Source organism: Lycorma delicatula, chromosome 3, assembly GCF_047948215.1.
Source record: "Lycorma delicatula isolate Av1 chromosome 3, ASM4794821v1, whole genome shotgun sequence".
In the NCBI taxonomy this organism is placed as follows: domain Eukaryota; kingdom Metazoa; phylum Arthropoda; class Insecta; order Hemiptera; family Fulgoridae; genus Lycorma; species Lycorma delicatula.
This window is the reverse complement of record NC_134457.1, coordinates 166,354,205-166,426,293: the sequence shown is the minus strand read 5'-3', so window position 1 is coordinate 166,426,293 and position 72,089 is coordinate 166,354,205. Positions and strand designations below refer to the sequence as shown.

The 72,089-nt window shown below is 30.9% G+C and overlaps 2 protein-coding genes and 3 long non-coding RNA genes across 10 annotated transcripts; all 5 read right to left on the bottom strand.

Annotated features, from left to right (window-relative positions):
• Nucleotides 1-22,520: 22,520 nt before the first annotated feature.
• On the bottom strand, nucleotides 22,521-38,455 carry LOC142321023 (uncharacterized). Of its 6 annotated transcripts, none has more exons than XM_075359014.1 (3): nucleotides 38,331-38,455; nucleotides 34,386-34,500; nucleotides 22,521-22,911 (listed from the first exon to the last, which is right to left on the bottom strand). In XM_075359014.1, the coding sequence occupies exons 2-3, from the start codon at nucleotides 34,446-34,448 to the stop codon at nucleotides 22,693-22,695; spliced, it is 282 nt and encodes a 93-aa protein (XP_075215129.1). In that variant the 5' UTR covers nucleotides 34,449-34,500; nucleotides 38,331-38,455; the 3' UTR covers nucleotides 22,521-22,692. The 6 variants fall into 6 exon arrangements, 4 of the variants coding, with proteins under 4 accessions (XP_075215129.1, XP_075215128.1, XP_075215131.1 ...); XM_075359013.1 differs by lacking the exon at nucleotides 38,331-38,455 and adding an exon at nucleotides 35,780-35,915; XR_012755553.1 differs by having other exon boundaries at nucleotides 22,778-22,911; nucleotides 33,219-34,500; nucleotides 38,331-38,449.
• A 4,348-nt stretch (nucleotides 38,456-42,803) lies between these two features.
• On the bottom strand, nucleotides 42,804-44,009 carry LOC142321022 (uncharacterized). Its single transcript, XR_012755551.1, has 2 exons — nucleotides 43,903-44,009; nucleotides 42,804-43,116 (listed from the first exon to the last, which is right to left on the bottom strand). It is a non-coding gene; the product is annotated as an uncharacterized LOC142321022 (long non-coding RNA).
• A 4,048-nt stretch (nucleotides 44,010-48,057) lies between these two features.
• LOC142321021 (uncharacterized) lies at nucleotides 48,058-49,263 on the bottom strand. Its single transcript, XR_012755550.1, has 2 exons — nucleotides 49,157-49,263; nucleotides 48,058-48,370 (listed from the first exon to the last, which is right to left on the bottom strand). It is a non-coding gene; the product is annotated as an uncharacterized LOC142321021 (long non-coding RNA).
• Nucleotides 49,264-53,296: 4,033 nt separating this feature from the next.
• Nucleotides 53,297-54,502, bottom strand: LOC142321020 (uncharacterized). The gene is made up of 2 exons (XR_012755549.1): nucleotides 54,396-54,502; nucleotides 53,297-53,609 (listed from the first exon to the last, which is right to left on the bottom strand). It is a non-coding gene; the product is annotated as an uncharacterized LOC142321020 (long non-coding RNA).
• A 10,499-nt stretch (nucleotides 54,503-65,001) lies between these two features.
• On the bottom strand, nucleotides 65,002-66,480 carry LOC142321019 (uncharacterized). Its single transcript, XM_075359011.1, has 2 exons — nucleotides 66,434-66,480; nucleotides 65,002-65,432 (listed from the first exon to the last, which is right to left on the bottom strand). The coding sequence occupies exons 1-2, from the start codon at nucleotides 66,443-66,445 to the stop codon at nucleotides 65,154-65,156; spliced, it is 291 nt and encodes a 96-aa protein (XP_075215126.1). The 5' UTR covers nucleotides 66,446-66,480; the 3' UTR covers nucleotides 65,002-65,153.
• Nucleotides 66,481-72,089: the final 5,609 nt, after the last annotated feature.

The following is a 72,089-nucleotide window of genomic DNA, read 5'->3' as shown; positions in this document are numbered from 1 at the left end:
AGCATCGCCTTTGCCGTTTTGGGAGTAAATTTTGTCATATATCAAGTCGCGTAACAAAATAATACCGTCGCAACTAATATTCATACTTAGGTTATACATATTTTTAATCAAATTTACAAATTTTATTTGTAAAATGAATGTTTTAATCGGATTAATAAATGCTAATAAAAAATAAAGAGAAAAAAAACAAATAATAAAAGAGAAGCCGTTAAGTAAATAAGGTCTTTAATAACATGTAATATAAACCCGATTTAACATGAAATTTGTAGATGACTGTATAGTTTGGCTTGATCTAATTTATAATAATCATAAGCGACGCTTGTTATTTTAGACTTGATATGCGATCGCTTGCTTGGAGGTAGAATATAATTGTACTGTAAAACAAGCATATATCACTCAACTAGCCATTCCAACAAGCATATTCACATAAATGTAGGTATATTTCCACCTACCAAAATCCAAATATATTCATAATAATTGTATTACCACTGACAAGAAAACCCACAAAACGATTGCATTAATATACAATCTATTTTCTGTAGTGATTTAATCGACAAGCTTATAACACGATTTCTTACGGTATAGCCGTTTTAGGTATGTTCGGTGCCGGTGTGAAGATGGTTTTCAGTGAATTAAAGTCTTGCAGAAGGCGGTGAATGAAATAAAAAAAGTGGAGGCTTCAAGAGATTGGGCGTAAGTTGGCAATTTATTATGCTCTAACTTTACAATAATTTCTATGTTTTTGCGCAACCGAACGCTTACTTTTTCTGTATTCATTTGCAAGAGCAACATCGAACATTTTCCTCTCTATTTATACTACATTGCTAGATCTTAGGAAAAGATACAGAGGAAACGGTTAATTAACTGTATTTGTTAATAGGCGTTACTTCCTTCTCATCACATAATATTTTTTAATCTATTGATTTCCTTTCCCTCCTCAGTTATATATATATATATATATATATATATATATATATATATAAATGTTTCAGGTTTTATTCATGGTGGCTTAATACTGAATATATTAACTGAGTAGAAAATTTTTCTACTATATATATATATATATATATGTAAGAATAATAAGATTTTCTATCTATTGTTTGTCTGTTTTGCTTCAATAAAAAACTGATTTTTAAAAGTTTTTATTTACTTTTTAATAGCTGTTTACATGTTTTCTCGGAATTAAATTCTCTACAAGTTTTCTTATTAAATCTTCCACATTTATTAGTCATTTAACAAAGCTATGATTGTTGTTGTTTTTGTTATCGATGTCGCGGAGAAATATCATTTACGTACCCCCCACGAGATGGGGGAGTGTCCGACTCGCACGGGTTCGGCTAGATATTATTATAGAGCCTATGTGTTTCCGCATCCTACTGACTAAAACTTCGGTTTCACCGTTCCTCTCCACCAGGGGCCGGTTTTGTAATTAAATACACACACCCCCCGGGGATGACAAGGCGAGGGGCTTAGGAGCTTAGGAGTCCCACAGCTTCATCGCTGCAGCCAAACCGCGCAAGCACGGACAGACGGCGACTCCACTGAAGGTTGTCCCTTACCCCCTCGCAATCCAACTCTTGATGCTACTTCTGACAGCTGCATTATTCTGACTGCTTCTTCTCGGACTGTTTAACTCACCACCTCAACTAATTAACAATAGTTTAATCAATAATCCAGACAACATAATGAACCGACTGTACTCACTTTGGCTAATATTTACACCCTACTTCGTTATTTACCTTCCTTCTGGACATTGTTATCACTCGCTACTTGCTTAGAGGTTATCGGAGTCCCCTCGCTTCATCACTACCACCCAACCATGTAAACACAGACGAGCGGCAACTCCACCAGAGGTTGTGTTTCACCCCCTTGCGACACCCGATCCGGCTGCCGGGGTTCCGTTGTGTCACTTATCATCTAACTCTCCTTTCCTCATCATTTTCTTTCTGTTGTAACACTCTACAGACAAAATTAACCACGGCCGCAAATCGGTCACTTCACATTAGCATTATATTAATCACATTGTCAGGATTAATTCGTCCTGTTACTGCTGTGCACTCTCGTATTTCCTTCTCGCATCTACTGCAGGAAAAGGTGACATGTTCTGCTGTTTCTCTTTCATTGCAGTACCGACACTCCGGACTATCTGCTCTGCATTTCGCAAACGAGTACGCTCTGAAGGAATCGTAGCCGGTAGGAACTATGTAAGCCAGTAATTTAGCTCGCCAAATTCCCTCCCGATACACGGCCCAATCTCACATATTAATCCGTCTCGTCCATTTAACTATACGCGAAAGAGTGCTGCTTACTTGCCACTCCTCCAATAGCTCACGATATACCTCCTCTTTAATTGCACCTTCGTCTATCTTCACTCGTGAATCAGCCAACTGCTGCAGCGGACACAACCTGGCGACCACAAATAAAGCCTCCGTGGACACCGAGAATTAGGCACACGCAATTTTCAGAGCTATCTTCCTTTGTACTCCCTCCAGCTGTCGTCTGTTACGATCATACCTCAGAGCTCTGTACCATACCTGCACACCGTACAGTAAAATGGAATTTACTACGTGTGAATGCAATCTCCTTTTAGAGGCCCGCGGTCTTGTCGTAGTTCTCAGCAATCTATTCAGGCTTTAAACAACTTGTTCGGCTTTTACCCGAACTTCCTGGACATGAAACGTGAAGGACCTTCTATGGTCCAACCACAACCCGAGGTATTTTGCAGTCTTATCTGCCTGGATCGGCCCTTCATCGGTCACAATCGGTATAGGTTCTATAATTCTCCTACCCATCATAGAGATAGCTTTTCCCATGTGATAATCGAAGGCCTCTGGTTTCATCAATCTACTTACCATCTCTAAAGCTTCATTTGCCGCTCTCGCAATATCTTCTTCTTTTTTTGCTGCAACCACCAAAGCAAGGTCGTCGGCAAATGCTACTGCGTTCACTCCTTCTGGGTACTCTATGCGTAAGATCCCGTCAAAAGTACCATTCCATACTATAGGGCCCAAGACTGAGCCCTGGGGATCCCACTAGAAACTTTAAACTCGAGCTCATTTTTTCCCGTTCGGTACACCAAGATGCTTTCCTGCAGATATCTTTGAATCGGTCTTCTCAGGTATGCGGTAACATTGACTTCTTTCAACACCTTAAATGTAGCCTCCCAACTGAGAGAATTGAATGCATTGTGGACATCTACCAATATGACCATGACCACTGGGATTTGACGCGTACGCCAAGTACCTTTTGCCGCATTATCGGCAATTTTCATCACCTCTTTTACCGCATCAGTGGCTGATCTCCTCGACCGGAAACCAAATTTCCGTTGACTAAGGCCACCTCTCTCTTCAATGTACTTCCTCAGCCTCGCCGCTAACATTCACTCTAATAACTTGCAGATATTTTTAACTAAACAGATCGGTCTATATGTTACTGCGTCCTCCGGTGCCCCAGGTTTCTGTATTAAGACCAGTCGCGATGTCTTCCAAGAAGTAGGGATAAAATCACCCTTTAACTTGTTATTAATTACGTCTAGAATTGTAACTGGAACTTTTTCTACCAGGATCCGGACGATTTCAACCGGAATGCCATCCGGACCCGGACCCTTATGCAGCTTTATTTTTTTATCTGCAGTCTTAAGCTCCTGCATGGTAAACAGCGGTGTATCATCAGCTACTATTTCTTCTCTGATAGGCTCTCTTCGTCCCGGAAAGAGCTTCTCGACGTATTTACGAACCTTATCCTCCGCGATCACCAGTAACCGTCGCCCTAATCTTTCCAAAGAGGAGACCAAATGGTATCCTCTTCCTCACGGATCCCTGTCAATGTCTTCGCATAATTCCTTCCAACATTTAGTCTTGGTTTTTGTTAATAGCTGATGCATACACGGATCTGGCTTCCGCGTACTTCTTTTTGCACTGTCCTTACGAGATTGACATTCACGTCTATTAGCTCTTTGTAAAACTCTTTTGGATGCCCATGCTCTTTTAAGTAGTAATTCTAGTTTAGGTCCCCACCAGTACGCGTGTCTTTTTTGTGGTACTTTTATAAAAACTCTCGCCTTATCGCATTTTGCGGTGACTATTGCTTTCACAATTCTTCTGGATCTACTATGTCAGCCAATTTTACACTTATCACTTCGGAAAACCGTATACACCCACTCCTTGACGTGATAACTCTTTCCGGCAATCGCTTCTCGACCTCTGGCCCCGTGCTGTAAAACTTATATTTACTGCTACCGATACCTACATTCACGTCGTCGGGATTGACAACGATCAGTGGCTGTCAGTCAACCTGCGTTGCTGTGGTGTTTAGGCAACACAGCTGCGTAGTGTATTGCAGAAGTGCCACTGTCGGCTAAATAAGGACGTTTCCTTTGTTTTTATCGTGTCCCCTACGTGAGCCCCTACCCTCTTGTGCACAAGCGGATTGCAAGAAAAATCCGGCCAAAACCTCTTCGTCGAGCTGTGCGGGAAATACTTCGGTCGGAACCGTGCAGGGAGAGCAAGGCAGTGGAGGGCGAGTCAAGGCTGTGAGGCAGCTCCTTGCGAAGTCGAGGATGGTGGAGTACAGCGGTGAGGTGGTTGGGTCTGTTCCGGAGGACTGGGGCGAAGCCTTACTTGAAGGGGTCTAGGTCGAGATTTGAAGGGATAGGGCGGATCGAGGATATGCGGTCCCAATTGAGCTTAAATATCCTCAAAAAACGAGTCAAGGATTTCGGTCGAGTCTAGACAGTTGGTTGATTCGTATCTTTCTGAATGTTCCTTGATGGGTGCGAAACTGGCGTTGAAAAACAAAAACCTCCAGGGCGCAAACCGAGCCCTTGATTCGGTCGTTTCTCGACTGTCGGGCAAGGTGGATCAGGTTGTGGAAGGAGTTAAGGACTTCAAACCGGAAACGGGGAGGGTCCTTGGCAAGATCCACACTTCTCTGAAACGGGTGGAGGAGAAGGTAAAAAAAACTGTCTCCTTTGCTGCGGTAACAGCCGCGCTGAAGGCCCAGTTGCTGGCCGAGCGGAGGCCGCAAATATTGGTCTACGATTTGCCAAGGGCAACGTGGGTAGAACAGTCCGAAATCCTCTGGGCTATACACAGCCAAAATCCTGTGTTGGATATTGCTGTTGAGGACTTCCTCAAGGGGATCAGGGTGGTCCAGCAGTTGGGGCGGAAAAAAGGCCCCGAAGAGCCATTGGATAATTGAGACCTTGCCAAAGATTCGGCAGGTGGTCGGCTGTTCCTTGGGATCTCTTGCAGGGTTGTCGACCATACAGAAGTAGACCATTGCTTCAAATGTCAAGGCTTTGGGCACACTTCTCTCCGCTGTAGAGCACAGTTGGAGATGTGTGGTCATTGCTGCCTTGCTGGGCACAGAGCAGTTAACTACCCTAACAAGACCGCGCCTGCAAAGTGCACTCCCTGTGCCTTGGTGAAAGGCTTTGATGTCGGACACTGGGTCGGGGGCAAACAATGCAGATCGCATGACATAGCCCGGACGAAGATCGTAAACAATACGGCGTATGGCGACGCCTGAATTGGGGGAAGCTTTCGAGGACAGTCATCACCATGTCGCCTGGGACAGTTAAACCTGCTTCATTCCGGGGTGGCCACCAATGAAGCCATGAGGATTCTTGAGGAGTACGCCCTCGAGGTCCTCTTGGTCCAGGATCCGTACACGGTTGGGAATAGAGTGGTCGGCTTCCACAGGGTTGATGTTATTCATTCTCGTGGAGAACGGCCGCTCTCTGCGATCGTGATCGGCTCAGTCTCTTTGGTAGTGTTCTGGATGCCTCAGTTTTCTGATGAGCAATTCACCGTCGTGCGTGTCACGAGAGGTACGTTAGATGTTGTACTGGTATCGGAATACTTTCAGCTTGGATGGAGTATCGATGACGTGTTGGCGAAGTTGGGGCGGATTCTGAACGGTCTCCCAGGTATCAGAGTGCTGGTTGTTCTGGACGCTAACGCCAAGTCTTCCGCCTGGGGTTAACCACTCACTGACTCCAGAGGCGCTGGTCTCGCACAATTCGTTGAAGCCAGGAATCTCTACTTGTTTAACGAGGCAGAACAACTGCCGACTTTCTCTTCCGAACTGGAGGAAAGTTACATCGACGTCACCTTGATGACGGGCGATCTGCTTAAGTGTACAAGTAGTTGGACTGTCTGGCCCGAGACTAGTGTGAGTGATCATAGGCTTATAACCTATGAGATAGCTTGCGGTCCAAGAGCTCCAGATTCAGATCGCTATTACCTAAGGGACTTGGATCAGCACAGGCTCTGGCGCGAGTGTGCGGCTGCCTTACAGGGATTGGAATGGAGCATGGAGCACAGAGAGGAGGTGGATTTAATGGCTGAACAACTCGGCCGGACCATCAAGACTGGCTGTGATAGGGTCCTACGGCGGCCTCAGCCAATGGACGGACCCTTAGTTAGTGGCCAGTCCGCTGATCGAAGAGCGCCTGGAGCCGTCATGACTGCGGAAGCAGCAGTCACGACGGCTCCAGGCACTCTGTTTGAAGCTGTTTGTTAAAGGATGTTGTTGTTTGTTAAAGGTTGTTGTTGGGGAGCTGTTTGTTAAAGGCAGGAGGAAACCCGGGAAAAAGTGGTGGTTCTCTGACCTTAGCGTGCTGCGCGCAAGAGCTAGTTCAAAAATTGATTCAATAGTTTTGGAGATTTTTGAGCTACAAATTTTATACAAAGGTTTATGTATAAAATAGGCGTTATATATATATATATATATATATATATATATATATATATATATATATTCATTTATTTTCGTATTCCTCATACCTCAAAACGTAAAGAAAACTCAATTCATTCCCAATCCCACGGTGCAACCGAAAGTAAAACCTTTCTTCGAAAAGTCGGTAAAAACATAATTATGTACATATTTATTTATTTTTTAAATCTAGTTTTTTCATGGTGCATAATAGTTTTTAAAATTTTAAATCTCTTTTCATCGTTCTTACAAGATTTTGTCAGCAGAATATAGCTTATAATTTACTATCTTTTATGATTTATGTGTTTTTTAAGGTTAAAATTAGAACATTACGTTAAGATTCCTTAGTTTAATTCATTATATTAAATTATTTTTATACATCTTGTATTCTTGAGTAAAATTAAAATATATTGAAAGACTAGACTATATCAATCTTAGTTGAATGTTTTACTTATTACGCGAATTTTTCATTGCTGTGTCTGTATTTCAGCTTTCAGTAAACTTTTATTAATTTAGTTAGTTCGTCTGTTTTTATGTAGTAATTCATAAACGGCTTCATGTGTAACTACTGTTCACATAAAGTGTGTATAACAATTTATCTAGAAAGAAAATTCTATTTATGTTTGAGTATCTATAAAGATAACACATTCAAAAAGTAGGAGATTTATTAACTAGTACGTGCAATGTAAAACTAGGAACATGGGTACGTATTGCCAGTTTTTTTATAATAAAACAAAATAATTCAAAAAATATATATATATTTATCTGTAATTCTCATTTTAAATATTTGAAATATCTATTTATTTTAATTTTATTAAGATGACGTTTTCTCTATTTATAATAATTGATATATTTCATTTCAGTATTGTCCATTAATCATAATTCGTACTTTAATTTGAAGTTCTTTTTTTATCCATTCAAAAGTAATGTTGTTTACAGGTTGATTTAACGGTAGTAAACTGTGTCCCATGAGGGTGTTAAAATTGGTTTTACTGTTACAACTGGATAATATGTACCGGTTCCGTATGATGGATATGATGGTAAAAATGCAGTGCTAACGTATGACGCTTCTGCTCTCTTGACTTCTTGTGTTGGAACTGCTGCGCTTAATGCAACTCCTACCAACATGGCGAAGAAAAATGCAACCTAAAACAAGTAATAAGAATAAAACTTTTAACCGTTTAATTTACTTTTTTTTTTATGAGTTAGCAAAAAATAAAACATATGATAAAAGAAAATTACACTAGAGCCCAGTGAGTTTTAAATTAAGCGTAAAAAAAGTAGAATTTGTCTTTTTGGCTCTGCTGCTTTAAAATAACTGTCTAGTAACGCAACTCAAAAAAAAAAAAACAAAAAAAAAACGAATTTTATGTTTTGAAATCAGCTTAGTTGTTTTTTTATTAAAGTTTTATAATTTTTTAATAAGCTACGAGTATCAAATTAATTTCTTAATGAAATATCAGAATTATGGAATAATCTCGCAACACAAGTTATAGAATAAAGACAGTTTTTTAATAAGTTTAACTCAATGGTAAATTTCGTACTGTAATTGTTGTTTGATTTTCAATTGGACTAGACTTTATTACATCTGAATTACCCGGTAGTCTTTTTGATATCAGTTCTTATTTATTACTCAAAAGGGCATTCTCAATCAAAATTCACAAAAATGTTTCCAACAGAAATTATTAAAGGTTTTATTTACATCTTATCCTTCTGAAATTTTTTGCGATTTTCATCCTTACTAGTAAAAAAAAAATTCTTACTATTGGAGAGAGATAATCAATTAATTTAATGGTATGTTGTAATTTTCTAATCAAAAGTTTTTGAAAACTATTTAAAATAATTTAACAATTTTTTTTTAAACTTTTAACCCTCGAAATTGATCAAATTCCATTATATACCCGCAAAATTTTAACATTTTCGATGAAAATGTGTGTTATAACAACAAAGGAACTAGTTAATGTAAAAATTTCCTGGTATTCTGGGGGTGAACCGATATTATTTAAACAAATTGTTGCTATAAGCATGCTGGTCAGTTCACATGTCGTTTAGAGTTAGGTCAGTTCTTTATCTGCATTGAGTTATAATGTTCAGTTTTTGATTTTGTGAAATGCTATGAAGATACCTGGTAATATTTTAAATTTAAACGAATTATGTAAATCTAAAAAAATGGTATATTTCTTTCTTTCAATCTTAAAATACTTTGATAAAGGAGAAAACATGGAATAATGGATACAACACAAGTGTAACTAAGAGTCGAGAATGGTGGCGTTGCAATAAAGCTGAATGTAGACGAGATGTTCAATTATGGTCTAAGCAGGATGCTTAGATCACTCAAGATTTTTCCATGAAAAAATATTGTTTATTTGCAGCTGGTGCTATGAGATGGTGAATATTAAATTTTGCAAGCGTGAACTATGGAGTAAACTACAATAGAGTTGCGGATTGGTATAACTATTTGCGAGAAGTAGGTGCTGTTAAACTTTTAGTTACACCTAATGTAATAAGAGAGCCAGAGTTAACTATCGAAACAGATAAATCTCTATTTGCAAAACGCAAATAACAACAATGGTTTTTGGAGGCATTTACTGTGAAACGGGTGAGTTTTTTATGTTTGCTGTAGAAAATAATAGGCAGCGGATTGTTTGATGGCTATTATTTTTAATTACATTCCATCCGGAACTCATATAATTTCAGACCAGGAGTCATCATAGATTGATATAAGGAACATGCATAAACATTACGAACGTACTACTGTTCACCATACCGAACAGTTCACAGACCCTAATAAGGCGCACACACTAATACTGTTGAAAGAATGTGGGACATTGCGAAATCTTGTTTTAGGCGGCATTATGAAAACTCACAAATGATAAACACATCTGTGTGAATTTACCTGAACGAAGAAGCCTTTCGGCAGACGCCAATTCATTTAAGGATATACCGGAAGACACCAGTACACATTAGCCCCCACAATAACATTTTTGTAAGTTTGTTGGTTTAATAACTGATTTTAAAGTTAAATAACTTGTACTTAATCGTTTTTATCCTACCCTAAATATAAATATAATATTTACATCGATGTAAATGTATCGATCTATGAAGTGTATAAAAGCTTTTGAAATGTAGTGCTATAGGAAAACGTTAAAAATCAGGTGAGTGGATAAAGTGACAGGTATTTCGGTAAATTGATGAAGAAAGAAGCATTTGGAAAAATATAGTTAAAAGAAGAAACAGACTTATAGGCCGCATATTAAGGCATCCTGGAGTAGTTGCTTTGATATTGGAGGGACAGGTAGATGGAAAAAATTGTGCAGGCAGGCAACGTTTAGAATATATAAAACAAATTGATAGGGATGTAGGACGTAGGTAGTATACCGAAATGAAACGACTGGCATTAGATAAGGAATCTATGAGAGATACATCAAACCAGTCAAATAATTGAAGACAAAAAAAAAATGTATAGAAAATGTTTAAAAATCTGCGAACATATAACATATTTAACCTGAAACGTTTTAATAGATGTTACCTCTGAGAGTGCTCAATAATAAAACAGCTCTTTCGTTATGGTAATGCATATAAATATTAAACAAACTTTTCGTAAGAAATTTATTTAAAATTTGATTTCATTTATTTCTGTTCTATGAAATATTTTGGTAAAATGAGTTTTAATTATTATATCATAAAAGTTATTTTTGTGAAATAATAATGAATGAATTATATCCATTCTGTTTTTATTTCTTGTACCTTAGGATAACCTGGGATTTGCCTTTTTTGATGGTATATGCATTGCTTTGGTATATCCAAATGCCAAAGCAATTCTTTATGTTACCAGAGAAGTTACACATCTGGCCACTATTGACATGGTTTATTAAATATCTACAAATTAATCTAATAAAGTAATTATTTATTTAATAAATCTTCAAAAAAATAAATATTTTATACGTTCTAGGTTAATTTTTGTTTAACTATCATTACTAGAACAAAATTATATCACCATATCCAAATTTTTACCATAGTAATACATAGGTACGTACTTTATTCATTCTTTAAAAGGTTTTTATTACAAACTGCAACATTACGATCTCTTCAATAATAATTAACAGTAAGTAATTATGATTAATATAGCATTAACAATAAAAACTAGATGACCAATGACCTACGGTATAAGATGAAATGAGATTTGATTTTAATGAGTACTGATTACGTACAAATATTTTTTCTGCTCCTAAGGAAAATTATCAGTTTATTGCCAAATGCAATTGCATCAAATTTTACATGTAATTATGATTAAAAAAAATGTTGTATATTTAATCTCCCTTGTAATAAAGAGAAGATAGGATAAATTTTATTAACCATTGTTGATATATAAATTATTAAAAAAGCAACTGCGCAGTTTCATATTCATGTACTTTTCGCATCAAAGAGAAATCTGTTTGAATAGTTTAAGGTCTTATTATTACACAAATAAACAAGTCATGTATGCTGCTATACTTGTATGTTTTAGGGATAAATGAGGTAAAGAGAAGCAGCTATTCCATAGAAAAAAAACGTAAATAATAAAGCATCAAACAGTATTTTCACCAAGCGTTCAACTGTGTTTATACTCAAATAAAAATAAAAAAAAGGGTAACAAAAGGTATTAAAAGCTTTTATATGAGAATAATCTTATCCTTATGAAGTAATTGATAAAACAAAAAAATAAGTTCGAAAATTCAGAAAACTATATATTTCAACATCACAATGGTTCAAATTTCAAAAAGTGTTTTAGACATAGTTGTTTGAAATAGTGTTGTCTTTTTCTTATAATTTTTTTTTGTAATTAATTTTTTATAAAAATGATAGTCCCAGCTCGATATTAAACAATTTATTAAGACAAAAGTTATTTTAAATTTAATTATCATAAACCTTCCCATTATAGTTTTGGATAGTACGTAAAAAAGTGAGAAAAGTTTTGAATCCCTTTATTGATTTATTGGAGGTTGCTGGAGTGAGATTCTTTAAATTCTGTGTAACCTATCATGAAGCGAAATAATTACTTGTAATTAGTCTTTCTTATGATTGTGACAAAGGTAATGTATCTAAAGCTATAAGTGGCACTAATAAAAAACTGTTTCTCTGAGAGTATTAATGTTAATTATACAGTCAGTAAATGTGGTGATCAAAATAACGATGTCAATTTAGAGCTGAGTATCAGCTGAATTTTGATCGTCTTGGAATGCTCATATGCAGTAGTATACTCAGCTCAGAGAATAGTATTTGGAAACAATTTCACTCTCTCGTTTAATAGTACACCAAGCTGGGTTGCTTTTAATGATTTAGAATTCCTATAACATTACTTGAATGACTTTAATTTGATGTAAATCATCTACATTCGTTGTGGGTTATAGTAAAAACACATATAATTTGTTATTCTTTCTGGTAATAATAATTTCCAAACATGGTCGTTTCATTTAATTCGAATTATGTTACTGTAATTTATAATTTTTCAAATAGATTTATACGACTTTAAAAAAATGATGGAAATCATCTCAGTATAATAAGAATGTGAAAATATTTAAAATTAAAAAAAAAATGTTAATGAACAGATAGAAACTTCTTTTATAACTAGTAATATATATTAACTACAAGTAATTTCAACAAAGAAAAATTAAAAAAAGTTATGATTATTTATAGATACATTTTAAATTGCAAAATAAAAATTGAAATTTTGTGTACATATTACCCAGAATAGGCATTCTATGCAGTTCGTTTTATCTATTGTATGTAAATAAAGTAAATAAGTCCTTAACTGTAATGATTGAAGGCAGTTTGAGAAGAATAAAACCGTCATTCACGAAACTGAGATGGCCATTCTAAAGTATAACAAGTATATCATGCCAGGCTTACTAGGGAAAATGAGAAGTGAAATAATTGGTTTCTTCACCGAGCCGAAGATAAAGCTAAAATGTTATACCATCAATATGGTCACTACAAAGAACGAATGTAAAATGGCCCGTTATGTCAGAGAAAAATTTCTGATTACTATTCTTTGTACTTTAGTGTCACAGTCATAAGAAAAGCCGGTAAAGATAATAACAACAATTGTTACATTGTAATGTAACATTAATATGCCTCTTCTTCGAGAATCATGTACTAACTAAAATTCTTAAACTAACTTATTAACAAGAGAAATCTTTTCCCTCTTTGAAAAAAAACTTTTTTTCTGTTATTTTTTGTTCAAAAAGCTTTGATTTTAAATCTATATGGATAAAACAAAATATAAATAGTAAAGAGCATAAATAAATACTTACGGCAGTAGCAGAAGTCTTCATCTTTGAAGAGTGATTGGTTTATATGTAATCTTTAGACGACAAAGGTAGATTTAAATACAGTGAAGTTCAGATTATTTCTGATGCATTTTAATCAGTTACCACCCTATTTATAATGATTAAAATCCTCACCATAGGGTGTGGTAGGCTTTGCAGTATTAGATATTAAATAAAATAAGTATTAATTACTTATTTTTATACATTTTTATTTCGATTTTCTTTTACTTACACGACAAATATATAATATTACTTCTATATGTGCTGTATTAGATTACATATTTCATATTTATAGATGTAGAGTACTTGGATGATATAATATTTTAGCATAGTGCTGCTATTAATTAAATTTTTTTATTTAACATGTATTATATACACAACGGTAAATTGGGTCGTATTTTTCGGTAATTGCAGATAAAATTTACGCACTATTATTTTATATGTGAACATAATACTATGACGTTTTATTCGGCTTCATCTAAAATTATGGCCATGTGATGGCAGTAACAACTCAAAAAGTGAATTATCCCCACAAAAGAAAAAAGATACAAGAGCTAACAAATATAAAAATAGCATTTTTAATCGTATTTAACATCAATTTTTTTCGTTAATATTTATAATCTTTAATTTATTTACTTGAAATTTTTGACAGAATTAGTTCTAGAATAAACAGCAAAAAATTTTATCACTACTCATGCGGAAAGCACTGTTCAAAATCTCAGTGGATTGTTGTTTTAATTGTTATTAAAAATATTTTTGCTCTGTTTTTGCTATCAGTTGTTTTCCTTAAATACAACCAGACTGAAAGAAAAGGAAATGACCCTCCTCAGTAGAATATTCAATGTAAAATGCTAGAATATAGTAAATAAAATATAGAGTAAATTTTCGACATGGTTAAGATTGATGCCTCGAGGAAGTTTATTAAAATACGACGCACTATTGGAAATATAAAAAAATGTACAGAAACGTCCCATTTTATGAATATTTTTAATACATATCGGTAAATAATAATTTATTTAAATTTTTACTTTTTCAAATTACCAACAGAAAAGTTTTAAACTAAACGACTTTAATAAAGAAGCTGGTCCTAAATTCTAATCGAAGGAACTAAAATTATAAAATTGGTCCGACCAGAAAAATTTTCCCGGTGGTCCCTTCGCGAGGTTTTTTCATATATATATATATATATATATATGAAGTGAAAAAACTTTTTTATAAAGAAAAATCAATTTAATTTTAGTAGATGACAATATATTTTTTTTGTTTACATTGTTTGTTACTAATTTTTATAGTTTTTTTCCCCGTAGGGGTAGGAAAAAGCTCTGTCAGCCGCCGTCAGGCCCGCTCTGACGGCAAGTACAGGGCTCTAACCCGCTATAAAACCTTCCCCTCCAGTCACGCATGGGACAAACCTAATCCACATAGTATGTACGCAGCCCCTGCGCAATCACCCGGGCGGTCTTGTCACTGAATTAAAAAAGCCAGAGCGACGACCCTAGGGGATCATCGGGGAATGACGATTGCGAAAAGCCTCTGCGCCCGACCCTTAAGGCTGGCCGCTCACAGCCATCCGGCATCCGTCGTTTCACCTCAGGTTAACTACAGACTCCCAGCCTGCCTGTCGCTTTCCTCCGCTGCCTTGTTTCGAATTATGGCTGACACCGCAATCGTTACTATCGTCCAATCATCTCTGTCACCCAACATCACAGTTATGACATTATCCACACGCCGTGGTCCATCATGGCAGCCCTCAAGTCTCTTCACCTCGTGCAAAAATCACCACATGTTCCGTCATATCCTGCTCCCCACAATCATAACAACAACTCGTGGTATTCCTACTCATACGGTACAGGTAATCTTTAAAGCATCCGTGCTCTGATAGAAACTGGGTGAGCTCGTATGTGGTATCACCGTGCTTCCGTTCTACCCAACTCCTAACGTCACTGACGAGCCGGTGTGTCCATCGTCCCGTCACCGCCGCATTCCACCTGTCGTTCCAAGCTCTGAACATCTCGTCGACAGCCACTTTCCTCTCATTACCCCAAGTAACGATTGACACCACCTCTATACCTATCGTTCGGTACCCTGCGGTAACCGGCAGATTGAGCCGTCGTTGTTGGCTCAACAACCTTCTTCTGTTGCGTTCCCTATCCAGAGCAGCTACCCAAACAGAAGCCCCATAGAGCACTACTGAGGAGTATACACTAAGGTTTTTCACAGCTACCGGACAGAAAGCAAGAGCTTCTGAACAGTTTTAGAGACATGCTGTTTCATCAACCAACAGAGATACCAAGGATACTGTAACTTTAATTTACAGTACTTTAAAGTTAAATCCCCGCATTCTTAAAGCGGATCGAATTGGAGTCTAAAAAACCTTTTTACACCGTTGTAATGAAAGGACCAAAGATAAGAAGAAGAAATTAATAATGATATTGGTCTACCTTTAGAGGGGGAATGAGAAATTAGAGAAAACACATTTGAAAGGGATCCCCTTCAGGCATTAGGCATCCATGCCGCCTGCAATCCTTGGCGAAATCGAGTTTATATTTTCATATGATCAAAACAGCTAATAACTGACCAAAGATTTCCCATAGACCGTTGCAGAAACCGCCGATAAATTTTATAACCAGTCACTTAAGAACTACTACCTAAAAATAGGACTTTCCTGCCTTAAGGAAAATCCATCTCAAGAGTTTATGTAGCGTGATAAAAGAATTCAGGTGAACTATATACACTGAAACTAAATTCCTACTGGAAAGTTAGACTGTCTTAGGTGAATTAGGTAAATTAATTATAATATGCAGATAACTTTTACTTTTTTAACAGAAATATTAATCACATGAAAAAACTCCATTTTTATTAATTTATTTTGCATTACACAACTACCTATAGTTTAAAATTATATAAAATTGGCGTGAAATAATAATGATTATAAAATATAAAATAAGACATGTGCATAAAACTACCCAAACAAAATACTTGTACTATTTGTTATTACAAACTTTACCACACGTTACGAGACAAGTGGTATTCATTTTAATTATTTTAGGTGACAGTTTAATACACTTAGGAGGAGAATTTAAAATACTTTTTTTTTTATAACAATTAACTTATTTTATTTGACCAAACCTAAATCATAAAGATTGATACTAAATATAATAGCAGATCCGAATTCTATGATTTTGTTTATTATTACGATTTATTTATTTCGGTATTGTTTAATATATTAAAATGTCAAGGGAGTGTAATGCACTGTTTTCCGTAGAAAGGGCTAAAATAACTTTATTTCTTTATACTATAATTATTATTTTTTATAATTATAACGATAAAAAGAATTTGAGATACAAGTGGCACTCATCAAAGTTGCTTTATCTGAGAGTAATCATGTCATTATATGGCCAGTTCCTGTGATGAACAGAGTTGATTTGCCGCTTTTAGGGGTAAAGTAAATATAATCTATATTTCAGTATGCTTGGTTTGATTTTATGCAGCAGTTTATTCGACTCGGTAAAAAAAGTTAAGAGAAATATTTCACTTCTTACTTTCGTTAATAATAATCCTGGTATAGTATGATTAAAATTTCGAGGAGTGGCTATACAATTTTCTGGAGGTCATTAAAGGCTTTTCCATTTATCTATTTGTATCCTTTATCAACATTTTAGGAGCAATTCGTCACAATTTAGATAGCTAACTTGGTGCGCAGAGTGGGGGGATTGCTGTGCCCGAGAAGTTACCGTACACTATCCATTTCACTCTAATCTTGTTAGCAATTCCAACACTACTTCAAACACGAAGGTTAAAACTTAAAGTGTTATATTTAAAAACAACTGCCAGGTTTCTAGTTTCCAGTTTTTTTTTTTGTTATTTTTGCACTCCTTTGCAACCTTTTTTAATTTTACCTTTAAGATATTAATCAAAATAATTTTTCGTAAAAAAATAATTACGCCAAATTGCAGATTTCCCATTAATCGGCGAACGGGTGAATTAATCGTGGGTGATAGTGGCAGACTTTATTATGTTAATATATAACCAGATCTAATCCGGTTACAAGGTTATGTAAAAGTCATATTAATCTCACATAAATTAATGAATTATTAACTGCAATGAAACTTTACGATAAAAACATCTTTAATTTTAAAATCCTAAAATTAAATTAATATTAAATAGTTAAATCAAATAGAAACGTTTTGTTTATCATATTAATGGAATTTGGAGTAGACAACGAAACATTGAATTTAGTAAAAGAAACCATCCAAATATTTTCTCAAAAGTAAAATTTCAAGGACTAAGTTCTGAATATTTTGAAATAAAATAGGTGTGAGGTAAGGTGAGAGTGTTTAATACAGTTTTGGAAAGGTAATTAGGGAATAGAACAAAAGATGGAAATTTTAAAGTTTCCATCTTTTAAGGTTTTTACCAGTCTGTCTTTAAGTCTTAAGTTAAAAATATCAAAATAAACTGTTAGGCCTTTTCAGATGATCTGGCAATTTTGTCCCCGGATATTAAACTACAGAAATTCAAATTAATCTTTTAAAAATAATAGCTGAAAAAACACGTTTACAAATCTCATACCAAAAAATTGAATTTATGACAAATATTAAAAATACTCCGAAGACTTTAAAAAATGTGTTTGGAAAAATTAATAAAGTGAAAAAAATTAAATATCTAGGTGAAATAATTAAACCCAACGCCTTCTCTAAAGAATTGAATAAATTTAGAGCTAGTAAAGTGGATCTTGCTTATTGCTTAACAAAGCATTTATACAATAAAAAATCAATTTTCAGAAAAACAAAATTTTGGCATTACAGTACAGTTTATAGGTCTGAATGTTTGTATGCCTTGGAGTATTTATGTGACTAAAATAGGCAAAATTGAAGAGCTAGAGAAGAAAGAAAGGAATACATTAAGAAGAATGTATTAAGGTCAGTTTAAATAGAAGAGAATAATAAAATGATATTATCATTATTATTATTAGGATTAGATAAAGTGAAGAGCTTTATAAGTTTAACGACAGAATTTCAAATGTTATAATGAAAAGAAGACTAATATTTTTTGGACATCTTTTCAGAATGGAAGACAAACACTGACTAAAAGAATTTTTCATTTTGTCTGTAAGCAAAAAACTAAAAGTAAGTGCTTTAATTAAATCTTAAAGGAGATGAGAGAACTAAATATCATGGAAAAAATAATCTTAAATAGAAATAAATTTAGAAATATTATTTTATAAAATAAGAATTTACAGAAAAAACCGAAAAAGAAGTATGACTACAGATGGAGTAAAGAAATAAAGTGAAAACATGGAAAAAAATGAAAAATATATTCGGAAAAAAGAAAGTCAAAAGATAAAATACGATTAAGATATTTATTTAGATCCTAAGATGGCTAATTTTCGATTTAATATTGACCGCAGTTAGCTAATAGATAGCGTTCGGAAAGTTGTGCACTGGAATTATAGAAGTGTAATGACGAAACTTTCTTAATTATTATTTTATATTTTTATTTCATTATAGAAACGGATAATACAATAACTGGACTAGTTTATAAAAGGTGTTGAAAATGACCTCCTCCAACTTCAGTACAACACTGCACACGTTTCAATTTGTTTACAAACACTTTAACCAGCTGATGTACTGGAATGTCTCGTACGTATGCCGTTATTGAGGTTTTTAGTTCGTCAGTCGTTGCGATATACAGCTTGTTTTCCTACTCCCCATTGAAAGTAATCTGAGGGAGTCAGATTGGGTGATCGTGCAGACCACAAACTCCTAGAAATGATTCATTCACCAAAGAAATCTCGTAAAAAAGTCATTGATCTGTTAGCTGTGTGCGCTGTGGCGTCATCTTGTTGGAACCAACGGTGATTGTTTTCTACTTGTTAACTGACTGATGAAGTTTGTTAAAACAGCACAACAATGATCATTATTAATTGAATTTTCAAAAAATATTGGACCTACAATGAACGTTCTACTCACACCGATCCAGACTCAAATTTTTTTCTCGTGTAAAGATTGTTCATGGAGGTTAGAACGACCACAGTCGTATATTCTGTGAATTAATTTACTCACCCAGATGAAACTATGCTTTATTTGTAAAAAAGGTAGTCTGGAGGATACCTTCTTAATTTTGGTCAATAAAACGTTTAAATCACTCACAATAATCTAGTCTTTTGGCATGATTTATAGATTTCAGTTTATGAATACGCTGTTTTGTAGGGGAAAAGTTTCTGTTTTTCAAGTTGTCAAGTCCGATATCTTGCTCTTATAACGAACTCACAGGACAACTAATCTAACGCAGAACAGAAGCACTACATAATTCTAAAGCATACTACACAGCAACTTTCCGAACTCACTGTATAGCGCACAAACAGTAGTACTGCAGTCAGTCCCAGGCTCAGGTTCAAGTAAAATACTATCAGACTTAATTTTCATTTAGACTTTTATTCTTGTGGTGCTGGTGTACTTTAGATTTTGGGGTCAATTGAAATTATGATTCTTATCAAGAAACAATTGTACGACAATATCAACGGATATGCTGAGCTGTAATATAACAATACCTCAAATTTATCCTATTTTAAAGTATAATATTTTAATTAGAATACTAGATCATTGATACCGGTGTTCTTTGGTGGTTGGGGATCAATTAACCACATATCTCAGGAATGGTTAATCTGAGATTGTACAAGACTACATTTAATTTACATTCATACATGTCATCTTCATTCATCTTCTGAAGTAATAACTTACGGTGGTTCTGGAGGCTAAATAGGAAAAAAGGGAAGAAACTATAACATTTAAAAAAAATTATGTAGATATTAATTTACTTTTGATGTCATTAAATTGAAAAAAAAAGTTAATAAATCAGCTAATTATTATAAACATTGTAATTTTAAAGCCGGTTTAAAGATACAAATTATTTTAATGTATATAAATAAAGTATGATTAAACCTGTTTTTACCACAATGCAAAACAAGATAGATGCAAAATAACCTTACATGTCAATCTTATAATCACGATGTACTATTTCAATTATCTTTTTTTATAATACAAAAAAAATTAAATGAAAACACTAATGTATTATAATTAGCAAAGAATTACATGATAATATGTTTTTTTTTTAAATGATGGTAATGACAGGTTAAAATAACTGAAAATAATTATTTTTAGTTATTTGAATAAAACTGATTATTATCAGTTTTAACTATAACTTTTTTCTTAACACTATATTTAATGCTAGATTATATTTATTTAATGAAAACAGTCTACGAAACAAGAAAATTCCAATAACCGTTTTGTTTTTATTTATATAAATGTTGGATGACTTTATTAAACAAAAATTTCTCTTTTTAAGGCCTTATGACCAGCTATACTGAATTTAAAAAATATATTTTCGTGTTTTATACATTCTGACAAAATGTTACTGCACCGGCTGTGAACTTGATTTTTAATTGGATCATGATGTTGATGATACAGCTGTTTTTAATCTTTACAGCTCTGTAAGAAACGTGTGATGTCATGACTTTCATAAAGTGGGTGGAGTGGTAAATTGAACTGAAAACTGAACACTGCCTAATATAGTTATTTCTATTTAAATAAATTTTTGGGACAAAACAGAAGTTAGTTTTATCGCGAGAATTTTTTTTAATGTTTTATGTGAATGAATTTCACCTGATGATTCATAATAAATTTTCAATTAAATTTTCTTTTGGTTGTAACAATAATAATAAAAAATAAAATCTCAAGTAAATAGTAAAATTAAACAATTATAATAATCCAAACAAAAACAAAATTATGACCTTACTTTAGCGTAATTTAAAAAGCCGATTTAGTGCATTTTACATACCAGATACCGTCAGTACAATTTACAATCATTCCATAGAATAAATAAATCATTCAATGCAGTTTAATCTTTTTTTGAATGATAAAAAATAACCAATTCAGAACGTTTTAAAATTTTCAAACTTGCTGCAAAGAATGTAGCAGCATAATATTTTATGCTCAGTTTTTGCGACTTAATCAATTTTCCTTTATTTAAATTTCCTAATAATTTTAAATAAACTATTTACTCAAAACATATGGTTTTTATTTTTAAATATGCCTTAAAATATCCCAAGTTATGTTCAATGTAAAAGAAATCAATCATTAGTACATCCTTAACATATTTTTCTTATTAGTATTGCAATCTACCGACTTTCATATTATTCTAAATGAGGCATTAGATTTATTAAAGAAGTAGGTGATAATTTGTTTAATTTAAGTATTTGTTCAAAAACTGTGAGATATTACTGACTAAGTTTTGTTGTCAGACTGGGAATTCTTAGTCCTGCGGAGGATGGCTTAGGGGGTCTGATGCTGTTATATATGTATATATAGAATAGCATCCCGGGTGACTAGGATTCCGCCGGGGTTCTTACTTCACCAAGATAGGCGTTTTGGAATCGAGACCCGATTAGCTGAGATATTGGCTGTTAGGGTGAGAATGGATGGGTGGAGAACCCTAATATGAAGCTGCGGTGTGGGAGGGTGTAGTCGTCGACTTCGCTTCCGAAAGCAGACCAGAGAAGAGAGAAATAGGATATATTTTCATCAGAGGCTCAATAAATTTTTGAATTATTTTTTTGATTTTTAAGTAAATCAATAGAACTTCGATTAAATTGAATTGTACGACAAAATTTAGTTTAGATGCGAACAACACTTGTTTTGATATGCGAATATGAGGATAGTATTGGTATAAGGATAGTATTTCTGGTGTTTAAAGACTATCAAGTCAGATTTGATTGCATACTCTCACTGAAATTAAATATAGGAAGAGTTTTTGTGTGAAACCTTCGGTGTTAGAGGAAGGCGCAGGGATCGCGCTTTCGCGAATGGGTTAATTTGGTAGTTGAGGGTTGTAAGTTACGGTAGGCGATCGTGGTTGGAAGAAACCATACGAAAGCAATAATAAGTTGTGAAAATAACTAATAAAAATGTCTGCCGTGGTTTTGCATCGATGGCATCCCGATAGAGGCCAAACTGATGTTTGTGTTGAGTTATCAAGTTTAGAGGATCTAAAAGACACTATCCGATAAAGGACACTCATATTCACACTCAACAGGTCAATTTTTGAAGCTATAGTGGGTTGTAAGTAGTTAATAAATTCAGAACGGCCTGCGGAATTGTCCCTTTATGTTTATCATTTGGTTAAAATAATACCAAATAAACTAACAATTTTTTAAATTTAATTTTGAAGAAAAATTTTATTACGTAATGTTATTTATTATATCATTTAATTATTAAGTTTCGCTAATTTCTGTTTATTGTCCTAATATCGTATTAAGAAGATATTTATTTGGAGGGAGCAATAGGCCCGTCTTTATACAGTCAATAAAGTATCACAATCCTGGTCAGGTTATTTTTATAATCAGCAGATAGAAAGATGAGTTGTGTCTACTGAATTTTATTTTAAGAGGAATTAATTAACTGAATTATAACTTTCAAATGTAATAATAATTTTAATTTTATTTAATAAAAATAAATTTAATAATATATTTTAATTCATAAAATATACATAATAGGCCTATTATTATAAATTATTTAATTTTGTCAAAAAACTGGTCTTCATTTATCTTTTATTCCATTATTGTGGTTTACTTTTTGGCTTCTGAATTTTAGACACGTTTTACTTTGGATTACCGGCGAAGGATGACGGCAGCTGCTGGTGGCACAACATAAGGATAAGCAGAGTAGGCGTAAGGATACGCGGCGTAAGCGTAGGCCAAATATGCTGCCTCAGCTCCTTTCAAATTCTCCTTTGGAGCTTCCACGCTTTGAAGAGATTCTGGTTCCTTGGACTTTTCTTGTGCCAAAGCTACAGTAGCGAAAAAGGCAACAGCTAATACAAAAATTCCCTGTAATAAATAAAAGAAAAATATATTAATTAATTCATTAAATCATTATTTGTGTATTATTTTTTTAATCATTATTATTTGTCTTGGAAATTCACATTCGGAATTCCATTATGAGGGGCCACTGGGGCATACCTCATTCAGTGCTGTGGTGATTTAACTTAGTACGTACAATCCTGCACGTCTCCAGACTTACAGATTTTTTTGGCTTTTGGAATTATGACTTTAGGATCCAGCCAACCTTTTCTACGTATTTCTTTAAATTTCTGATAATTAATCCATTTGTTGTTATCCCAATGGGAATAATTTTTATTGAGTTAAGTCTGCAAATTTCTTTATATTCTATTATCAAAGGATTGTACTTGGTTATTTTATCTGTTTCAACCTTATTAATATTGTGATCAGATGGGTGAGTGACGTCAATGAGTAGAACAAATTTTTCTAATGTTGTGTAGAACCATGTCTGGTCTATCTGCAGCAATAAATTTGTCAGTGTGCATGGGGAGACCATAAAACAGTGTCTAATGCACATTTTCCAACGTATGTCTGGCCTTATATTCATAATAAGGACAATGTTCCCTGTCATCTACAAGTCCTAATTTTAATACCAATGCCTGATGAACAATGTTTACTCTAAGATTGTGGCGATGCAGATATTCCGTGTTAGCCAAGTTGGAGCATCCAGTTATCAAATGATCAATTGTTTCTGATGGTTGATGGCATACTCTGCACTCATCACTGATGTTCTGATTTTCCAATGAACTTTTTGTAATTGTTTGTCACAATGACCTGGTCTGGATGGCGTGGATAAACACTTCAAATTCTCCAAATAGAGACCCATCCCTTAGCCAACGCGTAGATGCGTCCTTATCGGCATTTTCAAAAGAATATGGAAATCTACCGTGGAGTGAATTAGATTTCCATGCTTAGAACCTATCACTAGTTGTAGTGATATTGGATAGAAATTGTCAACATTCAGTTTTAGAGCGGAATAGCCCTTGTCAGATGTAACTATTGCTTTGTGCAATGATAATGTTTCAGAACTGGAGAGAAAATATCACTACATTGATGCAATCTGTCTGTTACAAAGTGACTTCAGGTCGAGAAGGTATCTACCACCTTCTTTACGAGAGATATATACAAACGTTCTGCTGCGGATTTAGGGTGATGAATCCGTATTTTGTTAATATTGTGCGTACCAAGATGTTCAGGCTTTCAAGATCTGTCTGGGACCAATGAACAATTCCAACTGAGTATGTGAGATTGGCACACACCAAGAGTTAATTACTTTGATTTTGTTTTTTGAGTTGAGCTCGGTCTTCAGGATTTTGCGGAGTCTTTCTCGGAACACTTTTTCCAACTGCTATTTGATTTATTGTTTATGATGAGGGTTTGTTTAAAACGAAGATGATTGTAAGTGTCCTCTGCGACACTAATTTTATTCAGAAAAAAACGACCTTTTTTTATTTTTTTGGCGTTATTTTGACACTAATTCACTTTTTCACTAATTCTCTTTATTATTATTATTATTACTCTTCACACAACTATTTTATAAAGACCTCTTTCTTATACATGAAGTTCAATTAGAATGATTTTTGTAAAAATAAAAGTTGTTCCAGAGACTTAAAGAAAAGGGTTTATTTATATTACTTGTTTTTTTATATTATAGTGAAAAGATTATAGGCTTTGGATGAACAAAATGCAGCATATTGCTTATTCTTGGGTACCATATTCTTGGTTTGATAATATTGAGTTTTCATCATGCTGTTACAGAATTTATATGTTGTGGCATTGTACCAAAGAAGCTGTATTATCAAGTTTTGTGTAATTTTATTTCTCTCAATTATTCAAGAAAGAATTTTTTTTAGTTGTTTGTAAGCATTCGTTAACTAATATTAATTATCACAAAATCATTTAAATTATATTAATTCAGCAATACTCTAATACTAATGTTACAAAACAGCTGTTTTTCTAAATTATTCCATATTGTTTAATATACATTATAGTCATTCATACATTAGATTAAATTAAATAGAAGTGTGTGTGTTCTCTCTTTATGTCACTCCCCCTCTAGCTGTATTTGTGTATGTCTGTGTGTTAAAAACAATTTTTTTTCTCTCTTTTTGATGTTTTTTCTTGTTGATTTCTTAATCCTAACGAATGCTACAATTATAATAAAAATATTTTCCATATAATGCTAAAAAATAAATTTAATTATGTAGGAATAAATTAAGCTTATTTTTAGAGACTACCTAATACTTTATCTGACTCGATTTCACCTAAATTTTATTTAATTATTTTAATTTGTTTTTTGTATTTATTATTATCTTTTAACTGACTGTTAAACAAGATTATACTGTACATAAAAATAATGCTGTATTAGTAATGTAATACATAAATAATTGCTTTTTTGATCAATTAATTCGCCATAAAAGATTTGGAAAGCTTATACATGGGTATATGGAGGTGGGATTTTGTAGCGTATGAATAACTCCATGCTTGACTTGGATCTGAACCTAGGAGCCTCGGATGACAGGCCGAGGCGCTACTACTTTCTTAATGTTGTAATTTTCAAACTTCCTTGATATTATATTTTCATATTACAGTGATAACTTCATATTGGGTTATGGAAAGCAAACAGGTAGAATGAATATAATGATTATAATCAATTTTTAATATTATCGATTGACAATTGAATTATTAGGCGTTTTTCTGAACACCGATTCTTACCTACTATCCAGTTAGGAACCTTCAGATAAACTTAAAAAATTCATAGGAATATTAATAAATTGTTTTTGAGGCAAAATTTCTTGTTAAAAATGCATCTCTCTACTAGATAAACGGTTTATAACGTGAATAACTTGGGTTCAGTTAACTATTTTGTTACAGACATGGTCAGCATAAAATTGGGAAAGACCGACTCCCGAACTTTAAACTGATTTAAATTCTGTGTTAAGAGTAGTAAAATAAAAAATAAAAATGTAATTTATTACGAATCATAACCGAAAACGTGGTAGTAGATTTGATTTGAAGACAAAAATTACACATAAAAATGATACAATTATTCTTAAAAACAACAGGTATTCTCTGCTAGACAAACCAAAATGTTTTTCCAATTGGCTTTTTTAAAGCGCCGAATATATCAATAAAATATAGTTCACACTCACCTTATTATAAAAAAGAATCCTTCATTCTGTTCTTAAAACAGAAAAACTTTTAAAAAATATATCCTTAAAAACAGAACTTAAAATAAACGTCATTACCTTCAGAGAAATCAACTCCGACTATTGAATTTCGAATGAAAGGTAATTAAAATTATTTCTAACTTTGACATAAGTAAACAGAAATAAGAAACTTACGTAGAATTTCATGTTGAAGATAGTTGTTGTTGATTTTTCGATGTTCACTTGAAGAGTGTACGAATGTTTCTACGAAATACATGAATTATTATTTGTATTTATAGGATTTTATATGTCCGGGTGGGTCATTACTTACAGCATTGAAAAAATACGTAAAATAATTTATTGCACCCTCCACCATAATTCTTGACCCGCCTTAATCATCGAGTTATCTCATTGTGTTCAATGAACGTATATGTGTATTTGTATATATATATCATTTTAAAATGATTTAGAAACACGATGAAGTATTATTGAGTGACAGGTTCATAATTTTTAGCTTCACCTTATTTTTCAGCCCGGACGAAAAGACTTCTTATTTCTTAAAGTATCATAAATAATTTAAATTCTGTCTTAACTCTTTAATTATATCCTGTTATTATACAACAAATAATATTAACAGTAAAAATGATTTATTACCAGATTGCCTGATGTGGTCCAAATAATAGTACTGTTGAATATATATTGTGTTTAAAAGTTTGTAATGTAAGTAAACATATTTTTTAGATGTAATTTCCCTCTCCTATAATTATTAAAAGTCGGAAGTTACAAAGAATAGCAAATTATACATAATTATAATTCATCCGACAGATTTTTTTCAAATTTATTTAAACATATACTTGTATATATTTATTTATTTATATAGCCTATGACACTCCCAGTAATGTAAGAATTCCAACGCGGGGTGATACATCTAAATCGATTCAGCGGTTGAGCTGCTACGGTAGAACAAACATACGAGTACATACACACATTCACCTTACATACATTGCATTCTTTCTTTGGGCAGTCGTATAAAAAAAAGTAAATGTTACGTAATTACTTATAGAAGAGATATTAGCAACTGAAAGAAACAAAATACATTAATACAAAAATTGTTATATAGCAACCATTTTCCAGTTATAAAAATTTTAATCAGATATTATGCTTTTCAAATGAATAAAATAAAGTTAAAAATAATAGGAATAAAACCAACAGATTTTTATTGGAGTCAGCGTCCAATTAAAAGTTAGTTGCTAGTACCATAAAAATATTTTTCACTTTGTATTTTACTATTTTTACAAAAATTGTATTTTGAAGTCGGTTCTAACGATATCTTTCTAAGTCTATTTTATTTAATTTTTTTTAAATCTTGTTTTAAGGTTATGTCTACAAAAACGCTGTCGTAATGATAAACAAATATTGAAAAAAACATGAGGAGAAAATATTCATCTTAATAAAGGTTAGACAAGAAATTAATGAAACAGAAAAAATAGACCGTAGCAACTCTCTGGAATTGAAGATTATTATTACTTTTTGCCTTAAGTTTACCATATAATTTTCCTGAATTTTTGCGTGAAAATACTTTTATTACTAAATTTATTTGAGGTCATAATTATTATTACTAGAGGACCCGTGCTACTCCACAGTAGCAGTAAACAAATTAAGTTATAATAGATAATTTACCGTGTGGTTCATAAGACCTTTTTCCACACAACATTAGCTGTCGTAATTGTCCACGGCTAAAACGTGGTTCAGATAGGTAGATTCCTGATTATCTTAACGCTCTTTTTTTAGATTCCTCCGATAAGTATTTTAAAACCAAAACAAACTTTATAATTAGTTGTTGAGATACAGCAGTTTGAGTGTATTTTCAAAAGTGAGGAAATGTGTATATTCTCTCAATACTATTATCTGAATTAAGTGTTGGAAATCGATATGTACTCATTTGATGGCGCTTGACGTGGTAAGTGTTTTAAAACCAATACGAATTCTGTGTCTTAATTAGTTGCTGAGATATCTCGATTTGAATGCCATTGAGTATGAGAGAAGTTAGGTTCCTATAAAACTCTTCTCATAATTGAGTGAGCGTAGTCGGTGCATGCTGGTTATCTGTGGCCTAATGTAATGAGTGTTTTAAGACCCCAACGAAATCTGTAACTGAACTAGTTACTGTAGAAAAACAACATTTTTTATTTTTTTATAAAATCTTTTTATATATATAAATTATATATTTCCTATAATATCAAATCAATCGATTTTGTAGAAATTTAATAGCGTTCTGGAAAATTATATGCAAAGAAAGAAACTGCCTTCTTTCTTGCCTTTTTAAAAAAAAAAGAAGAAATAGTTGAATTTTTTTTTGTTGATAGTTTTACTTATTTCCATTAATCATCATCAATTAAAGACACTGGCGACTTATCAGTGTAATGAAACTGTACCAGTAAACGTGTAGTCTTGATCAAACTCAGGCCAACTATTCCTGATATCTGTGGTTAATTGAAAGCAAATCTTCAAAGAACACTGGTATCCACAATATAGTATTCATATCCGTAAAAAGCTTTTACCTTTAAAGCATATACCTTTATTAGCATTTGAACCTGAAAACGTCGACTTGGAAATCAGCTGATTTACGACGCCGAGTTCACCATTAGACCAACCCGGTGAGTTGAATTTTTTTATTAACTTTATATATATATATAATTTTTTAGGACTAATTTTTTCAAAATTAGCATTTGTTTACTGCAAATTAACACGCACATAAATTTTTAAACAATTATATTTTATTGGCTTTTCGCCTAATAAAAATGTATATATATATATATATATATATATATATATATATATATATATTCCTTTATTTTTAAGAAATATAATAATAATTCTATATTTGTAATAATATATATATTATTTTCTAATCTGTATTTACTTCTAAGTAATTAAAACAAAGATAAAGATATAAAATACGTAGTGCTGTTACAAATAAAAATAAATGTATGTAATTAAATACATTAAAAATTAAAGCGAAGACTGATCTAAAAAAAAGAATTTTAATTTTCCAAAAAGTATCAACTGATTTTAATTCTATTAACCATAATGGGTACGGAAAAAAATTTTCCCCAAATGGTGGAAGAAATTAAAACTTGCATGATGATATGAAAGAATCTGTTATATTTTCATGAAAAGACAATTGTCCTACTATAAATTTAATATTAATATTGTAAATTTTTGAAGTATTTCTTAATAACAGAACAGCCATAGATTATGAAAATTCTTTCCGTAAATATATGCTCATAAAGTTTGTGTTATCATTCGATGTCATTAATGCTTATTTATTTTACGATCAACAGTAAATGTAAGGGAATCGAATTGATGTCGATCGAAGTAATGTAAATGAGTCTGAATTTAAAATTTAAAAAAATAGTGAATAATATTTTTTACTAAAAATGTACAACCTAATATTTTTGTTTGTCAAGGAAGTGTCTAAAACACACTAAAACATCTCATACTAAAACTACATTAGTATAATTTCTTGGAATTTAAATTCAGTCTAATCTTAAATGCTCATACAGATTATACAAAATAAAAAGCTCTACACACAGGTTATGAAGAGCTCTTATAGATTTTTAACATTTCCGAGTGCGGTTTTGTTCGCACTTGTAAATTTTACAGAAAATTTCCATCAAAGACAAAGTTATGCCTCCCGTCAATTTATCTATCACATGATCTAAGATCTCTGAGAGCATGTTCAATCACTTCAACATGAATAGATGAATCATGTGCATTCTTCCCGTATAATAAGTTTTGTATCTTGGAAAGTTTTATAAAGACGACCATTTTTACGTATAGAGAAAACTAACTCTCGTCCACATGATATGTTTAAAGGCAATTTAAAAGTTGAATGACCACCAGCGAGGAGCGTCGCAGTGACACCAAGAGCCCAGTTACCCTATCGATCGAACGTATGCGAGAAGTAGATTAATCAAAAAGGATTTCCCAATGCCTCCAGGAGAATCTAAAGAAAAAAAATACTGTTTTTCTATCACTATGGATATTGTGAGTAATGGAACCATATGTTTGGCTTTGATCTGGTACTAATTTAGAAAGTTTAATATTTATGTACTCTTAAAGTTCATCGATATTAAAATAATTTCGGGATATTGCATCATAGGGGTTTTCATTATCTTGTTCATCACGAATTATTGTTGGTAAACCGAAATCATATAAATATCTATTGAACATATCTCTAGTGAAAAATATCATGGCAGCGGCTCGCCATGAGAAAGGAACACAAGAATTTAGCGGCTCGCCACTTAGCTGCCAGATTGAGAAGTGCAGCAATGTAACGGATCATTTATTATTTACACTTTCTAATAAATTGTTTTCTATTACCTTTTTCATCTTAATATAGCATATGATACTCCAAATTGCATAATGAAGCAACTGTTAAAATTTAGTAGCGGTTCTTGAGATTTTTGCTAAGATACAAACAATTTCTCTTTATTTTATAAATAAAATTAAAATCTTTCATCGCCGCCATTCTTGTACGTTCTTAGTCGTCACAAAAATATGTCTTCTTTTGATGTAAATGATGATTTTAACAAATATTTTACTAAATTAGGTTAAATTTAAAAATCAACCTGTCTAATTATTGTTTAACTTCTAACACTTTTGTTATTATAATAAAAACATTTTCCTCTTTACCTATCAAATAAAGAATTTAAATGTAACCTACTCTATCTAATTAACATCTAAATAACAATGTTATATCTAATTAACATGTAAATGACCGTATGTTTTAATTACACCAAATTTTTTCAGCACTTTTCTTTAAATTAGTTTAATGGATCTATCACAAAAAAGTGAAAATCGTATGGAGTTCAGATTTTTTAAATAAAAAATATATATTGTAATAAAATTCAATGCAAGTTAATATTACTTATAACGTGTAATTTTATGGCAGAAATTTTATATTTTGTAAGAATTTCATTATTTAAAAAAATTATTTAATCTAATTATTTTTATTGTAACTGACATTTCTCATAAAATTTTGTGACGATTTATAAAAATAATAATAATAATTATTATTATTATTATATTATCATTCTATATTATAAAATTATAAGGAAAATGCTTAAAACGCGAAAATTGCAATAACTTGAGACCTAAAATTGCCTGGGATAGGCAATTGCTTAAAATATTAGGAGACTCAAGTGACACCTAATATGACCTTACTCAAAATATTTCCTCATCTCTGAGTTGAGATATGAGCGAACATATGGTTACGTTATGTATATGGTTCTCCCTATATAACATGGTAAGAAAAATGATGAAATGCTGGCTGCAAAGCGGCCAGCGGATGGAACCTCCTAATACTACATAAAACCTTGTTATTTTCTTCAATATATTTAAGATCGATTTATTTGAACAAAACTTTTAGAAATTAGGATAAATTATCTCTAAAAAATATCCCGTTTCGTGCCTGTCTCTATAGTTCAATTCCATTCAACGTTCCATAACTTCATTAATAGGTTATAAAAAATTAGTGTTTAGATATGTATTTAAAAACAGAGTTTTATCTTATATCTTTTTAGACTTCTTCATCTGACAATATCGGCTTTATACTATAATTTTTTTGGAAACAAAATTTACTCGCACAGGCGAGTAAAACAACAATTTAAAATTAAACAGAAAGATTGTTTAGTTTGCAACAAAAAAAATATATATATTTGAGCCACTTTTTTGGACACAAAGTACAGAAAACATACAGTAAATAATATTTTGGGCCGATCATTAAAATAACAACATATTGCGTAGTGTTGCGTTGTTTACAGGATGTAAAACCATACCAATTTTTTTCCTTTCAAGCAGTCTGTTTTGTAGGCCTGCTCATATTTCAACTTCGATGAAGTTAGACAGATAAAAGAAATTAAAATAAAAACTTTAAAAAAAAAAACCTATCCCAAAAAAATAGAACTAAAATAAAAAAAATAAATAAAATAAATTGAATGAGAACGGGTACACAAGATATGAATTACGGATACGGGTCTCGAAATATTTTTGAATTTGGCGCCGACTACGAAAAATAAGTTTCAAAGGTTGTGTTGAGAAGTACTGGAAAAATTATTTTTCCCTTTTCAGTAAAATTTATTTTTTTAAATTTTAATTAATTAATTTTTTATAAGGTCGGTTCAATTTAAAAAATAAAAAAAAATAGTTTTTCTTAAATTTAAATTCACTACACAAGCTTTTTCTGTGATAACATGGAATAGACATTTTGTAGCATTTTAAAAATGCCGGATCGGACCTTGATTCAAACCAGGACTTCCGGATGAAAGATTGAATTATATCATTATAAAAGGAATATTTAAATACATAATTGTATATTGAGTAATGTGTTTCTATACCAACAAGACAAATAAAATATTAAAATATATCTATTTTTTAAATCTAGGAAGAAATAGAATATTTATTAAACCATGCATATAAAACAAAAATAGAAAAAAATGACAGATAATTTTGTAACAAATTCATAGTAGTGCAAGAACTACTAACTGACTTTCATTCAAGTTCCATCTTTCTGGATATATTAAAAACCTAAACAATAGATATTTAATATTAATATTTTAATATTCTATTATTATCTTCTATTTATAGTAGGATTTTAAAAAGAATGTAAGGGGACATAAACTGGAGTGACTTTGTTTCCTTGTTTCAAGTTTAAAATAAAAAAAAAAAATTGTAAAAAAAGAACAACCACAAGCTAAAGAAAACTTGATAAATGAAAAAAAAAAAGGTTCAAGAGAGAAAAACACTTAAATTCGGAGAGAAAATTTAGCAAGAGAAATTCTAATAAAAGCAAGCAGAGATAGATTTAATTTGAAAAAAAACTCACGTGCAATTCTGCGTAAGAAGACTGAATTTTTATTATTTTATTTTGTATAATTTTGTGCACAAGAAATATACAAAACATAAATTAATTGAGAAAACTAAAAGAGGTATAATTTTTTTAATTTAATATTTAAATAAATGTTTTGCTTATAAGGAAATTAAATTATATAATTGGGTTCATTGAATAAAAACAAGAATTCATTAAAAATTTAGTATTCTCTTACTGTAATAAGCATACTTATTTAATCAGTGTTTACTTACCTTGTAAGAAGTTACTTAGGGTTTTTCCAGTAATGTCTTATTTTTAGTCGAATAAAAACGAACGCTGACTTAAATAAATAAGTTAATATTTATTTATTTTTAAGATAGCCGTTGAGAATACTTGGATTACAGCACTGGCGACTATTGCATTTAATTTGAGACGGGTGGGTTTATAAGATTTCGAAAAGAGAAAATTTACTTAGAGAGAAAGGATATTAGCCAGTAATTCAAAGATGTTTTTGCGGTTTGAAAGCGAAAACATAGATTACCTTTCAGATGAATTTTTGGGAGACAGATGAAACTAGAGGAGGAGCTCCTAACTGACGCCAGAAAATGAAAATATTTTTGCGATTCGTTATTGACAATAGATTTCAAACAGGAGTTCCGCAAGATTTTGGGGTACACCACTCAACAGTCTGTAAGACTATAAATAGCGTAGGCGACAGCATAAAGGAGAAAGCACATTTATGGATCAAATTTCCATCCGAATTACAGGCAATGGAAGTAGCTAGAGAGAAGTGATCTAACTGATTTCAGATAAAGACAGTTATTGGTGCACTCGATTGCACAAATGTCAGAATTAAAAAATCATCTGCATTTGAAGGTAATTTTGCGTGTCTTAATGGGAAAGTCACTTGTGATTCAACTGAAATGATTACTAATGTAAACGCTCAGCGGTCCAAAAGTGTACTCCAGTATTTGGAGTCAAGAGTTCAGTATATCAGATTGTGTCACAATTTAAAAGTAATTTCTGCTTGCTTGTAGATAGTGGGTACGGAATTTCACCGTGGTTATTGACATCGTTTAAAAACCCTGTCAACAGAAAACAGGAACTGTTCAACAAAGACTGCATTGTAGAATAATTATTTAATAAAGAAATTTATGTTTAGTAAAAAAAAGTATATAATATTTTATTTAGAGAAACTGTGATTTAATGTAGTCAATAAATAAATTTACTCAAAAAGGCAAATATTTTGTAATTAAGGTTGAAAAAGATATTTTTCTTAATTCGTAGTGTATTTCGGTAATTTGAAACGAGTTAAAAATTTTGACAGACTATTATTCATTCGATGGTCGCTGACTTATAGTAGTGTGGGTATGCTCCATAATATAATGCAAAATAGGGATAAGCTGTTGCTGAGTAAGGGGAGTCGGAGTACAAGTAACCTCTGTATGGGTAGTAAGTGGCTGCTCTTTTCCTATGGGTTTCCTTAGCGACTGGTTGAACATTGGCGGCGGAGACGACAGCCAAAACGATGAAGAAGAGGATGGAGAGAACAGCCTGCAAAAAATAAATTCGATTTATAAAAAGAAGCAGAGTTGTTTCTTTCATAATGTATCGATCATAAAAATAAAATTGCATATTTTTTAATAAAGAATTTTATTATACTTTATTATAAGGAAAAGTAAACAAAAAACCATCCCGGGATTCGCAATTCGCAATAATAAAATTATCCTGCGGTACTAAACTTTCCGGGCATTAATGAAGTGCTTAAATTTAACCTCTTCCCCTGTGACAAGTCGGAAAATTATTTATAATTAACAATTTTACTTATAATCTTATTTCACAAAAAATAATTTAAAAAAATTTGGTTACATATATTGTTTGAAAGCAACATATTACAAAATTTTCAATGAATTCAGAACATCTTCCAAATAATATGATTCTCTAACAAATAAAATACCTCAACAAATTTTATAAAGATAAAAAGAAGATAAACGATAACATACGTTTGTTATGCGCTGTACATAGTAAATATTTAATAGAATATGGTATAACTAAATACAAGTTTACATTTTTATTATTACATTATCTGAATTACACATATTTTATACAATTAAAGTGAAATAAAGGTTTAATTGCTTATAAGAATAGTAGTCTAAATTCTCACTTGCTGAATGTTATTATCATCATTGTCAATTAGTAGTTATTACACCTATTTTATAAAGATGTGTGACCTATATTCAAATCCCGTTAAATACATTTACAGTTAATATTTTACTGAATTGATATGATCATACTTCCTATTGACTTAAAATGTTGAGGTTTAACTGAAGCCTAACTTTAAGATACATAAGTTTTACGACAGTTAACTCCCAAAAGTGGACGAAACTTTAAAGTAACTGAAGTTTTAGCCTGTTTTTTGGGGGAAAACCAAAAACACTGCTAAACATACAACAATGCTAAAGATATATATATATATACATGCAATCTTTACAATATATAGTTCAAAAAGCTACAAAAATGTTAATTCATATATATATATATTAGCATTTTTGTGAAGCATGCTGTGAAGCAACAATTTTGTTTTTATTTATTAATCTTTTTTTTTTATTATTAATTCGTACATCTTAATAACAGATGTTAAATATTTATCAAATTAAATAATTTTTTTTGTATTCATTAGCAAATATTGAAAAAATTAATATTTTAAATATTTAATTAGATATACATTGCTTTTTACTGTTTATAAAATTATGCTAAAAAACAAGATTAAGAATTAAAAACAAGAATAAAGAATCAAACATGTGTAATTGTAATGAACAGTAAATTTACTTACGACGGCCTTCATGATGATAGGGATTTTAAACGTTGTTGATTCTCTAGCTGAGGAAAAATTATATTTAAAAATTTTTTCGTCTCTCACTTTATATCCAAAAATTCGTCCAAATCGTCCTTCACTCTTTCATTTGTTTCCTCATATGTGAATATTTTATGGGAAAACATCATGCTTGTTCAGTTTTGCTATCATGATACAATTTTTATTTTCTATTCTTAATATTTTTATTATCCTAGAAATACTTGCACACATATGTATAAAACAATACAATTGATACACACACACATATAAGTACTTCAAATCTATGTGCATATAAAGATTTCCTTGTCATAGTTCAAAGAACATTTTTTTTTGGTGATATCACTCCAATTTTCTTTTGTTTCAATTAAAAATAAATTAATATAGATTTATGACTACATATTTTCTTTATTTGTTTCCTTGTTCTCTAAATGCAAGCGCGTTTTAGTGAAATTTTAACGAAACTAGTTGAATTTTTCTTAACTTTGATTTAAAGGCATTTAAATGGTATCCTCATTTATAATATTTGTAAATGAATCCACCCCCCCCCCCTTTGCTCAAGATGTATATTTCAATTTAAAATAAAAAAGCTGTTTGTTTTTTTTTATTTTCAATAAATTTTATAAAGCTATTTGAAATTTAAAAAGCGTATTCATATTTTAATTAAAAATAATAGACGTGAAATCGAGAAGTAAAATTTTTAAAATTTCAACAAAAAAATTTTGATCCCCTTTAGAGAATTTTTACTTATATTTCATTTAAACTTTATAAAACAATAATAATTAAAACAAGTGCAATTTAAAATAACTAATGTTTTCAAATGATTTAGAGATCTGATTAGAGGTTTCACTCATAATACGAAGTTACAAACTCAGAAAGTAAATTTAAATGATATTATTTCAGCAATTTGATCAAAGAGTATTTTTAAAAAATCATCAGTTTTTTATAATTTTACAAAATTTTGGTAATTTTATCAACAATAAAAAATTTATGAATTAAGAGATAATTATGTATATATAAAATACAAAATAATTATTAAATATTATATATATATTGTTGGATTGGAGTATCGTGTGTAAGTACTTGACTACTAAAACAAGTATGGCGAAAATATAGTTTTTATATTTCAAATAAAAAAATAAAATAAATATGTATAGAATATAAGTCAAATTCAGATATACGAGTGAGAAACTGAACGTTGAAACTCTGTCCTTTGCAGATGATTTCGCCCTCTTGGCAAAAGATGTCGAAAGAACAGAATAACAAATAAATGTTCTACTCGGAATGGCCAAAAAGGCAGGCTTACCAATCTCCATCGAAGAAACAAAATATATTACAAATATTAACAACGCACCAAAATTATTACGGACAGATCTCGGATCTGTTTGATGAAGATTGGTTGAGTTGTTCTTCAGTTGCATTCAATGTAAAATCGACAACAGACAACAACCTCAGTTGCAGTTATGTTGACTGTAATGGCGTGTTTTTCATATGCGTTACTCAGTGTCAGTAGTGAGCCAGTTGAAACTTGCTTTCTGCGTGTTTTACTTGTTACTTTTAAACATTTCATATAATTATGGTTGTAATAATTTAATTTTCTTATAAGAAAAAAATTATTTTAATATTAAATTAAAAATATTGTACCTCTTTTCGTATACGAAGAAACAACTTTCTTCGTAAGCCTATTTGAATCCATTTTTTCAGTCGGCCGTAGAATGTCAGTCTTCGCTTACGTATTGCTTCCTTGATTCCATCCAACTCCCGGTAAAGCTCTGCATTTTTTCTTAATTTCCAACCATCGTTAGGTTTTCTGGGCCCTACAACTTTCCTTAGTATCCGTTTTTCAGCAAGTTCCAATTTATGTTCTTCCTTTTTGTTCAGAGCTACTCATTCCTCAGAGTTTAGAATTCCTGATAAGATTACCATTCTATAATTCCTCATCTTGCCCATCCTTGAGATCCGTTTCTTATTGTACACTTCCTACGTTAGGCCATAGGAATTTAGAATCTTTTTGAACTTGACGATGTTCGCTTTCTAGTTCATTCGTTTGGTCGGATAACTTCACCCAAATACCTTAATTTACTCGTGTTCTTAAATCCGAGATTAACTTTAAGTTACTTAAGTTTTGCATCATTTAAGTCCTAAAAGTGGACGTAAATCAGTACCTTAAAATAACACGAATAATAGCCCGTTTTTTGAAAATAAAACAAAAAACAAAAGCAGTTTCTAATAATGCTAAAGTCCTACACGTGGTATGAAAAAAACAATTTTGTTTTATTGATTAAATTATTTTTTAATTTTATTAAATCATGTTAATAACTGATGGTAAATATTTGTCAAAATAAGAATACATTTATCCGTGTTCATTACGAAGTATTGAAGAAATTAATACTTTAAATACTAAATAAGATAAAACTTATTTTTAATGTTTATAAAAATATACTTCAAATGAAATAAAGAATGAAAAAAATAAAAATATAATAATAATCTTAATTAACAATTTGTTATTGTAAAAAACGGTAAATTTACTCACGATGGCCTTCATGATGATAACGATATTAAACGGTGATGATTATTTAGCTGAGAAACAAATTTGTTTTAACATTTTTCGTCTCAGAATTTATATTCTAATTCATCGAGATCAACCTTTTCTTTTTCATTTATTTCCTCATATGTCAATATTTTATGTGAAAAAATTATTTGTTCAGAATTGTTGTTATCATGGTGCAATTTTTATTATTGATATTTTTATTTTCCTAGAAACATTTGCACACATATATACAAAAACTACAAATGTTACACACACACACACACACACACACAGATACAATTATTACGCACCACTGTGTATATAAAATTTTCCTTATCACTGTTCAAAGAACACTTTTTTTTGTAATATCGTTGAAATATAAATTAATATAGATTTTTAACTATGTATTTCTTTATTCGTTTCCTTGTTCTCTAAATACAGGTATGCGTTCAGTCTTACCTTTAATTTAAAAGCTGTATGTATCCTCATTTATAATATTTTTTAAAAGGATCCAACCCGTTTCAATTTTTTCAATTTAAATTAAAAAAATTTTTTTTTTTAATTTTACCCGTGACGGAACGGAGTGGTATGTGCGTTAAGGTAAGATGTTTTGTGCATGTGTGTGCGTGTGTGTGTGTGTTGAGTATACCTGTTACAATTTTACTCAAAACCTGCTGGACCCATTTCCGATGTGTTTTTTTCATTATATATGTATAATCTCAGAACAGGTTCTTAGATTAATTTTACGGTTATAAGCCGCCAGGGGGCGCTGCATAGATATGTTTCTTCAAAACGGCTTTTGAATGTTTCTAAGTCTTTCTAACTTCAGCAACGGTACATTAGTGTGCGGATTATTAAATTATTTACCGGTCAAGTATATTAAACGTTTGTCCCATCATCGTCATCATCAGTCTATAAACATCCCAGTGTCCGACACGGATCTACAAATTCAGTAAGGTTACATTTACATAAGGTAAAAATCTGCTATTTAATTATTTTCTGTTTTTTCAATACATTTTATACAAAAAAATATTCGAAATTAAAATTATTATTCATATTTCAAATAAAAGCAATAGAAATGAAGATTGAGGTAAAAATTTATAATAAAAATTATGATCCTTTATAGAGAATTCTAATAATTTTCATTCATTTAATTTTAGTTAAATGTTTATAAAACAAAACTAATTAAAACTACTTCAATTTATATTAACTATTCTTACTTCCTTGTACGAAGTAAAGGAAGTATTGTGATCACGAAAAATTTCTGTTTGCAGATTTCAATGGAAATGCCTATTTTGACCATACCTGAAGACAATTTGACAAGTTTCGGCGTGATGTATGAACTTATGTATTTATGTACATACGTATGTATCTCGCGTAGCTCAGAAACGATAGCAGTCGGATGTTAATATTTTGGACTTAGGACTGTTTTAGCATCTAGTTATGTAATTCCTTTTTTACTGCATTTGCCAGAATCAAAATTGTCCAAAAAAGCCAAAAATTCATACTTTTTCGATTTCGGGCTTTTTCTTAACTGCAGTAATAAGGCTTCATTAAAGGTTTTTCAATGATATATCACACATAAGTGGTACTTATTTTGATTGGTTACAGAGGTATAGCCAAATGAATTTTTAATTAATGAAATGTCTTAGAAGGGGAAGGTAGATCGGTGCGAATCAGACTTCATCTTTTTTTTAATATTTATTTTTTAATTTAAATATATTCATTTATTGATGATTATTAAACTCTGATTGTAAAAAAAAAATTTACCATTAATAATAATTCAATAATAATTGAGAATAAAGATATGAAAAAAGCAAAATTTTTAATTGAAATAAAATATTTTGTTCTTTGTATTAAAAAAAAAAAAAATGTATATATGTAATTTAATAAGCGTACACAGAAGCTATGTAGTACCCACATAAGATTTTTTTAAAGAATATTTGTGAAATTTTATTTTAAGTTCGACTCTTCATGTAAATGTACATAATCAAAGGGCCGTCTAAATTCAGAAAGTAAATTTAAATGATATTTTTTCGGCAAAATGATCAACGAATATATTTTAAAATTATCTCAAATCACCTTTTTAGATGTATTTTTAAAATATGCTGGTAATCTTATCAAAAGTAAAAGATTTTGACATTAAGAGATAAATAATTATATAAATATAAAATTCTAAATAATAATTAAATTACATACCGTGTGATATTTAAGTATAAAACAGCTTTATACTACGTATCTGAGTGGTATTTTGAGACAGAAAGAAATGGGATTCTACATAGTTAAAAAAAATCGGCTTATGGTGGTGGGTTTTAATTTTTGTTCGGCATCTTGAATCTGCCATATTGAATCAAACTTAATCTTTTAAAATAGGAAGGTGGAAAAAATGTCACATGATTTTGATTTAATTTTTTTAAAAAAACACACTGGTGAAACCTGCTTTACTGTTAATGCTTTCAATATCGAGTTGTAAGCATTCAATGTTGTATTGACGGAAAAACTTGTTAAAAATAAAACGCAGTAAGACGCGCTGCATGAAGAAAATTACATTTTGCTTTCATAATGCATGCGGTAACGAACACTAAACAGCACTGTAACATTAAAAATAATTAACAATAATTTTTTTTTAATTTCTGCGTCCATTGTTCGGTCATCCAATTAAGGTTCCCGGAGGCGTGTCCTTTAAATCAAAGGAGGCCTCCCCACCCATGGGCTAAAAATCGGGTACGGCAGGTCGACCCCCCCCTCGGTTGGATCTTCTGTTGCCTACCTCCAATCTCCAGCGGACGGTAACCAAGCCCGACTATGTCGTTCCCAGCCAGCTCGCCAGCTACCGGGTCTACGATATTAACATTGCCTGCCTCTAACCTCGGGAAGGGGAAGAACCAGGCCCAGCGAAGTCGAATCATGGTACATATTACAATAGGTAGCTTTCTTATGAAATCTACCAAAAACATTAAATTGTCCATAAATATAATGAAATAAATGTTTTCGTAATTTACGGGGCTTACCCACTTACACCCCCTTAAAATTGGACAATTCATTCGTTTTGAAAAATACATATTTCACATAAAAATAAAACCAATAATTTATTTCTAATTATTAAAGATCTTTTACTGATTTTGAATGAAAGTTCATTTAAAACCATGACTTTATATTAGAGTAAACATTGTACTTACAATTATTAAATATCACATCATTATTTTCAAGTCGTTTAAATATAAATTGAGGCGTTGATATTAAAGCGTAAGCTTACCTATCTTATTCGTATTGTATTATAATATAATATTAAATTTAAACTTGTTATTCATATTATAATTTATTATAAGCCTGTCATTACACGTGTATTATTCATATTTTTTTATTAGAGAGGCATTTTTAAAATTATTTCTTTCTATTTTATGAAATTATTATTTTTTATTACTTTTGACCGGAACACTCGTTTATAATTCTGTTTTCCCTTTGAAGGTAGGTGTGGTTTTTGGGTCATCAATCCCCGAATTTTTACACCCCCTGGGGTAATGGTTCGTGACATAACAAAACTTTTTTTACATACGTTTTACGCAAAGAATCGTAAGAAATTAAAACAAGTACGACATATTACTTAATAAAAGCGTTATAGCAATATTTTGTTTTTCAAAAAAGCCACCTCAATCCCACGTACATGGTCCGATTTTGGCCGTTAACGAATTCGATCGAGGTTTTCGGTCGAGTTTTGTTTAGGAAACAATTTGAAAGTGATTGGCGCAAAATTACGGCAGTTATCATGTCCAGAAGAAAGTGGACATGATAACATATATATATATATATAAACTTTTGAGCTGACAGTGGTTTTGCGGTCTGGAGCATGTGAACGCGAAGATGTGTCAAAATTTTCGGGAATTCGAATCATGGTACAAATTACCATACATAGCTTTCTTATGAAATCTACCTAAAAGCAGTTTTTAACTATGTGACTATGTAGATCCGAACTTATTTATACCTTCTAGTATATCTCAGTATTGAATATGAGGAATTGCCATACTTTCGTATTATTCGAAAGTATGAAAGTTTGTTCTGGCATATTACAGTTCTAACAGAACATGATATCAATGAATATATTCTTATCTTTTCCCTTAATGTTTCCAGTCTTTTTTTTTTTTAGTTAAACGGTTTAGTAAGTGAAGAAAGTAAATCAAATCTTGGTATTACCGTTTATGATTTTCTCATGTTTAATATACAGATCATAACACGTGTAATAAATTATACGCTTAAGACATCATGAATATATAACTAAATAATTGTTATTCCACAGTGTTATCCAAACTGAATTATAGTTATCAAGAACTTTAACGAATTGCTTGTAACTTATAAAATGATTATGTTTGTTAATTTTTAATATCGGTGAATCGTTCATAAGTTTACAAAAGTTGAATTGTGGAATAATTGGTGAAAATAGGATATTTATGTTTTGTAAAAAAAAGAAAAAAATTACAATTTTTTGCTTTAGAGAAACTGTGATTTAATGTGGGTCAATGAATAAATTTACACAATAAAATAAGTGTTTTATAATTAAAGTTGAAGAAAATATTTATATTGATGTGCTGGCATTTCGTAATGTTGAAATTCAGTTAAAAGTTTTGGAAAACAATCATTTCTGTCTTCTGAAGAATGGATTACCTCGAAGCCCAGTCAAGCACCTAAATGAACCATAGTTTCCTGGTATCATATCGATTGTCTCATCGGCTGTTTGGAAAGAAGCGGCAAAGCAGACAGTCAAAACGGCGATGAAGAGGATAACAAGAACGACCTGCAAAAAAAAGAAGATTAGCCAAAAAGATTACCCAAAAAAAAGTAAATTAAACGAAAACACACATTTATTAAGCAGTGTACACAATAAATATTTAATGAAATATTTTTATAACTAAATATAACTTAACATTTCCGTTATTACATTATCTGAATTATACATCTTTTCTACAATAAAAGTGAAATACAAATAGTGTAGTAAATTAGTATAAAAATTAAAATTCGCATTGCCTTAGTGGTAATTATCATTGATAATTACTTGCTATTACATATACTTTGTAATGACATGGGACCTACATTAACATCCAGTTAAATAATTTTACAGTAATCCCTTGTGTATTGGTACTATCATACTTCCTATTGACTTAGAATGTTGAAGTTTAACTCACGACTAACTTTTACTTAAGTTTGTACTTAAGTTTTGCATCAATTAAAGCCTAAAAGTGAACGTGTTTCAGTATCTTATAAAAACTTGAGTAATAGCCCGTTTTTTTGAAAATAAAAGCAAAAAACAAAACCAGTTACTAAAATGCTAAAGTCCTACACACGGTATGAAACAACAATTTTGTTTTTATTGATTTATTTTTTAATTTTATTAAATCATGTTAATAACTGATGGTAAATATTTTTCAAAATAAGAATAATTTTTTCCGTGTTCATTACCAAGTATTGAAGAAATAAATACTTTAAATAGTTAATAAGATAATTAAAAATGAAATAAAAATTAAAAAATAATAACAATCTTAATTAAACATTTGTAATTGTAATAAACGGTAAGTTTACTTACGATGGCCTTCATGTTGATAAAGATTTTAAACGGTGATGATACTTTAGCTGAGAGGAAAATTATGTTTAAAAATTTTTCGTCTCTCAATTTATATCCAAAAATTCTTCCACATCGTTCTTTTATTTTTTTAATTTACTTCCTCATATGTCAATATTTTATGTTAAAAAAATTGTTGTTCAGCCTTGTTGTTATCATAATCAAATTTTTATTTTTTATTCTTGATATACTAGTAACATTTGCACACATACATACAAAATAACACAACTGTTACACACACAGATATAAGTATTACACATCATTTTGTACATATAATTTTCCTTGTCGCTGTCCAAAGAACATTTTTAATCACTGCATTGTAAATTAATATAGATTTTTAACTATGTATTTCTTTATTTGTTTCCTTGTTCTCTAAATGCAAGTGTACGTTAAGTTTTTATCTTAACTTTAATTTAAAAGCTCTATGTATCCTCATTTACAACCGATGTCGATGTGTGTTTTGCATTATATATGTAATACCTCAGAACTTGTTTTTAGATTAGTTTTACTGTTATAAGCCGCCAGGGGGCGCTGCAGAAGATATGTTTCTTCAAAACGGCTTTTTAATGTTTCTAAGTATTTCTAAATTCAGTAAGGTTACATTTACATAAGGTAAAAATACTGCTATTTAATTATTTTCTGTTTTTTCAATACATTTTATACAAAAAAATATTCGAAATTAAAATTATTATTCATATTTCAAATAAAAGCAATAGAAATGAAGATTGAGGTAAAAATTTATAATAAAAATTATGATCCTTATAGAGAATTCTAATAATTTTCATTCATTTAATTATAGTTAAATGTTTATAAAACAAAACTAATTAAAACTAGTTCAATTTATATTAACTATTCTTACTTCCTTGTACGAAGTAAAGGAACTATTGTGATCACGAAAAATTTCTGTTTGCAGATTTCAATGGAAATGCCTATTTTGACCATACCTGAAGACAATTTGACAAGTTTCGGCGTGATGTATGAACTTATGTATTTATGTACATACGTATGTATCTCGCGTAGCTCAGAAACGATAGCAGTCGGATGTTAATATTTTGGACTTAGGACTGTTTTAGCATCTAGTTATGTAATTCCTTTTTTACTGCATTTGCCAGAATCAAAATTGTCCAAAAAAGCCAAAAATTCATACTTTTTCGATTTCGGGCTTTTTCTTAACTGCAGTAATAAGGCTTCATTAAAGGTTTTTCAATGATATATCACACATAAGTGGTACTTATTTTGATTGGTTACAGAGGTATAGCCAAATGAATTTTTAATTAATGAAATGTCTTAGAAGGGGAAGGTAGATCGGTGCGAATCAGACTTCATCTTTTTTTTAATATTTATTTTTTAATTTAAATATATTCATTTATTGATGATTATTAAACTCTGATTGTAAAAAATAATTTACCACTAATAATAATTGAGAATAAAGATATGAAAAAAGCAAAATTTTTAATTGAAATAAAATATTTTGTTCTTTGTATTAAAAAAAAAAAAAATGTATATATGTAATTTAATAAGCGTACACAGAAGCTATGTAGTACCCACATAAGATTTTTTTTAAAGAATATTTGTGAAATTTTATTTTAAGTTCGACTCTTCATGTAAATGTACATAATCAAAGGGCCGTCTAAATTCAGAAAGTAAATTTAAATGATATTTTTTCGGCAAAATGATCAACGAATATATTTTAAAATTATCTCAAATCACTTTTTTAGATGTATTTTTAAAATATGCTGGTAATCTTATCAAAAGTAAAAGATTTTGACATTAAGAGATAAATAATTATATAAATATAAAATTCTAAATAATAATTAAATTACATACCGTGTGATATTTAAGTATAAAACAGCTTTATACTACGTATCTGAGTGGTATTTTGAGACAGAAAGAAATGGGATTCTACATAGTTAAAAAAAGTCGGCTTATGGTGGTGGGTTTTTAATTTTTGTTCGGCATCTTGAATCTGCCATATTGAATCAAACTTAATCTTTTAAAATAGGAAGGTGGAAAAAATGTCACATGATTTTGATTTAATTTTTTTAAAAAAACACACTGGTGAAACCTGCTTTACTGTTAATGCTTTCAATATCGAGTTGTAAGCATTCAATGTTGTATTGACGGAAAAACTTGTTAAAAATAAAACGCAGTAAGACGCGCTGCATGAAGAAAATTACATTTTGCTTTCATAATGCATGCGGTAACGAACACTAAACAGCACTGTAACATTAAAAATAATTAACAATAATTTTTTTTTAATTTCTGCGTCCATTGTTCGGTCATCCAATTAAGGTTCCCGGAGGCGTGTCCTTTAAATCAAAGGAGGCCTCCCCACCCATGGGCTAAAAATCGGGTACGGCAGGTCGCCCCCCCCTCTGTTGGATCTTCTGTTGCCTACCTCCAATCTCCAGCGGACGGTAACCAAGCCCGACTATGTCGTTCCCAGCCAGCTCGCCAGCTACCGGGTCTACGATATTAACATTGCCTGCCTCTAACCTCGGGAAGGGGAAGAACCAGGCCCAGCGAAGTCGAATCATGGTACATATTACAATAGGTAGCTTTCTTATGAAATCTACCAAAAACATTAAATTGTCCATAAATATAATGAAATAAATGTTTTCGTAATTTACGGGGCTTACCCACTTACACCCCCTTAAAATTGGACAATTCATTCGTTTTGAAAAATACATATTTCACATAAAAATAAAACCAATAATTTATTTCTAATTATTAAAGATCTTTTACTGATTTTGAATGAAAGTTCATTTAAAACCATGACTTTATATTAGAGTAAACATTGTACTTACAATTATTAAATATCACATCATTATTTTCAAGTCGTTTAAATATAAATTGAGGCGTTGATATTAAAGCGTAAGCTTACCTATCTTATTCGTATTGTATTATAATATAATATTAAATTTAAACTTGTTATTCATATTATAATTTATTATAAGCCTGTCATTACACGTGTATTATTCATATTTTTTTATTAGAGAGGCATTTTTAAAATTATTTCTTTCTATTTTATGAAATTATTATTTTTTATTACTTTTGACCGGAACACTCGTTTATAATTCTGTTTTCCCTTTGAAGGTAGGTGTGGTTTTTGGGTCATCAATCCCCGAATTTTTACACCCCCTGGGGTAATGGTTCGTGACATAACAAAACTTTTTTTACATACGTTTTACGCAAAGAATCGTAAGAAATTAAAACAAGTACGACATATTACTTAATAAAAGCGTTATAGCAATATTTTGTTTTTCAAAAAAGCCACCTCAATCCCACGTACATGGTCCGATTTTGGCCGTTAACGAATTCGATCGAGGTTTTCGGTCGAGTTTTGTTTAGGAAACAATTTGAAAGTGATTGGCGCAAAATTACGGCAGTTATCATGTCCAGAAGAAAGTGGACATGATAACATATATATATATATATATATATATATATATATATAAACTTTTGAGCTGACAGTGGTTTTGCGGTCTGGAGCATGTGAACGCGAAGATGTGTCAAAATTTTCGGGAATTCGAATCATGGTACAAATTACCATACATAGCTTTCTTATGAAATCTACCTAAAAGCAGTTTTTAACTATGTGACTATGTAGATCCGAACTTATTTATACCTTCTAATCTCAGTATTGAATATGAGGAATTGCCATACTTTCGTATTATTCGAAAGTATGAAAGTTTGTTCTGGCATATTACAGTTCTAACAGAACATGATATCAATGAATATATTCTTATCTTTTCCCTTAATGTTTCCAGTCTTTTTTTTTTTTTAGTTAAACGGTTTAGTAAGTGAAGAAAGTAAATCAAATCTTGGTATTACCGTTTATGATTTTCTCATGTTTAATATACAGATCATAACACGTGTAATAAATTATACGCTTAAGACATCATGAATATATAACTAAATAATTGTTATTCCACAGTGTTATCCAAACTGAATTATAGTTATCAAGAACTTTAACGAATTGCTTGTAACTTATAAAATGATTATGTTTGTTAATTTTTAATATCGGTGAATCGTTCATAAGTTTACAAAAGTTGAATTGTGGAATAATTGGTGAAAATAGGATATTTATGTTTTGTAAAAAAAAGAAAAAAATTACAATTTTTTGCTTTAGAGAAACTGTGATTTAATGTGGGTCAATGAATAAATTTACACAAAAAAATAAGTGTTTTATAATTAAAGTTGAAGAAAATATTTATATTGATGTGCTGGCATTTCGTAATGTTGAAATTCAGTTAAAAGTTTTGGAAAACAATCATTTCTGTCTTCTGAAGAATGGATTACCTCGAAGCCCAGTCAAGCACCTAAATGAACCATAGTTTCCTGGTATCATATCGATTGTCTCATCGGCTGTTTGGAAAGAAGCGGCAAAGCAGACAGTCAAAACGGCGATGAAGAGGATAACAAGAACGACCTGCAAAAAAAAGAAGATTAGCCAAAAAGATTACCCAAAAAAAAGTAAATTAAACGAAAACACACATTTATTAAGCAGTGTACACAATAAATATTTAATGAAATATTTTTATAACTAAATATAACTTAACATTTCCGTTATTACATTATCTGAATTATACATCTTTTCTACAATAAAAGTGAAATACAAATAGTGTAGTAAATTAGTATAAAAATTAAAATTCGCATTGCCTTAGTGGTAATTATCATTGATAATTACTTGCTATTACATATACTTTGTAATGACATGGGACCTACATTAACATCCAGTTAAATAATTTTACAGTAATCCCTTGTGTATTGGTACTATCATACTTCCTATTGACTTAGAATGTTGAAGTTTAACTCACGACTAACTTTTACTTAAGTTTGTACTTAAGTTTTGCATCAATTAAAGCCTAAAAGTGAACGTGTTTCAGTATCTTATAAAAACTTGAGTAATAGCCCGTTTTTTTGAAAATAAAAGCAAAAAACAAAACCAGTTACTAAAATGCTAAAGTCCTACACACGGTATGAAACAACAATTTTGTTTTTATTGATTTATTTTTTAATTTTATTAAATCATGTTAATAACTGATGGTAAATATTTTTCAAAATAAGAATAATTTTTTCCGTGTTCATTACCAAGTATTGAAGAAATAAATACTTTAAATAGTTAATAAGATAATTAAAAATGAAATAAAAATTAAAAAATAATAACAATCTTAATTAAACATTTGTAATTGTAATAAACGGTAAGTTTACTTACGATGGCCTTCATGTTGATAAAGATTTTAAACGGTGATGATACTTTAGCTGAGAGGAAAATTATGTTTAAAAATTTTTCGTCTCTCAATTTATATCCAAAAATTCTTCCACATCGTTCTTTTATTTTTTTAATTTACTTCCTCATATGTCAATATTTTATGTTAAAAAAATTGTTGTTCAGCCTTGTTGTTATCATAATCAAATTTTTATTTTTTATTCTTGATATACTAGTAACATTTGCACACATACATACAAAATAACACAACTGTTACACACACAGATATAAGTATTACACATCATTTTGTACATATAATTTTCCTTGTCGCTGTCCAAAGAACATTTTTAATCACTGCATTGTAAATTAATATAGATTTTTAACTATGTATTTCTTTATTTGTTTCCTTGTTCTCTAAATGCAAGTGTACGTTAAGTTTTTATCTTAACTTTAATTTAAAAGCTCTATGTATCCTCATTTACAACCGATGTCGATGTGTGTTTTGCATTATATATGTAATACCTCAGAACTTGTTTTTAGATTAGTTTTACTGTTATAAGCCGCCAGGGGGCGCTGCAGAAGATATGTTTCTTCAAAACGGCTTTTTAATGTTTCTAAGTATTTCTAAATTCAGTAAGGTTACATTTACATAAGGTAAAAATACTGCTATTTAATTATTTTCTGTTTTTTCAATACATTTTATACAAAAAAATATTCGAAATTAAAATTATTATTCATATTTCAAATAAAAGCAATAGAAATGAAGATTGAGGTAAAAATTTATAATAAAAATTATGATCCTTATAGAGAATTCTAATAATTTTCATTCATTTAATTATAGTTAAATGTTTATAAAACAAAACTAATTAAAACTAGTTCAATTTATATTAACTATTCTTACTTCCTTGTACGAAGTAAAGGAACTATTGTGATCACGAAAAATTTCTGTTTGCAGATTTCAATGGAAATGCCTATTTTGACCATACCTGAAGACAATTTGACAAGTTTCGGCGTGATGTATGAACTTATGTATTTATGTACATACGTATGTATCTCGCGTAGCTCAGAAACGATAGCAGTCGGATGTTAATATTTTGGACTTAGGACTGTTTTAGCATCTAGTTATGTAATTCCTTTTTTACTGCATTTGCCAGAATCAAAATTGTCCAAAAAAGCCAAAAATTCATACTTTTTCGATTTCGGGCTTTTTCTTAACTGCAGTAATAAGGCTTCATTAAAGGTTTTTCAATGATATATCACACATAAGTGGTACTTATTTTGATTGGTTACAGAGGTATAGCCAAATGAATTTTTAATTAATGAAATGTCTTAGAAGGGGAAGGTAGATCGGTGCGAATCAGACTTCATCTTTTTTTTAATATTTATTTTTTAATTTAAATATATTCATTTATTGATGATTATTAAACTCTGATTGTAAAAAATAATTTACCACTAATAATAATTGAGAATAAAGATATGAAAAAAGCAAAATTTTTAATTGAAATAAAATATTTTGTTCTTTGTATTAAAAAAAAAAAAAATGTATATATGTAATTTAATAAGCGTACACAGAAGCTATGTAGTACCCACATAAGATTTTTTTTAAAGAATATTTGTGAAATTTTATTTTAAGTTCGACTCTTCATGTAAATGTACATAATCAAAGGGCCGTCTAAATTCAGAAAGTAAATTTAAATGATATTTTTTCGGCAAAATGATCAACGAATATATTTTAAAATTATCTCAAATCACTTTTTTAGATGTATTTTTAAAATATGCTGGTAATCTTATCAAAAGTAAAAGATTTTGACATTAAGAGATAAATAATTATATAAATATAAAATTCTAAATAATAATTAAATTACATACCGTGTGATATTTAAGTATAAAACAGCTTTATACTACGTATCTGAGTGGTATTTTGAGACAGAAAGAAATGGGATTCTACATAGTTAAAAAAAGTCGGCTTATGGTGGTGGGTTTTTAATTTTTGTTCGGCATCTTGAATCTGCCATATTGAATCAAACTTAATCTTTTAAAATAGGAAGGTGGAAAAAATGTCACATGATTTTGATTTAATTTTTTTAAAAAAACACACTGGTGAAACCTGCTTTACTGTTAATGCTTTCAATATCGAGTTGTAAGCATTCAATGTTGTATTGACGGAAAAACTTGTTAAAAATAAAACGCAGTAAGACGCGCTGCATGAAGAAAATTACATTTTGCTTTCATAATGCATGCGGTAACGAACACTAAACAGCACTGTAACATTAAAAATAATTAACAATAATTTTTTTTTAATTTCTGCGTCCATTGTTCGGTCATCCAATTAAGGTTCCCGGAGGCGTGTCCTTTAAATCAAAGGAGGCCTCCCCACCCATGGGCTAAAAATCGGGTACGGCAGGTCGCCCCCCCCTCGGTTGGATCTTCTGTTGCCTACCTCCAATCTCCAGCGGACGGTAACCAAGCCCGACTATGTCGTTCCCAGCCAGCTCGCCAGCTACCGGGTCTACGATATTAACATTGCCTGCCTCTAACCTCGGGAAGGGGAAGAACCAGGCCCAGCGAAGTCGAATCATGGTACATATTACAATAGGTAGCTTTCTTATGAAATCTACCAAAAACATTAAATTGTCCATAAATATAATGAAATAAATGTTTTCGTAATTTACGGGGCTTACCCACTTACACCCCCTTAAAATTGGACAATTCATTCGTTTTGAAAAATACATATTTCACATAAAAATAAAACCAATAATTTATTTCTAATTATTAAAGATCTTTTACTGATTTTGAATGAAAGTTCATTTAAAACCATGACTTTATATTAGAGTAAACATTGTACTTACAATTATTAAATATCACATCATTATTTTCAAGTCGTTTAAATATAAATTGAGGCGTTGATATTAAAGCGTAAGCTTACCTATCTTATTCGTATTGTATTATAATATAATATTAAATTTAAACTTGTTATTCATATTATAATTTATTATAAGCCTGTCATTACACGTGTATTATTCATATTTTTTTATTAGAGAGGCATTTTTAAAATTATTTCTTTCTATTTTATGAAATTATTATTTTTTATTACTTTTGACCGGAACACTCGTTTATAATTCTGTTTTCCCTTTGAAGGTAGGTGTGGTTTTTGGGTCATCAATCCCCGAATTTTTACACCCCCTGGGGTAATGGTTCGTGACATAACAAAACTTTTTTTACATACGTTTTACGCAAAGAATCGTAAGAAATTAAAACAAGTACGACATATTACTTAATAAAAGCGTTATAGCAATATTTTGTTTTTCAAAAAAGCCACCTCAATCCCACGTACATGGTCCGATTTTGGCCGTTAACGAATTCGATCGAGGTTTTCGGTCGAGTTTTGTTTAGGAAACAATTTGAAAGTGATTGGCGCAAAATTACGGCAGTTATCATGTCCAGAAGAAAGTGGACATGATAACATATATATATATATATAAACTTTTGAGCTGACAGTGGTTTTGCGGTCTGGAGCATGTGAACGCGAAGATGTGTCAAAATTTTCGGGAATTTGAATCATGGTACAAATTACCATACATAGCTTTCTTATGAAATCTACCTAAAAGCAGTTTTTAACTATGTGACTATGTAGATCCGAACTTATTTATACCTTCTAGTATATCTCAGTATTGAATATGAGGAATTGCCATACTTTCGTATTATTCGAAAGTATGAAAGTTTGTTCTGGCATATTACAGTTCTAACAGAACATGATATCAATGAATATATTCTTATCTTTTCCCTTAATGTTTCCAGTCTTTTTTTTTTTTAGTTAAACGGTTTAGTAAGTGAAGAAAGTAAATCAAATCTTGGTATTACCGTTTATGATTTTCTCATGTTTAATATACAGATCATAACACGTGTAATAAATTATACGCTTAAGACATCATGAATATATAACTAAATAATTGTTATTCCACAGTGTTATCCAAACTGAATTATAGTTATCAAGAACTTTAACGAATTGCTTGTAACTTATAAAATGATTATGTTTGTTAATTTTTAATATCGGTGAATCGTTCATAAGTTTACAAAAGTTGAATTGTGGAATAATTGGTGAAAATAGGATATTTATGTTTTGTAAAAAAAAGAAAAAAATTACAATTTTTTGCTTTAGAGAAACTGTGATTTAATGTGGGTCAATGAATAAATTTACACAAAAAAATAAGTGTTTTATAATTAAAGTTGAAGAAAATATTTATATTGATGTGCTGGCATTTCGTAATGTTGAAATTCAGTTAAAAGTTTTGGAAAACAATCATTTCTGTCTTCTGAAGAATGGATTACCTCGAAGCCCAGTCAAGCACCTAAATGAACCATAGTTTCCTGGTATCATATCGATTGTCTCATCGGCTGTTTGGAAAGAAGCGGCAAAGCAGACAGTCAAAACGGCGATGAAGAGGATAACAAGAACGACCTGCAAAAAAAAGAAGATTAGCCAAAAAGATTACCCAAAAAAAAGTAAATTAAACGAAAACACACATTTATTAAGCAGTGTACACAATAAATATTTAATGAAATATTTTTATAACTAAATATAACTTAACATTTCTGTTATTACATTATCTGAATTATACATCTTTTCTACAATAAAAGTGAAATACAAATAGTGTAGTAAATTAGTATAAAAATTAAAATTCGCATTGCCTTAGTGGTAATTATCATTGATAATTACTTGCTATTACATATACTTTGTAATGACATGGGACCTACATTAACATCCAGTTAAATAATTTTACAGTAATCCCTTGTGTATTGGTACTATCATACTTCCTATTGACTTAGAATGTTGAAGTTTAACTCACGACTAACTTTTACTTAAGTTTGTACTTAAGTTTTGCATCAATTAAAGCCTAAAAGTGAACGTGTTTCAGTATCTTATAAAAACTTGAGTAATAGCCCGTTTTTTTGAAAATAAAAGCAAAAAACAAAACCAGTTACTAAAATGCTAAAGTCCTACACACGGTATGAAACAACAATTTTGTTTTTATTGATTTATTTTTTAATTTTATTAAATCATGTTAATAACTGATGGTAAATATTTTTCAAAATAAGAATAATTTTTTCCGTGTTCATTACCAAGTATTGAAGAAATAAATACTTTAAATAGTTAATAAGATAATTAAAAATGAAATAAAAATTAAAAAATAATAACAATCTTAATTAAACATTTGTAATTGTAATAAACGGTAAGTTTACTTACGATGGCCTTCATGTTGATAAAGATTTTAAACGGTGATGATACTTTAGCTGAGAGGAAAATTATGTTTAAAAATTTTTCGTCTCTCAATTTATATCCAAAAATTCTTCCACATCGTTCTTTTATTTTTTTAATTTACTTCCTCATATGTCAATATTTTATGTTAAAAAAATTGTTGTTCAGCCTTGTTGTTATCATAATCAAATTTTTATTTTTTATTCTTGATATACTAGTAACATTTGCACACATACATACAAAATAACACAACTGTTACACACACAGATATAAGTATTACACATCATTTTGTACATATAATTTTCCTTGTCGCTGTCCAAAGAACATTTTTAATCACTGCATTGTAAATTAATATAGATTTTTAACTATGTATTTCTTTATTTGTTTCCTTGTTCTCTAAATGCAAGTGTACGTTAAGTTTTTATCTTAACTTTAATTTAAAAGCTCTATGTATCCTCATTTACAACCGATGTCGATGTGTGTTTTGCATTATATATGTAATACCTCAGAACTTGTTTTTAGATTAGTTTTACTGTTATAAGCCGCCAGGGGGCGCTGCAGAAGATATGTTTCTTCAAAACGGCTTTTTAATGTTTCTAAGTATTTCTAAATTCAGTAAGGTTACATTTACATAAGGTAAAAATACTGCTATTTAATTATTTTCTGTTTTTTCAATACATTTTATACAAAAAAATATTCGAAATTAAAATTATTATTCATATTTCAAATAAAAGCAATAGAAATGAAGATTGAGGTAAAAATTTATAATAAAAATTATGATCCTTTATAGAGAATTCTAATAATTTTCATTCATTTAATTATAGTTAAATGTTTATAAAACAAAACTAATTAAAACTAGTTCAATTTATATTAACTATTCTTACTTCCTTGTACGAAGTAAAGGAACTATTGTGATCACGAAAAATTTCTGTTTGCAGATTTCAATGGAAATGCCTATTTTGACCATACCTGAAGACAATTTGACAAGTTTCGGCGTGATGTATGAACTTATGTATTTATGTACATACGTATGTATCTCGCGTAGCTCAGAAACGATAGCAGTCGGATGTTAATATTTTGGACTTAGGACTGTTTTAGCATCTAGTTATGTAATTCCTTTTTTACTGCATTTGCCAGAATCAAAATTGTCCAAAAAAGCCAAAAATTCATACTTTTTCGATTTCGGGCTTTTTCTTAACTGCAGTAATAAGGCTTCATTAAAGGTTTTTCAATGATATATCACACATAAGTGGTACTTATTTTGATTGGTTACAGAGGTATAGCCAAATGAATTTTTAATTAATGAAATGTCTTAGAAGGGGAAGGTAGATCGGTGCGAATCAGACTTCATCTTTTTTTTAATATTTATTTTTTAATTTAAATATATTCATTTATTGATGATTATTAAACTCTGATTGTAAAAAATAATTTACCACTAATAATAATTGAGAATAAAGATATGAAAAAAGCAAAATTTTTAATTGAAATAAAATATTTTGTTCTTTGTATTAAAAAAGAAAAAAAAATGTATATATGTAATTTAATAAGCGTACACAGAAGCTATGTAGTACCCACATAAGATTTTTTTAAAGAATATTTGTGAAATTTGATTTTAAGTTCGACTCTTCATGTAAATGTACATAATCAAAGGGCCGTCTAAATTCAGAAAGTAAATTTAAATGGTATTTTTTCGGCAAAATGATCAAAGAATATATTTAAAAATTATCTCAAATCACTTTTTTAGATGTATTTTTAAAATATGCTGGTAATCTTATCAAAAGTAAAAGATTTTGACATTAAGAGATAAATAATTATATAAATATAAAATTCTAAATAATAATTAAATTATATACCGTGTGATATTTAAGTATAAAACAGCTTTATACTACGTATCTGAGTGGTATTTTGAGACAGAAAGAAGTGGGATTCTACATAGTTAAAAAAAATCGGCTTATGGTGGTGGGTTTTTAATTTTTGTTCGGCATCTTGAATCTGCCATATTGAATCAAACTTAATCTTTTAAAATAGGAAGGTAAAAAAAAAGTCACATGATTTTGATTTAATTTTTTTTAAAAACACACTGGTGAAACCTGCTTTACTGTTAATGCTTTCAATATCGAGTTGTAAGCATTCAATGTTGTATTGACGGAAAAACTTGTTAAAAATAAAACGCAGTAAGACGCACTGCATGAAGAAAATTACATTTTGCTTTCATAATGCATGCGGTAACGAATGCATTATGAAAGCAAATGCACTAAACAGCACTGTAATATTAAAAATAATGAACAATAATTTTTTTTAAATTTCTGCGTCCATTGTTCGGTCATCCAATTAAGGGGTCCCGGAGGCGTGTCCTTTAAATCAAAGGAGGCCTCCCCACCCATGGGCTAAAAATCGGGTACGGCAGGTCGTCCCCCCCTCGGTTGGATATTCTGTTGCCTACCTCCAATCTCCAGCGGACGGTAACCAAGCCCGACTATGTCGTTCCCAGCCAGCTCGCCAGCTACCGGGTCTACGACATTAGCATTGCCTGCCTCTAACCTCGGGAAGGGGAAGAACCAGGCCCGGCTATGCTGTTACCAGCACCGCTCCACCAGTCGGGTCTTGGTTTTAAATTTTTCCCCACCTTCTGGGAGAAAAATGAACAATATCTAATAATTAACTACACAACAATAAAATAAACGGCTGTATCAAATGATATTATTTACTTTAAACACTGCAATATTTATTTAAAAATTTAAATAAGTAATTTTCATTGTGAATATTGAATTAATATAATAAAATTGGAATGAAATAAGTGTTGAAAGAATGACATTCTACAACAAATTTCTAAAATGCTTTCTCTGTAAAACTTGGTAGTGTGCTGACCTTAAGTAATTGGTGTATAACTTGTATTATGTCTGTTAGTACGCGAGCAGATTCGTTAATTATTCTTTTTTTTGATTCGTCATTGTCTGCAGGTTTTCATGTGAAAAGATTTGTGTCAAGTACCCCTAAAAAAACTAATCCCCAGGAGACATATCTGAAGACCTCGCAGGCCATTCTATGGCTTTTGTACGACCTATCCAGCGATTTAGAAATTGTTCAATTAAAATTTGCCGTGCCCTTAGATAATAGTAAGTCGGTGGCTCAAAGTTTCACCAAGGAAATCCTCTCCTTCCGGCAGGGAGAAAGAGAGGACCTGTACCTCCGAGTTCAGTCGAAAAGTGGCGACGCAGTCCAATACAGCAAGGATATTGCCGAAAAGATGGAGGGTGCTACTACGAGCCTAGCAGGTAGGGGAGGCTGAAGAGGCTACGTCCTGGTTGGCTGTGCACTCAGGTAGTTAACCTGGCAGTGCCGCAAGTCCTGGCGGAAAAACTATTGTCTGATGGGTGAGTTCGGATTGGGTGGGTGACCTGTCGAGTGCTGTGGCGTACATCCAACAAACTTTGGTTCAGACTTGAAATCTACGCCACAGGACCATTTCTGTTCTTGCGTAGATAGAAACGGCTACTGTTTTACGTGTAACTGTTTTAGGTGACCATATACACAAGGTCTGCAAGCAGGATCCTAGAATCTTATCCTTAGTCACATGGTCATGCGGCAGAGAGTCGGTGATGTAATATTGCACTAACGGCATCTGGAAATGCTTCTTGTAGGAACATCATGGTAGCTCTGAGGAACAGCCCCATCCGGATGGTGGTGGGAGGCCTCGGTCTCCCGCTTACGATGAACGGATGGTTTCTCCCTTGCACTACCGTTGGGGGTAAGTAAGACCTAATCTTGGTAGGGGATCCTTTCGGAGGTTAGCTATTAGATGCAAGGCATAAAGACCGAATCCCGGCTATCTGGCGGGAACTTTGTTCCCCACGAAGTAGTTAGAGACTATGGCACCCCTCGGAACCGAGTTTATGTTTAGTAGCTGATCCGGCTCCGAGGGAAGGAAAAAAAAGTTCGGTGCTCTATCTTGCTGAAACCACACGTTATTATTTAATTCTTGTACAACATTTTCCAGATATTCGGTAAAATCCTATCGGCTAACAAGTTGCAGTAAGCACTGTAAGATTGCCATGTAAAATTAAATGCTCTACAATACGTACAATAACCAACGATTCCCGGCCAAACTTTCAATTTCTAAGAGTGCTGCTTATTAACTTCAAACATCCATCGAGGATTATTATGCTCGCTCCATTAACGCAGTTTTAGTTATTTACATGGCCATTTAAAGAAAACGTCGCTTCATCAATAAATATTATTGAAATAGAAAAATTGGCATCTACGTCTAATTTTTGCATTATAATATCACAATACTCGACTCGGAGGCCGAATCATCTATTGAAATTTTTTGCAACAGATATAGCTGATAAGGGTGAAATTTATTTGCTTTAAGAATTTCTTGAACTGAAAAATAATTGATTTCATGACGGACAACATCTTTCCGAATCGATTAATGTGGGTCTTCAACATAGGTCTGCTATAAATCTGATTACTTTGCTTCAGTTGTGACAGTTTTTGGTTACCGGTGCTAGGACGATTCTTTAGTGTACCTATTTCTACAAATCGTTGTACTGTCTTGATTTAGTTATATGTTCTCTCTTTGGAAATCTACTATTGTATAAATCACATATCTCTTGTAATGGCCGAACTCTATCACCATACCCGTACATCATCAATAGATTTATTCCTTTGGTTGATGTAAATGTTGAAGTAAAAGTGTGAAATGAGGCGATAATAAGTTGCATTGTTTCAAAGTAATATAAACTGCATTGTTATAGATTAACAGGTGTTCTACTCAACTGAATTTGTAATACATTTTTTAAATAAGTGTTTCCAGCCGATTTGTTTCATTTACGATAAGTAATGTACATCAGCTAATATTTATATTTAAAGTTAATTTTTATTTAGAAAATAGTATCAGTTAGTAGCCGTTTAATTTGTTGTTTTTTTAATTATTTATTGTTTATTAATATCAATATTATTGTACTGTTTAATGTTCGTTGTTGTAGTCATTATGAAATTAAAACGCAATAAAATTATTCATGTTAGCGTGTATTAGTGTTGGTGTTACGTGATACAACTTTGGAGTATGACAAGCAGTAGCAATATCGACACCATCCAAATGTTCCAGAACAAAATGCTGAGTAACATACCGGAGGCGCTAGTTAGCGAAGAACAAAGAGATCCATAACTACCTAGGGAAGCCATCAATTCGTAAAGAAATTCACTTGTTAAGCTCAAAGTATAAACTTCAGCTTAACACACATGAAAACCCATTTATTTATTTAAACCTCACTTTATTTCATTTAACTCTATAAAAAAAATAATTGAAACAGCTTATGTGGCGAAATCATTAAAAAAATTATCAATTAATTGGTGTAATATCTGCAGATTTTATTTTCATGGAGGAGAGGAATGATATTTAATTAGAGTTTTCTCTGAAAATTTTAGATCCGCGCCAGTTTAATACTTGTTATTTGAATTTTTTTGCGAATCATTATATTTGCAGATTATTATAAGAAGAATTTACAAATTAAAATTAAAATTCAAGATGTAATTATGTTTTGATTTTTAAAAAAATCATAATTTTTATTTATAAAAAAATATATGTTATAGACCTATTACAATTAAATTAATTCTTGTTGAAAGACTGTTTTATGATCATAATTGTGATTCCATAACTGAGATTTACTGTTTTTGGCTTCTATATTTGTCGAGCTTTATTTATTGAATTAATGGCACAGGATGACGGCTACTGCTGGTAGTTTAGCGTAAGGATAGAGTAAACATAAGAATATGAGGCAGAAGCGAAAACCCAATCTGCTTCTTCAACACCCTTTAAATTCCTTTGTGCAGTTTCCAATTTTTGAACGGATTATACTTCCCTTGGTTTTTCTTTTGCCATAGCCAAAATAAAAGAAGGAATATAGCCTGTAACAGAAAAAAAACAAATTTTTATCTTGAAAGAATTTTCAGAATGATAAATGTAAATTTACGTTAAAAATATGCCATTCTAAAAAATTATTGTGGTTTTAACTGTGAGAGTCTATTTGATTTTCCTCGTGGAAAATAATAAACGGTAAATACGAAATTCATAATTTATTAAAATGGGGCTCGGTCAAATCCATTAGCCGCTACCTAGACTGAAATTTTGAATAAAATTATCTATATCATTATGAAAAGAACATTTCAATGCATTACTGCCTGTATATAGAATAATATTTTTATATATGTATCAAAATAAATAAAATATAAAATATATTTTCTTCATAATTCTGAGAAATTGTAAAATATTCTTTAATCCATGTATCGAACACAAAACGGGAAATAATGTAGAAAATTTTGTAAGAAATTAAATTTCTTGAATTCGTAGTATAGAAGAACTTAGAGAATCTGTCATTAATGACATTAAAAATGTGGGTGGTTCAGTAGTTTCATTCAAGATGGTTTCGTCTTTCTGAACATATTTAAAACGAAAAAAAATAAAATATGGATTTCTTAGAATCCTAATATTTATCATGAACGGAAGTCACAAAGATATTCTCAGAAAATTGGGGTTCGGTGCGCAATTTTGCGACGAAAATTGATTGGACACATTTTTTAACAAAAACATTATTTGCAGCTTGTTATTCAGAATCAAAAGTAATGTATATATATTAAAATTTCTTAGCATTTCTTGAAATTTAAGAACAGAATTACTGATTACAGTATGAGGGGCTACATGCCACACTGCTCGTAAAAAATTGTTTTTTTTTCAATTTATTTAAATGTCATATATAGTTGCAAACACTTTAAAGAGACTTCTTGAAGTAAATTCATTAAAACAAGATTATTTTTGTGAACTTATACTTTTTTTAATTTGAAATATTATCAATATTGTAAATAATTCAAAGTTAAATGTGCATAGTCGTTAATTATTGACCTTTAATTTTATTGTACTTGATTTCCTGGATATTTAAAAAAATGGCTTTATACGTATTTAGTAGGTTAATCTGAAGATCTTTTTTTATGAAGAAATGATATTTAATTAGGGTTTTCTATGAAAATCCTAGATCCACCTCAGTTTGTGCTTGTTTTTTGCCAGTCATAATTATAACTGCACATTATGCTAAGAGGAACTATTGTAAAGAATGAAATCTAAATTCAAGATGTAATTTTGTTTTTGTTAAAACAAAAACAACATCATAATTTTTATTTATAAAAATTAATGTATTATACAGCTCTATTACAATTAATTTAGTTTTTGTTTTTCTCTTGATAACTGCAATTCCATATCTGAGATTTAAGTGTTTTTGGCTTCTATATTTGACAAACTTTCTTTATTGAATTAACGGGGAAAGATGATAGCAGCAGCTGGTGGTACAATGTAAGGATAAACAGAGTAGGCGTAAGGGTGTGCGGCATAAGAGTAGGCAAAACGTACTGCTTCAGTACCTGTTAAATATCTCTTGTACAGCTTCCACGTCTTTAGCGGATTCTACTTCCTTTAGTTTTTCTTGTGCCGTAGCTACGTAGCCAATTCGTAGCTACGTAGCTACGAATACAGCCTGAAACAGTAAAAAAGCAGAATTTTAGTTTAAAATATTTTTCTCAAATTAAAATGTTATTTACTTTAAAAATATACCATTATTAATAAATAATTGTTGTTTTAACTAAAATTAACGGTAGATACGAAATTCATAATTTACTAATTTATTAAAAAAGGGCTCGGTCAATTCCGTCCGCAACTACCTAGAATGAAATGTTGAATAAAATTATTTATATCATTATGAAAAGAACATTTCACTGCATTATTGCTTGTGTAAAAAGCACTACTTTTATGAATGACCACAAAGATAAATACAATATTAAAACTTTATTTACTTTTTTTTGACAAAAAAAATTTGTGGCAAATTAAATCTCTTGAATTCGGAGTAGTGCAAAAACTAAGAGAATCTATCCTTAACGCATTACTTCAATAATGTAATGGTTCAAAATTTTCATTCATGATGGTTTCATCTGTCTGGATATATTAAAAACCAAAACAATAGAAAATGGCGTTCTTAGAATCCTTATATTTATTATGAAAGGCAGTCAAAAAGGTATTCTAAGAAAGTCGGTGTTCATTGCGTGATTTCACAACGAAGAATGATCGGATACTTTTTATACAGAAACATAACCCACAGAACGTCGTTCGAAACAACGTACGATACTTAGAAATTTATTTGGACCGCCACCTAACATGGAAAAATCACGTTAGCGAGAAGAGAAAGCAATTAAATATTAAGCGGTTGAATTGGTTTCTAGGAAGGAGGTCCGTGTTGTCGTTAAGTAAGTGATGTATAAGTTAAGAAGATCTTTGTTGTATAAGTTAAGTGTCGTTGTATAAGGGGTTTTTAAACATTGGTCTTTGGGATAAAACTTTGAGGTACATCAAGCAATAATAATATCGACATCAACCAAAGGTTCCAGAACAAAGTACTGAGGATCAGATCAAAGGCGTCATATTTTGCGAAAAATAAGGAGATACACGATTACCAACGGATGCCATCTATTTGTGAAGAAATTCAATTGTGAAGCTCAAACTGTATATTTAAGCTTAACACACATGAAAACCATATGGCTGTTAACCTATTAGATAACAGGGAAGATGTGACGCTACTGAAAAGGTTGCATGTATTGTATTTTGAGGCTGTAGTGCGGTAAATATGGACCTTTTCTTTGTTTTATTATTGTGCTGACAATTTATTCTTTTTTCATCTCTTTCGTTACTTGTTGATTTATTTGTTCTTTGTTCCGGACTTGGTGTGCATTGTTAGTTATATTTTATCCGTTGAACTTTTAATTGTGTTATGCTTTGTTCACATATTTATTGTATTGTCTTGGTTGATATTAATGAGTCACGTAATAATTACTTTACTTATAGTTTCGTTATTTGGGTAAATGAATGTAAATAAAACAATGTAACAAAAAAAGATACTTTTTTTTCAGTCCAAGAACCACTAAACACCTTTGAACTGGACCATGGTTTTAAGACTCGTGGATTAAATCATTCTATTCTTTATTAAAGACGATTAATGAGGAGATGATTGAAGGGAAAACACAAAGGAAGGGATAGACTGGAGTATTTTTAGAGATAGGCTTAAGTAATTTACGACTGAAAATATTTAACTAAATTTTTAATTAAATTATGTAATATCATACGAATAACGAGATAACGTTCGATATCAGCTGACTTAGCCATTTAATTTGTAATATTGTTGTAAATCAGTTATTGTGTATTATTATTATTATTAGTGTTATTTATTTTTGTGTAGTCTGTTATTATTACAGTTTGGGCCATTAAAATTCCAAAATTAACTGTTTAAAATTTGTTGTTAGAGGTAATTCCGAAGGGAATACGAAATAAAAAAAAAAAAATACGGGGCTTTTTACCTCGTTTTATTACCACGGTGATTTTTCCGTTGTTGAAAATTTTATTGGTTGCAATTACAAAACAAAGGTATTTATCGAAAAACGGTTTTCAGCATCGTTTTTTCGTAAAATTTTGAACTAAAATCATTTATCACATATCTACCCTCCTATCTAGAAAAAATTGATTCAATGTGGAGGATCCAAGATGGAAAAACATATAAACATACCATAAAGTAGCAATTTTGTGACTGTAGATTAGAACTCTTTTGTACCTCCTAGTATCCCTCAGTTTTAAAATATAAACCGTTTCCATGCCTAGTATCATTTTGTACGTTATAGTTCTGTCGGAACAAGTTAGAAGTGAGGACATTCTTACTTTTTCCATTAATATTTCCGTTTTTTAGGAACGGTAAAGTAAACGAAGGCTGTAAGAAAAATATTGGTATTAACTGTTTATGAATTGCTCATGTTTAATTTTTAAATTATAACAACTATAATGGACATATTTCATATGCCATTATTTTAAGCTTAAAATATGATGAATAAATAACCAAACAACTACTATGTACCACTATTATACAAGTTCAATGATAGTTTTCAACAATTCTAACGAATCATTTGTAATTTATAAAATTATTGTTTGTTAATCTATAACGATGGTACAGCATTTATAAGTTTACCTTAAAATAAACATACAATGATTGCGTTGTGGAATAATTGGGTAAATAAGTTAAATTGAAAAAAAATAAAAACACCAGTGACAAAAAAAAAAATTAAAAAAATTGTGTCCTCTGGCCACCTTCTGGGCACGGTTTTTTAAATTCGCATTTGATTTTCAAGTGAGCACATTATGAGTGAGTTATTCGTGTGAGTGACAAACATTGCCCTTTAATATAGGATAATTCAAAAGAAAATAATTTTTTTTAAATCTTCAAATTTTAAAAATATTTAGTAAAAAATTTTTTAATTTATTTAATCATTCATACATATATATATATATATATTTATTTCATATATATATATATATATATATATATATATATATATATTTGGCCTGTAATACTCCAGTCTGTAAGGATTCCAAAGCGGGGTTGTACATCTAAATTGGTTCAGCCGTAAAGCTGCTACGGTAGAAAAACCAAAAAACATACATGGCAGTCATGTAAAAAGGAAAGTTGTTTTGTAAAAAAAAGATAATACAATTTTTTGTTTTAGAGAAACTGTGATTTAATAGGTTCAATAAATAACTTTACATAAAAAGGTAAATGTTTTGTAATTAAGGTTGAAGAACATATTGATGCGTTGAGCATTTCGGTAATTTTGAAATTTAATTACAAATTTTGACAGACTATCATCCACTCAGAGGTCGCTGGCTTAGTAATAGTATGGGTATGCTCCGTAATGGTATGATGAATAAGGGTAAGCTGCTGCTGAGTAAGGATAAGCTGCTGCTGAGTAAGGATAAGCTGCTGCTGAGTAGGGATAAGCTGCTGCTGCGTAGGGGTAGGCTGAATATGGGTAAGCTGAATACGGGTAAGCTCCATACGGATAGTAAGAGGTTGCTGATCCCTTAAGGGTTTCCTTAGGGGCTGGTTGAACACCGGCAGCGGAGCAGACAGCCAAGACGGCGAAGAAGAGGATGGCGAGAGCAGCCTATAAAAGAAAAAGATTATTGTTTATAAACTATTCAAAAATAATTCTATTTATAAAAAAAAAAAAAAAACAGTAATTCTTAGTAATTCTTTAATCACTACATAAAAACTCGTTAACCAGTACCAAGTTTTGAATTTTTTTAAATTTATTTTATTTAGTTGTGTTCTTATTTATGCATGGAAAATTGTACAATTGTTAATAAATAATTTTGTCATACCCGTTGGAAGGAAAAATAGACAAAATTCATCGAAATTCGCAACAATAAAATTTTCCTATGATTAAAACCTTTACGGGTATTTATGAACTACTTAAATTTAACCCTTTACCCTATGACAAAGCTGAAAATGATTTCTAATTCACGATTTTACTTATAATAATTTTTAAAATAAATAATAATTTAAAAAATTCGATTATATATATAGTTAAGTAAAATATTACAAACGTTTCAACGAATTCAAAATATGTTACAAGTAGTATGGTCTCCTAACAAATAAGACACTTCATTAGATTTCACTAAGATAAAAAGAAGATAAACGAAAACATAAATTTGTTACGCACTGTAAATATTTAATGAAATATTTTTATGTAACTAAATATAAATTTACATTTTTATTATTATATTATTTGAATTTTACGTATTTTAAACAATTAAAGTTCAATAAAGTATAGTATATCAATAATAGTCTATAACTATAATAGTATATAACAGTCTAAATTCTCACTGGCAAAATTCTTTGGCTAAATCATCATTGATCTGATTAAATTCATTATCAAAGTCGACCTGAGTTTGCCCACTAGTACAAATTTACCGGTACAGTTACATTACACTAATAAGTCGCTAATGACTTTAATTGTTGACGTGACTATAAATGAAATTATTTAAAAAAAAGACATAAAACCTCTTTTTACTGTTTATTAAAGTAAACTTAAAAACAAAATAAAGAGTTAAAAATAATAATATTGAAACAATTGTAATTGTAATAAACGGTAAATTTACTTACGACGGCCTTCATGGTGATACGAGATTTTAAACGTTGTTGATTCTTTAGCTGAGAAACAACTTTTGATATAGAAATTTTCCGTCTCTCAATTTATACTCAAAAATTCATCCAAATCGTCCTTGACTTTTTCAATCGTGTCCTCAAATGTGAATATTTTATGACAAAACAAAAAAATCATGCTTGTTCAGTCTTGTTATTATCATGATACAATTTTTTTTTCTTAATATTTTCCTTATTCTAGAAATATTTGCACACATATATACAAAATAATACAACTGGAACACACAGAAATAAAAGTATTACACATCTGTGTCTAAAAGATTTTCCTTGTCGTTCAAAAAACACTTTTTTGCTCATATCTTGCAATTTTTTTTTTGTTTAAATGAAATATAAATTAAATCTGATTTATGTCTACGTACTTCTTCACCTGTTTCCATGCTCTAATAAATGCAAGAATGTTAATCAATTTTAACGAAACCAGTTGAATTTATCGTAACTTTTATTTAAAGAAATGAAGTATATTCATTTATAATATCTATAAAAGGATCCATCTCCTTTTGACATTTTTTTATTTGCTCAGTATGTTATTTTTCAACTTAAAATAACCGAATTTAAACTACAATACATTTTACAGAAAAAATTATTTTAAATGTAAAATGATTATTCATATTTTAAATAAAAGTAATAGAAGTAGCAATCGTGGAGTAACGTTTATTGAAGTTTCAAACAAAAATTGTGATCCTCTTTAGATTTCTTTTTTTTTAGATTTTTGCTTTTTATCGCTCATTTTATTTTAGTTAAATGTTTATAAAACAACAAATAAATAACACAAATACAGTTTAAAATAGCTATTTTTTTTTCAGAAATATTTGTGACATTTGATTAGAGGTTTCACTCTTAATATAAATTTAAAGAACTAAAGGGCCGTCTAAATTCAGAAAGTAAATTTAAATAATATTTTTTTAGTAAACTGATCAGAGTATTTAAAAAAATCAACTTTTTTAATTTAATTTTTAAAGTACGTAAAATACTGTATAATACTGTATATATATATATATATATATATATATATATATATATATATATATATATATATGTATGTATGTATGTATGTATGTGTGTGTGTAAAGATTTGTTTAATTGAACGTTTTTGTTTAATTTGGCATAGGCACATTATCATCCAATTATCATTCTTGGTTAATCTATAGTTAGCTAGTAGAAGGCCACTGATGGTTATAAATTCATAAGTTGATTTAATGTTATATAATAGTGCAACTATCGTTTTGTTGTACATGAACAAAAAGGAATCTGCATAATGAAATTCATATTCATAAATAGAATTATGTACTCGTGATTAAAATTTCAATTTTACTTAGCCTTTAAGGTACATGTATAATAAGGTATTGGTAGAATGGATTTTATGTACGTATTTGACTACTAAAACAAGTATGGAGAAAATAAACTTTTATATTACTAATAAAAAATTATTTAAAAAAATACAAGCGTGTAAAGAAATAAGTCAAATTGGGATACACGAGGGAGAAACTGAACATTGTTTGTCTATTTTTTTCAGATGATCTCGCCATCTTGGCAAAAAATACTGAAACAGCAGAACAGTAAATAAATATTCTACACAGCAAGGCCTAAAAGGCAGGCTTACCAATTTTCATAAAAGAAATAGAGTATATGACGAATATTAACAACGCCCCAAAATTGTTACGGACAGATCTAGGAAGAGTTAAGAAGACGAGCAAATTTATATACTTGGGTGAAGTTATCCAACAAAATGGAATGGACAAGAAAGCGATCATCTTCAAGATCACTAAGATTGTAAAATCTATGGCTTAACGAATTTTTTTTTTATTATTATCCCTTACACCCCTCGGCCGGACATACAATCAAGTAAAGCTCTGCCCAGGGGAGCGCCCTTCAATTCTAAGAGGGCTTCCCCACCTACCGACATGGCAGTTCAGCCCCCGAGGTGGATATTTTTTATCGCCAGCCTCCAATCTCCGAAAAGAGATGTACCAGACCCGACTATTTCGTTCCCGGTCCTCTCCCCGGAGACCGGGTCTCGGTCTATACTTTTTAATGCCTCACGCCTCTAACCACTGAGCAGGGTAAACCGAGCTGTACCGAGTCGCCTCCCGGTCCCCCAACCCGGCAGCCGGGTCTGGGTCTTTTATTTTGCCCCATCCCAGCCTAAGGACTCCGGAGTCCCCGGTCGATCATCGTAACCGACACACCTCGGCATGCTGGCCCTCACGACCGGGGCTATCCGCCCTTCCATAACTCTAAAATACACGCAGGCGCCCTTCCTCGACTTTGTTGCGTAGCACTTTAGTGGCAAACGAATTAAAAGCCCTCCAATTTTCATCTGATCTCAAAATAAAATTTAATAATGTCTCTGGCTGAAGCCCATCCAGGCCAGCCTGCCTACGTAAAACGCGCCATTGCTCACACTCAAAGATTGTAGTATGTTCCGCAGTATCCACTCTACTACAATACATGCAGCAGGGGGAACTACGTCTGCCGAACGTATACAAATAATACTCGAAAGTTCCATGACCTGTTAACATTTGTGTCATGAAGAAATTCATTTCGCCATGACTCCTATTTATCCAAAGATCTACGTCTGTAATTAGCCGCCTGATCCAGTTTGAACCGCCACCTGTCGTCCATTTATTTTCCAGGAATTTATCGTAGCCTCCACGGCATCACGTTTCCCCATACCTTCATATCGCTTCATTCGTTCTTTCACTTGCAGCTCAATTGGCGGGGCTGAAGCTAGCAAACAGGCTGCGTCATATGAAACGGCCCGATATCCACATATCACGGCCAACAACGTACGGCGATGTAAACTTTGAAGACGTGTTAAATTTCTTCTAACATCTACAGCGGCGCCCCAAACTTGTGCAGCACACAGATCAGAAGACATAACTGTAGTAGACATTATTAATCTTCTCTTGGAAGCTCTCGGAGCAGATTGAATAGAAAGCAGCCTATTTTAGCCACTTAAAAGTCCTCTCAGATCTCGTGCAAGAATCAAGAATGTGTTGCGTAAACTTACAGGATTTATCAATCCTGATGGCACCCAAATATTTAATGTTTTCATTGAATTGTAAAGATGGGTCACCCAGTCTCAGGAACGAATTAATTGTTTAACAAATTACTTGTAAAATGTGAAACGGATCTCAAGAATGAGCCAAATCAGGTATTAGACAACGGAAATTTGATAAGAAGTTTTATTCGTCGATCTCCGTGGCGAAGTGGTAGAGTTTCTTTCTTCAGAAAAGTAGAATTTCGGTATGGTATTTTTCATAAGCTATAAAATTCATTTCCTTATCTCATGTACAAGCTCTATGCTTATGCGGCAAAATCATAAATAAAAAAATTACCTATTAATTGGACTACAATCTGCAGATTCTTTTTCTTCATCAAGAAATAATATATAATTGAAAATCCTAGATTCTATAATAATCCTAGATTCGCCTCAGTTTTGTGCTTGTTTTTTGGCTTATTGTTTTGCCAACCATATCTATATTTGCACATTATTATAAGAGGAATTTATAAATTGAAATCAAAATTCAAGATGTAATTATGTTTTTATTAAAACAAAAATAGCATCATAATTTTTATTTATAAAAATATATATATTATAGGCCTATTATAATTAATTTAGTTGCTGAAAGGTTTTCTCTTGATAACTGGGATTCCATATCTGATATTTGCTGTGTTTGGTTTCTGTATTTGTCGAACTTTCTTTATTGAATTAACGACGAAGGATGACAGCAGCAGCTGGTGGTACAACGTAAGGATAAGCAGAGTAGGCGTAAGGATATGCGGCATAAGAATAGGCCAAATATGCTGCTTCAGCACCTTTTAAATTCTCTTGTGGAGCTTCCACGTTTTGAGCGGATTCTACTTCCTTTGGCTTTTCTTGTGCCGTAGCTACAGCAGCCAACAAAACAAGGACGAATACAGCCTGCAACAGTAAAAAATCAAAACTTTGTTTTAAATTATTTTTCATAAAATTTTAATGTTAATTTACTTTAATAATGTACCATTACTAATAATTAATTGTGGTTTTCACTGTGAAAATATAATTGCTTTTCCTCCTGGAAAATAAATTTAATGACAAATATGAAGTTCATAATTTACTAAATTTAATAAAATCGGGCTCGATCAATTCCGTCCGCCGCTACCTAGCCACCGTTTTTCAAATCAGTCATTTGGGTTCCCGTTTTTTGCTATCAGTAAGAACGGTTCAAAACCCCCTCCCCACCTGTTTCTTGTTGTATATACACTTTTTTCCGGACTTTTGAAATTATTTTTTGGTTTATCCTTCCTAGGTCCGATGAAACAGACAACTGTTTCCAGACGGCCTAACGGTAATTACAGCCAGATGAAAAATAAAACTTAAGAATATTTACAGATTACGTATTCGACAATTACACTTCTCCTGATGCTACATTTCCTACAAGAATATTAAATGATTTCAGTGTTTCAACGAATCATACGACGAACAACTACAAATCTTTTCATCTCGATTAAATGCGCGAAACTCATTTTTCACTTCTCATCCCAACATATACAATGCGGTTGATGTATTGAAAAATTTTAAGGCTGATATATACATCAAATTAAGAAACAAAGAAAATGTAAGGAAACATAATCGGATAGAAAAAAGGAAATGTATTTTTGATAACAGATGAATAAATTTACCAGAAAACCCTTTTTCCGAGAACAGTATGTAGATTCTGCGTAAAATATTTTTGCGTGAAATATTTTTGTATTTCTGCGTGAAATATTTTCAAATAAAAAGAAGCAATAGAAAACTGACAAAGGATTATATGTAGCTAGAGAAGTAGCAGCAAAATAATAAAATATATAAAAAAAAAAAAAAGTTACACACAAAATTAATAAAACTATTTTAAATGGCTAGGCAACAGCCTCAAAAAAAGTATTAAAACTAAAAAAAAAATTCTAAAACTAAAAACGTTATTAAAACTATTAAGTAGCTGGAAAAATGTACACTATAGATCCTTTCAAAGGATATCTACAGCGATAGAAATCGCGGTTGACATCATTAATAAGTGTGAAATTTTTTTTTGCTTTTCATTACGACATTAAAACTACAAATCATTAGAGAAAAATACACTCGTATCTATACCTATTATTATGATCGTTTTTTCGGAATAGCAATATACAATTTCCTTTTAGGGACACAATCGACCGGGTTCTTTTTCAGGCGGATGTAACTGACCGACGAACATTAAAATTGATTAGCATAATATGATACCCATCGGGTTGGTCTAATGGTGAACGCGTTTTCCCAAATCAGCTGATTTGGAAGTTGAGAGGTCCAACGTTCAAGTCCTTTTAAAGTCAGTTATTTTTACGCGGATTAGAATACTTGATCGTGGATACCGGTGTTCTTTGGTGGTTGGGTTTCAATTAACCACACATCTCACGAATGATCGAACTGAGATTGTACAAGACTACTCTTAATTTACACTCATACTTATCATCCTCTGAGTATTATCTAAAAGGTAATTACCGGAGACTAAACAGGAAAAAGAAAAAAGCATAATATGATGATAAATTTAAATCCGTTTATAACGAATTAATAACCTTTTGTGTTGCTTTATTAGAA

Bases quoted from the DNA above. Each gene is read 5' to 3' on its own strand.
- LOC142321023 (XM_075359014.1), bottom strand. From the start codon at position 34,448: ATGTTCAACCAGTCGCTAAGGAAACCCATAGGAAAAGAGCAGCCACTT. The intron at 22,912-34,385 runs GTTACTTGTACT...TATTTATTACAG, and splicing joins CACTTACTACCCATACAGAG to GGAATTTTTGTATTAGCTGT.